The sequence below is a fragment of the Lolium perenne genome, chromosome 4, assembly GCF_019359855.2.
Source record: "Lolium perenne isolate Kyuss_39 chromosome 4, Kyuss_2.0, whole genome shotgun sequence".
In the NCBI taxonomy this organism is placed as follows: domain Eukaryota; kingdom Viridiplantae; phylum Streptophyta; class Magnoliopsida; order Poales; family Poaceae; genus Lolium; species Lolium perenne.
Window position 1 is genome coordinate 279,959,905 of NC_067247.2, and position 51,928 is coordinate 280,011,832.

The 51,928-nt window shown below is 41.5% G+C and overlaps 3 protein-coding genes and 1 long non-coding RNA gene across 4 annotated transcripts; 3 read left to right on the top strand and 1 right to left on the bottom strand.

Moving 5' to 3' along the window:
* The first annotated feature begins 1,754 nt into the window (after positions 1–1,754).
* LOC127348943 (uncharacterized) lies at positions 1,755–3,667 on the top strand. Its single transcript, XM_051374790.2, has 6 exons — positions 1,755–2,453; positions 2,553–2,726; positions 3,041–3,142; positions 3,217–3,252; positions 3,353–3,445; positions 3,525–3,667. The coding sequence occupies exons 1-6, from the start codon at positions 2,058–2,060 to the stop codon at positions 3,621–3,623; spliced, it is 900 nt and encodes a 299-aa protein (XP_051230750.1). The 5' UTR covers positions 1,755–2,057; the 3' UTR covers positions 3,624–3,667.
* Positions 3,668–3,730: 63 nt separating this feature from the next.
* LOC139839104 (uncharacterized) lies at positions 3,731–4,312 on the top strand. Its single transcript, XR_011756801.1, has 4 exons — positions 3,731–3,834; positions 3,949–3,981; positions 4,058–4,105; positions 4,214–4,312. It is a non-coding gene; the product is annotated as an uncharacterized lncRNA (long non-coding RNA).
* A 1,371-nt stretch (positions 4,313–5,683) lies between these two features.
* On the bottom strand, positions 5,684–17,530 carry LOC127295533 (uncharacterized). Its single transcript, XM_051325497.2, has 14 exons — positions 17,336–17,530; positions 14,866–15,008; positions 14,692–14,758; positions 14,142–14,252; positions 13,319–13,508; positions 13,091–13,176; positions 12,703–12,895; positions 11,168–11,279; positions 10,858–10,985; positions 10,557–10,763; positions 10,377–10,486; positions 9,981–10,104; positions 8,529–8,678; positions 5,684–6,180 (listed from the first exon to the last, which is right to left on the bottom strand). The coding sequence occupies exons 2-14, from the start codon at positions 14,960–14,962 to the stop codon at positions 5,959–5,961; spliced, it is 1,797 nt and encodes a 598-aa protein (XP_051181457.1). The 5' UTR covers positions 14,963–15,008; positions 17,336–17,530; the 3' UTR covers positions 5,684–5,958.
* Positions 17,531–21,360: 3,830 nt separating this feature from the next.
* On the top strand, positions 21,361–26,222 carry LOC127295534 (inactive glucose-6-phosphate 1-dehydrogenase 4, chloroplastic). The gene is made up of 12 exons (XM_051325498.2): positions 21,361–21,665; positions 22,010–22,145; positions 22,513–22,778; positions 23,035–23,129; positions 23,243–23,357; positions 23,476–23,681; positions 23,780–23,888; positions 23,961–24,001; positions 24,811–24,931; positions 25,052–25,251; positions 25,590–25,790; positions 25,864–26,222. The coding sequence occupies exons 1-12, from the start codon at positions 21,579–21,581 to the stop codon at positions 26,102–26,104; spliced, it is 1,818 nt and encodes a 605-aa protein (XP_051181458.1). The 5' UTR covers positions 21,361–21,578; the 3' UTR covers positions 26,105–26,222.
* Positions 26,223–51,928: the final 25,706 nt, after the last annotated feature.

Consider the following 51,928-nt stretch of genomic DNA (forward strand, 5'->3'; position numbering starts at 1 on the left):
AAAGCTGGTGATGGAAAGTGTCTTCTTAACCCTGACTAAGATGTGGAGCAGTGGCATATACCTCCGATCAGAGGTGGCTCCAATTCTTGGTGAAATTAGGGAGATTAGTAAGGTTTTCACTAGTTTTTCTCTTTCCTTTGCTCACAGAACTGCGAATGTTGTAGCTTACATGTGTGCTAGAAAAGCTTCAGAGATTAGGCAGAGTAGATCTTGGCTCGCTATGTGCCCAGATTTTCTTTGTGACTGTGTGAACAAGGACTGTAATTAACCTGTCTGGTATGGAATGAATTGAGCCCTTACCGCAAAAAAATAGCCTTTCCATGTTTCATAAGATCATTCCCTGCAATTTTCGTGTGTGTGTTGTATGCTTGGAGTAGAAGCTTTGTCATTTCCAAGCCATAGTTGGTCGGTACTACCGCTTCCCCTCTCTAAGCTATAGTTGGTCGTGAAAAGGAAGCCACGGTGCATTTTAAAACTTTTTATAAAGAGTAAAAGGAGTTAGGGCCATCAGCGGGCCTTGTATTTAGATGAAATACTACTGCTAGTACCGGGTGTACCAAGTGCGGGGTGCATCGTTTTGGCAGACGGGCTCCGTAGAGCCCCTTTTTTGAACTTCGGAAAATTCAGATTTAAAGATTCAAAAAACTGCCAACATGTAGTGATGATTTATTTTACCCGTGTAAATTTTCAATAAAAAATACCTTATATTCTATTCTTGACAAAAATTTGATCTGGGAGTATGAATAGTGCCACTTGGGAATCTTCTAAAATTCGTTAAATTTATCTTTTTTGTTGAGCCTAAAATACAATGTATTCATATTTTAAAAATCAGCTCGTGGTGTACATAGTTGACTACATCAGACTTGTTTTTGAAGAATTTTTTGAAACTTTGAAATTAAGTTTCCATTTTTTAAAAACATTGGCTGTAGGGAGCCTGGGCTCTAACAGGCCCCGTATTTTTTCACCTCTTAAAACGCGAGTAGAGGGCCTTGTATTCAGTTTTCATCGGCCAAAAAATCATCCGAGCTAGCAGACCCCGTAAGACTAAACTGTAAAAGGGAATATTCCGAAAATATGCCAAATTAAAAAAATTCCCTTTCCTCCACTCCTTCTTCCTCCTCTAGCCCAGCCCCAGCCCCGGCCGCTCCCCACCGTCGCGCCTGCCCGCCGGCCCCGCCGCGCCGCCGGCCCACGGCCGCTTGCCCCCGCCCGCCAAGGCCGCTCGCCCCGCCCGCCCGCCGGCCACGGCCGCGCGTGAGCCCGGTCGCCGCCCGCCACGGCCCCGCCAGCCTTGGCCGCGCCCGCTCCCGCTCCGGATGCCCGCCATGGCTGCCGTGGAGCTGCACCTCGTCCGCCTCCCCAACCCCACCCGCGCGCCCACCTGCAGGTCGTCCTCAAGCCGACCAACCCGCCGCTGGCACCCACGGCGCGAATTCACCGGCGAACCGAGCCGCCGCCACGCCGGAGGCACCGACGAGCGCCAACAGCCGTCGCGCGGAAGCAGTTGCAATTTCTGAAAATTCATCGCGCCACGAGTGAGGGTTTGGCCCTGTATTCGGCCTCCCGCCCCGTACAAGTAAGGGGCCAAAAGTCACCCCGTAGCCGAAACTGTAAAAAATCGACACGGGGGCCTGTTTTACGGGGTCTACTAGACGGCCGGGTAGAGGCCTACCCCGTATATCGGCGGTTATTTTACGGGGTTGGGCCTTTTAAGGGGTCTGTTAGACATGCTCTAAGTCTAATACACAACTTTTCGCGGGTGTACCGCCTTAATACCTCCCCTAATACGGCTTCGCCGCCACGAGTATTTAGTTCGTCAGGTTCAGACAGATTGGTGCCTGACAGACATCCCGTCTTCCCCGTGATAATTGATCGAAACTGACGAAGTAGTCCGCCGGCCGGCTCTGCATCTCCTCCGAATCCGATCAGAACTGTCCTTCGCGAAACAAATCCCCTATTATATCCTTCAAGATTTCGGATCAAATTGTACCTGCAGGGATAGGGTTTGGAGATCCTGTTTAGATTAGAGAGGGGGCCTGCGGTATCCTGGATCGCAGATGGACAGTGGCCGCTCTGATATCGCGCGCGCTGCTAGCTGCTCCCCACGATCCGGTGAAGCCTCTCCTGCTGCTGCTGTGACGGGGACAACAAGCGCACCTACTTCTGGTGAGCATTCTTGTGCCAAGAAAGAGCTAGTATGGCTTCGTTTCTTCAAGTGGAACCGAGGAGAAAATCCCTGTGAATCTAAACAAGAGCCAGAGGAAATCGACGGACTTGACTGGGACGATGATAAGCTCGCCAAGGAGATCGATGGCTGTCTCCGGCGGTTGAAGGACACCCCCTTTGTCTACTACGGAGGCGCTATTGATGACGAGTCTTTTCCTTTCCTCGACGAGCAGCAGCTGAGAGTGTTGAACCGGCGCCTCGCGCTGTGTCGCATCAGAGCTTATGAGGTACCTATGAACATCATACATGTCGCAATTTCTGCGTGTTCTATAAATGGCATATACGCTATGTTTTGTGTTTACTTTGCTTTTGGGATGTTGATGTAGGAGAAATACCAGGATATGGACGATGAAGCACTGTTGGAGTTATTCCCTCCTGACGATCTCGATGCCAATGAGTACTATTTGGATCATGAGCGCGGTTTTGAATGGTACTTCGATGATGTATACTGCCAATATGCTCACTTTCAGGACTACCAGCGGCTAATGCTTCGGAATAATGTACGTAACGCTTGGCTCCATGCAACTATATTTCAGTGGTTCAATGTTCAACAATTATATTCGTTAGTATTTCAGTGGCTCAGAGTGGTATAGGTAGCCGTGCTTATAGAGAACCCACAGTTTTGTTGTAGATTAGTGCCGTGCTTACATGGCTCTTTGCAATGACTTCTTCTCCACGTGCCCTGCTTCAGCATATCAAACGCCTGAGTTAGTGCAGTAATACTCTACGTACGTGTTATTCATAATTTAGCACTGACTGCAGGAACCATGAAACTAGCAATGAATGGGCTACTGATGATGATTTCATTGTGCAGGGTGAGTATGAAAAATGGGAATTTTACCGCAGAACTTGTAGTACGCTTGAGGGTGACCAGGAATATGTTCGGTTCTGGGAAGAATTGTCAAGTAAAACTGAGGTGTGCATGATAGTGATCGATTTTACACTTCTGGTCATATGTAATCATGTTCTGATTTGCCTTGTCACGTGCAGTTGATTGAATGGTACATAACAAGGACGACCTGCGAGGTAAATATTCCCTAAAGTCTATGGATTAATGGGAAAAGTGTATGTATTTGATGTTTTATTCTCGTGCACCACATCCTATAGCTGTTCTGTTATTTTGCAGTTAAAAGCTGAGAGACTGATCTATTATCATACACTCAAGATTGCAGCAGTACATCCCAATGTTTACAAGACTTTAATTAGATCAGGCTGCAATGTAATGCCCTTCCATCACATGCCAATTAGTTGGCACTGCATATTGTGACAGTGCTTTATAATTTTAATTTTTTGTTCAGGAATTTAGGCGCAGCTTGCAGATTGATTTTATTTGGTCTCTGCCCTATGCTGATTTCCTTTTTGAGATGTGGAAGCTGCTTACTGTGGAAGAGATTTGATTCTTTCTTGAATACGCTGAACTAGGGAAGTTGTGTTTTCCCCTCTTTGTTCCAGCTTTACATGCTTATTGACAGATATTGGTTTTAAAAAAACATTGCTTAGCTGACTTTCGAGGATGCATTGATGCGTGTCTACAACGATGACAAGTACTCTTTCATTTTTGCAATCCAGGCTGAGTTTGAGCCGAATTTATGTCCGTTGAAAGAAATAGTAGGTTGCCTTTCTTCACACATGTTATTCCCTTAACTCTCTAGCTTCTTGGTTCGTCTCTCTGTCCCAACTATTATCATATCTGATTAATTCTTTCATATTTTCGTTGTACAGTATAAACCCTTCTTGGATCGCATTGGTGAAAAGGTAAACTTCATTTTTCTGAGATCAAAGTCTAATTGGAACCTTTCTTCGCACTAAAGCAATTTGCTTTTGCTTGTAGGTGGCTGAAGAAGCCCAGGGGTTGATCATGGACTATGTTACAAGACCTGTGAGTTGGTTCTTTTTCTAGTTCAGATACATGTACCTCTATTCTGGCTTTTAATGCATGTCCGAATTCACGCCTTTTTGCTGACGTGGAAGCGAAATTTACTTCTAGGGAAGGAAACCCAAGACATACTATGATTACGTGAAAAAGAAGTTGGGCATCGCTAAACAAATCGGTTTGATCCCCGCACCCTGTCAGCCCCCAAAAAAGTATGTACAAATTTGTTAGATTACATATTTGTTTGACCAGATCATCTACTTGGGGTTTAACATACCTTGTGCAATTCTACTTTTAGGCTCCGCATGACAAAGCAGTTCATTGTCACACTCTGAAGCAGGGGATCGCAATCAAAGAATGAAAGGAAACTGTGGGCCGCAAAATATCTGTTTACCATATATATGTACCGCAAGATTCATTGTTTACTTTGTTAACTTAGGTAGCATCCTAATATATACACTAGATATTGATGTTAATGTTAGGCATTATCTGTGCTGCACGCGGCGGCATGCCGCGCCGTACCGGTTGATTTTTGCTAGGTTCTGGCGCTCTGATTAGTGGCTCTGATTGTTTTGTACAGTTTAACGGACAGCATTGCCCACTTGCTCTACCTTTTCTTCAGTTTTTAGCATGCAATAGTTCTGCAGGCAAAGGAAAAGACAGTTATATTCAGTGTTTTGCCCCCCTATTTACACTAAGCTCCGCCAGTGTGTACGCTGATGGCAGTCGCCTCATATAGATTACAGGCAGAAAACGATCAATAGTTACCATGTTCTCCAGGATTTTGAAATCATAGCAGACACCGTCTGAAAATTTAATAGTTGTTGCAACTACTACAATTTGCTTAGTTCAATACATTATATGGTAGGAAAATTAAAGTAAGTGAAGACTTTTCATGAAAACACATGGTAGGAAAACCACAATAAACCTTAACGATGTTTTGTTATCAGCCGAGGTAAAAGCTTTGCTTCTTACATACTCCCCCTGTTTCGTTTTAGTCTGCCCCGCATACCAAAGAGAGGTAGTGGAGCATTGTTTTTTCTATTGTTTCTTAGTACTAAATTTACCCCTGCTTTTGCATGTGATGAGTGGCTGCATATCCATACCAAGTGCATGCATGCGGTCTTGTAGGGGCTATTGCTTTTTTGCCTTCTTGTCGCTGCAGTTGATTGAATGGTACTGATATTAATGTGCAGGGTGAGTATGAACACTAGGAATATTGCCGCAGAATTTGTAGTACGGTTGAGGGTGACCATGAATATGTCAAGTTCAGGAAAAATTGTCAAGTAAAACTAAGGAATGCATGATGAGATCGATTTTACACTTCTGGTCAGATGTAATCATGTTCTTATTTGCCTTCTTGTCGCCTGTAAACTAATTTGTGTGGCCAGCCTTAACATACGTAGCGATCAACAGCGTTTTCCTTCCATCAAGGTGGCTTTTAGTTGGATACTCAGCAACTTGTGTGGCAAGACCGCAAGAGTGCGCATCTTGGTCCTTCAACCAAGCAGACTCCCACAAGAGTTGTGGCGTTACACATTTGGCACATAGTATGGTTAATTGCTACAGCAAAACATGCCCTAATATCATGAAACATAATTATACTCATTGTTCGATGTTATATACAGATTAAGTTAGGGCGACACTCAAAGGGATGTACTTTGAAAAAAGTGTATGAAACTTAGTTCGACTTTCTTATGAATGAGCAAGCTATCTGAGTCTGCACGCGTTCATGGCAAGTGCCAAAAACAAACTAATCCACCAAGCTAATGTACCAAAATTCTGGAGGAAGAGTTACCACAAAAAAAACTATAAGAGGAAGATAATCCTGAGGAATTGAGATACGTCCTCTATTCTTTTCAGCCCCAGAATCTTTTGAGGATACCCTTCTTTTCTCTCTTCATCCTGTTCTCAAGGTTCGGGAACTCGATTATATTGTATGCCATATCAAGAACAATGGGGTTGCACGGAACTGATTGGAACGGTGGAGGAAATTGCGCAATGTGAGTTGGCACTTTGGGGTGTTGCTCGCCAAGTGCTGATTCATAGCTCCCTAGCATATCAATAAGGTATTTATTATCCTGCAAAACGAAACTTATGATCAGTATATATTTGAAAGATAACAAAACCAGCTAGCCACCTTAAAGCACGTCATTTCGTTATAATGCCCAACAAAGCATGTCATTGACTAAAATTTCAGACACTGAAGATAAACCCAGGGGGCACCAAACTGTTTATAGATCAAGAGATGCATGAAAGATCAAATAGCAGAATCATCGCGCAAAGTAGTGAAATATCGTACTGGGTTTGGCAGATAAAGTAGGCTCACTAACAATTCAAAAGTTAAATATAAAAACGGAAGTGGAAACCAAACAATAGATGAGAAATAAGAAAATCTGCAGCTTATATGCTTCATTTATACTGCAGAACTTAGGTTCAAAGCTTTCTCCAGCACCTAATCATCAATGGACTCATGTGACACGTACAAAAGAGCAGAATAGCTGACTGGAGAGGATAGCCAACTACCATAACACAAGACTCCAACATGGTGCGACTATGGGATGGGATAAACTAATGTCTTATGCAGGGAAAGATGTGATGATTAAGGCAGTGCTCCAGGCAATTCCGACCTTTAGCATGAGTTGTTTTCAGCTATCAAAGGGTACCTGCCAGAAAATTATTTCCCTCATCGCCCGCTTTTGGTGGAGTGGATCCATTGATAAGAAAGCTATGCACTGGCTGTCATGGGACAAACTGGCGAGACCAAAGTGTTGTGGTGGGATGGGTTTCCGAGATTTTGAATTATTTAACTTGGCTTTACTTGGAAAGCAAGGTTGGAGACTGCTCACTCAACCTCATTCTTTATGTGCTCGAGTTCTAAGAAGCAGATACTATTCGAGTAGTGACTTTATGTCAATTACCCCAGCTCGGACGGCATCAAAAACCTGGAGAGCGATTCTTGCGGGTCGGCAAGCTTTGGAGTTGGGGCTGTTAAAACGTGTTGGTGACGGTTCTACTGTGTCTGTATGGCAGGATCGATGGATCCCTGGTATGAATGCCAACCGACCAATGGGCAGGTTAATTGATACTAATGTTGTGACAGTGGATGAGCTTATTGACCCTGTTCAGCATCAATGGAAGTTGGAGAAGATCCATGAGATTTTTCTTGCTCCAGATGCCCATGCTATTCTGCAGATCCCTCTTTGCAGGAGTGCAGGAGATGATTGGCTTGCTTGGCATTATGAGAAATCCGGTGTTTATTCGGTAAGGTCTGCATACCGTGCTCTTCTTTCATCTAAAGAGAGTAGGGAGGCAGCTATCAATGGTGGAGTTGGACATTCGAATCTGCAGAATGTTGATAAATGGAAAAGGCTTTGGAAGCTGAATGTTTTACCGAGAGTACGAGTTTTTTGGTGGCGGGTTTTGAAAGGCATTTTGCCCGATTATGCAACCCTCACTAGGCGACATGTCAGAGTTCATAGTACTTGCTCGGTTTGTAATTCAGCATCAGAGACTCTTTACCATGCAATGATGGAGTGCGGGCATGCGAAACAGTTTTGGAATGCAGCCCGGGAAATTTTGCATTTGAAGTTACCAAATCTGCACCCTGACACATGGGCGATGGATATTTTGTGTGATACTATGTTTAGTCAGGGGGAGCGGGAGAGTGTGATCTCGATTATGTCTGCGATCTGGGACTCCAGGAATCGTTGGACTCATGATGACAAAGGATATGATCCTAGCAAAACAATGGAGACTATAGCTGAAACTATGGGACTTATAGAGGTGAGGATTCCTAAGATGGGTCACACCCGACCACCCTGTACCTGGCAGGGCCCAGGACGTAATATGCTTAAGATGAACTGTGATGGTGCAATCAGAGAAGAACAAGGTATTGCAGGAGGTGGAGGTGTGGCGAGGGATGAAAGGGGTTTCAGAGCTGCATGGTGTCGTCTTTATCATGGCATTTCGGACCCTCTCTGTGTTGAGGCTTTGGCCTTTAGAGATGCTGTTGCTTTTGCACAAACACAGGGTTATGTGCGTGTCTGGTGTGAGTCGGATTGTGCACAGCTGGTGAGTTTATGGAAGGAGAGGAAGAACCAGCGTTCTTTACTTGCTCCTCTGTTCAGTGAGATTGATGAGATTAGCTCTTCCTTTCAGTTTTTCGATTTTAGTTTTGTTGGTAGATTGGCAAATAAAGTAGCTCATGAGTGTGCACGCTATGCGTGTGAGAATGCTGTTGATACAGATTGGTTAGATGCCTACCCAGAGTTTCTTAGAGAAAGCCTAGTGGCTGATTGTAATAATGTTATGAGTTAGTGAAGTGGTTTTCCCCCTCAAAAAAAAAAAAAAATACCAATAGTAACACACTGACAGACTGCAATCTCATTAAATGTTTATTTGGACAAAACCCTTTTTTAAGACATACCTTCTTTTTATTGTCACCAAGTGACATAGTTGAGACTCCTTTAGAAAGTTTTCCAGGAGCAGTTTCATCCTCCATGATACCCGTTGCATGTTCTATGCAACTATTAGATCTACAATTGTCTGAGAGAGCTTTGAGATTTTGGATTAAGGCCTGTAAGTAAGATAAAATCAGTTAGACTCAAGTACCTGCCTGACATCGAAATAAATATAATAGATTAACTAAGTAAGATAAACTTTAGAGCTCCTTAGTAAAGCCCCATACTATGTTTTTTTATAGATCTACTAGTATATTAATAAACAGTATGTATCCTCTGTCAATGTCATGAATTCATGATTAGCAGCCTCTGGATCAAAAGCTCAATGCTATAGCAGACTTTCGCATGTACCAACATAATACACAGCCCTCAAGACCAACATGCTATAGCAAACTTACGAGGGGTGCCCATATAATGCATGCAACAAATGCTAATGACGGGGCCACACTGAAACAGTGATGAAAAACTGACTGTAGTCTATGAACTATAAACTATAAATGTTCTCAGCCGAATCAGATGCCATTGAAGTGGTGGTGCGTGCAGGCAAAGCAACTATTTGGAATGATGTTACGTGGCTTACGCATATTGCGTGGAGTAAGCTTATTCAATTGGGAAGGTAGAGTTCATGCATTACCAGAGGGAAGCAAATGAGGCAGCAGATGAAATATCTAGGCTTTGTTTTTCTAATCAAAATTCTTGTAAGTGGGTCGATGAACCGAAATTGCATGGGTGAACCTGGGAGCAAGCGCACCCTATATGGAAAAAAAATATAATAATTCAGAAAAAGGTCAAAAAAATTCAAATGTTTTTGGGAATCAAAGATGATCATGTATTGTACTCGTATACGAAAGATTCACCATGGAATAACTTCTCTTGTTTCCTGGGTGAAAAAAACAGACTTGAAGGTCCTATATTAAAGTACTATTCACGCTATATTCGTCATAGATTTGTTTTTTTTTTGCCTGAAGTCAATGTGAAACATTTTTTGGCCAAACAAATTTATACGAGTACAATACTTGATTATCTTTGATTCCCAAAAGGATTCAAAATTTTTTGACTTTTTTTGAAATTACTACATATTTAGAGTATATAGGGTGCGCCTGCACCCGAGAGCCAAAAGTCCGGGTCAGTCGATGAACCCCTTAGCTTTTTGTTAAGATTAAGATTCCTGGTGTACGATGTAACTATTATTTAATATCTAGGCTTTGTTTTTCTAATCAAAATTCTTGTAAGTGGGTCGATGAACCCCTTAGCTTTTTGTTAAGATTAAGATTCCTGGTGTACGATGTAACTATTATTTAATATCAATAAAGCTAGCCATGATTTCCTTCAATAGAATATAAATGTTCCATTGATATTTTCTCTACTGAGTAATCAATTCCAATCAGCAGGAGGAAAGTATTGGCACAGTGGCAAACCTTGTCAAGACTGTTAGCCAGTTGATGCAGTGCAGAATCAACAAGAGAACGAGCATAACAGAATAATGAATATGCTTCTGTCCTTTTACCAGCAGAACTATATGACTTTGCCAAATAAAAACATCTGCATGGTACCCCAAAAAAGAATTTCAGGTAATAGCCATTATGCATTACATGTAAACATTACAGGATAGGAAATGAAAACTTGATAACACACTAGAACATTTATACAGATAAATCATTGGAAAGTAAATTAAAAAGCACTGAATGGATGCCTTGTATCAAACTCTCAATAAATCGGTATCATATTGTTTAAGCATTATTCGATGTACTAAGGAATAGAGAGGTTCATTGTTAAGGAATTCTAGGTTTGGAAGGAAAAAATGTGGAACTGACCTCTCAGCTCGGAAAGCCAAGCCTTTTAGCTCATACTCATTAACAAAACTGTTTTCTTCTTCGTTTTTATCCCTCCCTGAGCTAACTAAATCAGTTAGGTCTGTGGTATTCTGCAACGTAAAAAGTTTTCACATCAGCAGAAGTACACACTCCAGTAGGGCATGATATAAAGAAAGTTACCTGAATTAGCAAATCATACAGTCGAACAAGTTCTTCTGGCTTCGTAATTTTCTCATTCTTGTCATCTGGATGCTTTGCAAATTTACTTTTAGCAATACTAACAAGTAACTGGTTACGTTCTATGGTCCTCAATCCCAAAACTGCACTGACAGCCTTGTCAAGACCATTCAAGTCGTCTCTTATATTCTCCGCATTGCCAGCAGAAGCCTGCATTTGGCAACAGTTAGAAGGATGCATACAGTGCTTTTAGTACACATATGAAAGAAAAGCTGCTTAAGAGCGGATTATTAAGGTTTCATACCAAATCATTACGGATGCAGCCCCGAGCGTCATGGTATGCAGAAAATAGTTTATCAAATGTAGCAAGTTTTTTGTCTGCAGAGATCGATTCTGTTGCTGCACCACTTAAATCTCTCTCCAGCTGCTGAGCTGTACATATCACTAGATTAAAAAGAGACCCACAAGTAGAAATCAAAGCAAATGCAGAAATAATACTGTCAAAATTATGTTTGGTCAATTAAATAAAGCCTATATCTGAGATGAAAGGATTCCATCGTGCAAATGAAGTCCATAATAATTAGAAAAAACAGACATGAAATTTATACGAATACCTTTCAAAATGGCAACACGGGTCTTTGCACTGGTAATTGGAAATCTGCGTCCAAGCCAGTTGAACTCGGTCATAGAAGCCGCTTGCTGTGATCTTGTCTCAGATAATACAGCCTGCAAATATAAAAACCACATATATCTGAAAACAGAAAATCAAAATTTTCTGCAACCTAGCACTGATAATTATAAGTAGACTATGCTGCCAATTAATGAAATTCTATCAAAATAACTCCAAAGTGTAAGCAATAAATAAAGAATAAATCCCAGAACATATCCAGCACTACTGTGACTATTCCTTTTTTGAAATTTGCCACGAGTACAGTTACCAGCTTCAAATATTGATTTTTATATACTAAGGACATGAATTTTCAAGGGAGCTCCTGTTTTCACCTAGAAATGCAGAAAAAAAGAGTTCCAACCCAAAAACAAGTGCGAACTCTAAAACACAGAGCCACACTATATAATCTCTGGTCATGTACTCATTGGTTATCTGCTTCCATTATCATACTAGTTAGAGGACCAGCATTCAGGAACACCCTAATAGCATAGTTTAGGTGGACAGCAAGAATTTCACACGCAGAGCTGGTAGGATGGCCCTCAGCCCCAGAGCTCCGGCCCTTGCCCAGAGAGAAGCTTCTTCCCTGATGTTGGCCAGCAGCGTGCGCGTCGATGGCTGTGCCCTGTCGAACACGCAGTCTTTTCTGTGCTTCCAGAGCATCCATGGTATGAGCAGGGAGGCTGATGCGAACCCTTTCCGTAGCGGCTTTGGGAGTGCTGGCTTGACCTCCGTATCCAGTCACAGAGCGAAGCATCCTCTACCTTGTATCACCGTCTCCTAGGAGACTTGTAATTACAACTCTTTCTTTTCAATGAAATGAAGCGCAAAGGTCCTTTGCGTTTTCTCGAAAAAAAAAAAGAATTTCACACCATTTTTTTTTTTTTTTTGAAACATCAGGCAAAAGCTTTGCCCGTTTCATTGATTAAGAAGATAGTTGCCAAGTTAATTACGGAAAACCTGGCAAAAACCGATACAACCAACGAGGGCAGACACCCAAAAACACAAGAGTTTAGGGGCAGCCGCACTGTTTAAAACGGCTCAGCCCAAAACCAGAGCTAAAACAACAAAACAACTACTACGGCAGGGAAGCAACACCCGCAAGAACCCGGCAAGTCCAACCTGCACCATTTTCAAACTGTGACAAAACTGATACTGATTGGAGTAAGCAGGAAAACTCAAATTTCAAACAAGCATTAATCAAGATCGACAGAGCATTCATGTTCCAAACTGTGCAAAGATAAGAAGTCCATGGTTACCCATGACCCATTTCCCATAAAAACCAAAAGAAAATATGCATCTGTTAACAAGTGCATGCAAAAAATAATCGAATCTCTGCAGCGGCATGTGCCATATTTGATAGTTTTGCAGTGCCATACACAAAAGCTTGCCTATCTGATGTCCCTGACATGAGAACCCATGACTATTTCTTCAAAACCATCAAGATGTATTCTTTAGTAATTAGTAGTTAGAAAAAAGTACCTCAATCTTGGCTTTGAAGAGATCATAAGCAGGCCCCTCCTTTTCCATATCTAGAAGATCGCGTGCTTGTAAAGCAGATCCACCAAGTTTGCGTGAACAGAATCCAATCATAGGCTCCACTTCCTCAATGCGCTGACGGCATAGAAGTTGGTTTTCTATACTGCCATACTTCCCAAGCTCCTCATATACAGTCCTATGAAAAATAATACATTTCTCAATCACCAAGTGCCTCTCAAAAATTACTCATGCAAAAATACTTATCAGTGGCACCAAGTATCAAGATATATCCGAAGAGCAAGGCACAACAATAACAGAAACATCTCACGGGGAATAAGGGCCGCACTCCAAAGGGACGAAGCTTTAATGAAACAGGCATCATTTCACAAACCTGGTATTCTTGAAATTCATGATTGCTGCCTCAATGTTCTTCTCTTGTTCGAAAAGCAAAGTTCCTTTCATGTATGAAGCATATGCCTGTAAAGATTATTATATAGATGGTTGCAAAAAAAATTAGGAAACTATACCAGGGCAATATAATAAGTTTCTGATTTTGTGCTGAACAAAAGAATGTCAACTGAGCACTAAATAAATAAAAAAAACTATAGTAAGTACACACCTCAGCCTCCAAAGATGTCCTGGAATCTCCTTTTATAGAACATAATTGTGAAAAAAGTGTAGCCCATTTGACTGCTTTCCTAAATCGACCCAACATGTAGATGCGCTGCTTTGCATTTGAACCGGCAGTTTTCTTTTCCATTGCATGACTCCATGCTCTCTCAGCCATATAAAATACCACGTGCAGAAACCTAGAAAATCACACATGTCAAAAATGCTTCAGGTGTAACCAAGCCTATAAGTCTAAAGCTATATTGAAATTGCACTGGTAAATTGCACACCGAATTGCCAAATTGCATAAATTTCGCAGGGCTTATCGCTATACAGAATACATGTACTACGAAAGTGAGCATAAACAATAAACAAACATTTTGCTAGCCTTAGTGATTAAAATTACTAATTTACTAATAAACTATTAATCAATATCACAGGCATGTAGTAACCAAAGGATGGCTAGAACCTTTGTACCCAATGCTAATTATATATACAACTGTAAACAAAGCAATGGAAGTTTTCTAACTACTCTGCAAGACACTGAATGACTATATTGGCTTTAGATGTCGACAATAACAATAGAAGCAACATGCCAACTCCAAATGTCCATCTAAATTGTCAAAATTACAAAAATACGTGACGTGGTGCGAATATCTGCTCTGTATTGTATATGTATGGTATAGTAGTCAGGGCATACTGCATCATAAAATGTTTCATCTGTCATCTAAATGATTCTTCTTTTTTTTACTTTTTAGGGAAAGAGATATCAAAGTTGAAGTATGAACATAGGCAACAGGTGTATAGCTAATTATCATGACAAAGCACCACACCTCACATCTTTCACTGTTGACTCTATTATATTCCTCTTCGTATATTTTCCACGGCCATGCAGAAACTTCAAAGACTTGTATAGCCTTCTCAGACGCGCTGTACAGTATCTCCTGCAAGTAAATGCTAATTCCTTCAGACAAAGAAGTACATACAACAATGACAGGAGCTGCATATTAATAACTTATAAGTGAATGCAAGATACTTCAGCCAAACAAGACATGCAACATTCGCCACGAAAACAGTCCAGCACCAGAAAAAACGAAGAAAGCAATATAATTAGCGAACCAAATATGGAAGGATTAATTATATGTTTGAATTTAATTAGAGTATAGACCAGTTTTGCCGCAGGGTTTTCATTGGACAATTTGGATCTCAGGGAACAATTTGATGAAAGAAGTCAGTCACAAGTCGTCACACATCTGAGATGAAACACAAGCCTCCCAATCTATTTAAACACGTGTCACACGAGGCGAGAATCATGGCAGCATGGCACAATTGAGAAGATAACCAAGGCAGCAGATCTGAGCGTGCCTCAAGTGGAGCACGTACCTGTACCGCGTGTAGTCGCCATGGCGTAGGCCATGCTGCATCTGTGCGTCCCTTGTGAGTTCTAGCACTGTGAGGAGGAAAGGGCTAGATCAGGTGGATGCGAGGAGGAAGATCGGGCCAAGGCCGGGGTCAGGTAATTGAGGGGGGGGGGGGGGGGGGGTGGAAGAAGCTCACCGTTGATGGAGAACCTGACGAGATTCTTTTCCTCAGCTGCGTCGGCAGAGTCCACATCCATATCCGACGGCGGTGGTTGGTTGGCGAGCTTCGACATGGCCACGGGTATGCCTCCGTGCAGCGAGGGAGCCTGTCAGAGGACACTAACAGAACAACAACCATGCATCATTCGGGGACACTAGCGGTCCACTCAATGAAAGCAGAAAACAGGCTCATATTTAGTTGTGCAAGACTGCAAAATTGCAAGTAAGAGAGCATCACGACATGAGTACTGAAATGGGGAAAAATAAGGAATTCTAGAGGTAATTCTGTTGCGAATCAAATACAGAGGCACACATAATCCATGCACTGACAGTATTTGTCTTGGCACACTCTAGACTGAATTCAGGATTAGGATGGAGGCATTTTAACTGAAACAATATTGCATATCCTACACTGAATTCACAACAAGCACAGTTCCAAGTAGCCATACATCTGTACGTATATAAAAACCAATTTTATACCACCAAATTATTTTTCAGAAAGTAATTTTGACTCAATCTTGTTTGACCTTTATATTGGAAACAAGGAAGATGCAAACGGAATTTGTAGGATGACTACTATTTTACCGAACTACTCAAACTCTGAAGTGGACTGTTTCTAGGCACGGATGGCTGCTAGTGGTTTCTAATGTTCAACCATTTGGTACCAAGGAAAGATCACAAAAAGCTGATGGAAGGTAAATCTTAGAACTAGGGTTTTAGTGATGGAAGGACAGATCATAAAAAGCTGATGAAAAGCAAAGTAAGACTAAGAAAAAGTTTAGTGATGTATATGTACTAGCAATTAGCAGTTGCATACTTATAAACCAGATTGGGGGCTTATGTTTGTAACTTAAGTATTACAGAGATAAGTCAGAAGCCAACAACATAATTAAGATGGCACCACAAGCTAACATACAGAGAGTGTTTGATCTGCCTCTCAGGCCACTTAGTTAGCACAACACAACATGCTTGGTGGCTAAATGCAGCTTAGAAGATTAAAAGTCTACAACTAAACTGAAAACAATATTGACTCCCAGTCTCATAGTACATATTAATAAATGGTTCCAGAAAATACCATGAGATTATGAGATGTCTCTACAAAAATAAGGCAAGCAATATTGAAGTGAAGAGCAATGTTTCAAAAGAAGAATAGGATCTGGAGAACAGCATTTGTCCTTTAGAAGTTAGTGATCTGACAGCAATAGTTAATGGAGGTTGTAGGCAATAAAATGAGCTAATGGAGAATTAATTATAGACTTCCAATGCGGGAAATAAAGTGATAGCTAATTAGTTTCGTTTTCTTTCTCTGGCTGTCCGATGGAGATGACAGAAATAGTCCAGCATAGACACTGGATTATAATGTGGTTGATCCTTAATTTGCTCCACTGGTAAACAAAACGGTTGTAAAATAGATCTGGGACAATCACAGTGCACCTAGAGTTAAGTAAACATTCTTACAGTTAACTGAAGATTCTAGTACAGTTAAAAATGTTCTAGTAGTAAGTTAAACTTGAATTGCTGGTAAAATAATTGAACATATGATATTTTGAGAGTTCCTACTAGCGGTGCTATAGTAGCAAAATACTTTTGGGAAGCAGCTCTCGCATTACTGGTTCATACAGAATACATATACAGGAGTATGCTTTAGTGCACCTAAAGGCTAAACTTGACAACAACAAAAAATGCAATACTTATGATAGAAAAACGTTCAAAGCACTCTACATCAGGCAGATGCATGTGCAGATGCATTATGATCGAAAAAAAAAAGACACAGAATTAATCAGAACTAAATGTTCAGAACCACCAAAAGATGGCCTCACTGTAGTTTATCAGCTCTAGTATTTGATAAAGAACACGCAGTAGCCATGAACAAAAGAAAGTAAATAAAAATGCAACTATAATGAAGCATACACCAGACCAGGATAGTCAAACATCTGCAGTACATGTGTAAAGAAGTTTATTTAGTTCAGGAGGTCTTTTCAGTAGAATATTGCCAGGAAAAGGTAAAGAAGTTTATTTAGTGCATTGTGATTGTCCATACAAGAGTAGGTGTGTGCCTTGCTGGAGTGCCCTCCAAATTTATCGCATGTGCATTTGGCCTTTTTCTCATCCGTATATATTTGTGTGAAGGCAAAATTGCATTCCTAGAGATTGAGTAGATTAATGACCCTGATAAGACTCTGGCGTGGCATTAGCTAGGTTATCCAGCACTAACTAATCTGAATCTGAAGCATTAATAAAAAAATATACCAATTCAACTCCTAGCAAGCATCAGCAGTTGGTCCAGGCAGAGTTAATCATTCGCAATGTATGACAGACGCAGCTACCACAACCACAACCAAGATCAAGAAACCTAGGTCAAGAAGTGGATGTCACAGGGGCATCAACTTTTTTCCGCATCTAGCAGTGGATGGGGAGAGGAGGGGAAGAAGTTGGATAGCACTTACAGGTGAGAAGTCTCTGCGGCGGAAGGATCTCGTCGGCGTCTTCGGTGGCGGTGCCGGAAAGAAAGGAGCGTCTGGTTCGAGATGGTGCAGCGGCCGGCGGAGGTGGAGGAGCTCCGTGCTTCCTGGCTGCGGGCTGCGGCAGCGTCGTCGGCGGCGGTGCCGCAAGGAAGGAGCCGCTGGCCGCTGCTCGCTCGCGTGGAGGGTCAAACGGGCCGAAACCGCCCTACCGAACGGCCGAGACCAGTGGATTGGAAATGGGCCGGACAAGGCCTTAAGCTGCGCGCCACGCCAAATGTGAGTGCAGTACTGCACTGCAGCAGGTCAATGCCCAAGGGTTTCTCAAAAAAAAAAAAAAAAAAAAAAAAAAGGTCAATGCCCAAGGGCCACGGCCACGGGGGTGATGGACAGATGGAGATAGCTCCGAGCTCCTCCTTTTTTTACCCGGTTCCGCAAGTTAGACATAGCGAAATCGATTGTGTGGATTTGCTTCCTCTTCTCCTTTTTGTTATTCTAGTACGACGTCACCACCCTAATCTCACCCTGCCGCACCGCCGCAGTACACGCCGTCTGCTCAGCCTCGCCGCGCCCGAGAACAAGATCGCAGTCGGGGTAGGTTCTAGGCTACATCTGCCGTGTCTTTGGGGGCAAACATCTGTAGGTTGTGCTGGCCGGCCTCACCGCTCAGGACCTGTTCGGTCAATTGCGTTGGTAGGTTTCTTACTCACTTTTTGGGCGCTATTGTGGGCGACCATTTATCCGCAGTTGCTACCCACGCAGATGGATATGTGGAACATACTCGACAAGTTCCGCGATGAGGTCATTGACTCCTCTTCCGACGATGAGTCCGATCAGACGACGCAGAACATGGCTTCTGTTGCAGCCTCCATCCTCCATGAGCACAATGCCAGCCAGATGTCGGTGCAGCGGGGCTCTATGAAGGGCCGCTCAAAAACTCGGCCGCGCAACATAGTGGAAGGGCACCACTGACTCTAAAGGAATACTTCGACCGCATCGCACCGGTGTTCACGAAAAAAAAATTCTGGCGCCAAGGGACCTGTTCATGGTCATTCTACGGCGTTAGAGACTACGACCCGTACTTCTAATGCAGACCCGATGCAACATGTGCGCTAGACTTCACCTCCTACCAAAAATGTTCCGCAGTTATTCGCATGTTATCCTATGAAATGGCTGCTGATATATTCGATGAGTACCGGCCTTGAGTCCATGTATCGATTTTGCCGAGCCGTGATTATCGTGTTCGGAGAATATTACTTGAGGGAGCCAACAGTTGATGATACAAGGCGACTGTTGTCAATCAACGAATCTAGAGGGTTCCCAGGCATGATTGACATCATAGCTAGACTGCATGCACTGGGAGTGGAAGAACTGTCCATTTGGATGGCATGATCAGTACAGCGGCCATGCGGATAGATGCACCATCATTCTTGAAGCAGTGATATCTCAAGATTTATGGATTTGTCATTCATTCTTTGGCATGGCCGGTTCCAATAATGATACAATGTGTTGGACCGATCACTGGTTTTCTAAAGGCTTATCCAAGGTAAAGCTCCTCAGGTGAGCTACGAGATCAATGAAAATGAATATGACAAGCCATATTATCTTGCTGATGACATCCTAACTAGACCACACTGGTGAAGACTGCTTGTAATCTAAACACGGAAAAAATGAAAATGTTTGTCAAGATGCAAGAGGCTTGCAAGAAAGATGTGGAGCGGGAATTTGGTATGCTCCAAGCTCAGTGGGCAATTGTCTGTCACCCGGCAAGAACATGGTCGCTGAAGATCATGCATGAGCTGATGATCTGCTGCTTGATCATGTACAACATGATCGTTGAGAACGAGCGTCCATGATCGTTGAGAACGAGAATCGTGATGACCGTGATGAGCACCAACGGGATTTCCAGAATGAGCTAGTTGCGCCAATCCCTGAGGCATCATCCTGACAGCATTATTGACATATGAATGTTGAAGTAACTGACGAAAATATGTCCAAACGCCTACATACGGATTTGATTGAGCATCAATGGGCATTGGTTGGCCATGAAGATATTGCGTAGTGCTCAATATCATGTAGACTTTCAAAAAATTGGATGTAATAATTGAGACTACTTTAAACCTATTTATTTTGTTGTTTAACATCCAAATTCATGTTCGCGAGTCAAATATGTCGACCCGCTGGAGGCACGACGCACGTCACAAACGGCCATTTTTTGGGTCTATGGGGCGAGACAAACGCGCGGTCACAATCTCTTTTAAACGTGAACTATTTAAATTTATGTTTAGAGGTGGTTTTAGGGGACGCGGCTGGGAACCGACACGCCCCAAATGCGGCAGGCGAAGGGACGTTTTGAAGAACGCTGACTGGAGATGCTCTAAGCCATGGTATTTTAGAGCATCTCCAGCCGCGTCCCCCAAACCGCGCTGGATTGAGCGTTCGGGGGACGTGTTTTGTTCGTGCCGCATTTGGGGGACGTCGCTCCCCAGCTGCGTCCCCCAAACGCCTCTTCCAAACATTTAAAATATTTCTTTTTAACACAGAACCATTTATCAAATATAGCATATGAATAAAAATGTTTGCGAGGATTGTTTTCAAATTAAATTACAACAAACAATAAAACAAGTAAACAAATATAATAAATAGGGCTAGATGCTAGATCAAGGTGCTACAGTTTTTCCTTTGATCCTCCACAAATGCTCAACGAGATCAGCTTGAAGTTGTTCATGAACATTGTTGTCACGGATCTCTGCGTGCATGGCGAGAAAATCAGCAAAATCTGCAGGCAACTCATGATCAACCTCCGCAAGAGGGCCCTGACACTCATAGGGACCAACATGTGTCCTGGCATGATTCTTGCGGTCATCCTCGATGATCATGTTGTGCATGATCACACAAGCCTGCACCACCTCCCACATTTGGTCGTGAGACCAGCTTAGAGCAGGGTACCGGACAATGGCAAATTGTGCTTGAAGCACACCAAATGCCCGCTCGACATCCTTCCTGCAAGCCTCCTGTCGCGTAGCAAAGTGGGAATTCTTCAGACCTGATGGATTCGATATTGTTTTGACAAAAGTGGCCCGGGTTGGATATATACCATCGACTAGATAATAGCCTTTGTGTATATTGGTGGCCATTGATCTCATAGTTGCATGGTGGAGCATGCCCTTCCACTAGTCTGCTGAACACCGGAGACTGCTGCAACACGTTGATGTCATTGTGTGATCCCGCCATGCTAAAGAAAGAATGCCAAATCCACAGGTCATAATCTGCCACAGCTTCAAGCACCACACTGCAATATCCATGACGCCCTTTGTATATACCTTGCCAAGCAAACGGACAGTTCTTCCATGCCCAGTGCATGCAATCGATGCTTCCAAGCATTCCAGAGAATCCTCTGGCAGTATTTTGTGCCATGATCCTTGCAGTCTCTTCCTCAGTTGGCTCTCTCAAATAGTATTTGCCAAACTTGCCCATCACAGCTCGGCAAAACTTGTACATGCACTCAATGGCAGTAGACTCACTCATGCGAAGGTAGTCGTCCTGTGTATCGGTAGGTGCTCCGTATGCAAGCATCCCATCGTCGCTGTCCATGGCTAAAGTAAAATCAATGGTTAAAATTGCGCCAAGGCAGACGACGAGAAAAGAGGCGCGAAGCAACAGTTTATGCAAATAGTCGCCGACATGTGGGAGCCCACCTCGCTTTTCGTTGTGTCCGGCGTGCCCGGAGCGTCCCCTGTGGGACGGGGACGGGCTCGGGGCGCCGGACACCGTATCGGGGCGCGCCGGACAAAAATGAGCTTTGGGGGACGCGGTTGGAACGTTTTTTTTATCCGATACGCCCAAATTGCTGTGGAGGATGTTTTGGGGACACGGCTGAAGATGCTCTTATGCTGCTGTGCTTTTAGCTTCTTTTTTGAGTCTTTGATTCTTTTTCCCTTGAGTGTCCTGATTCCTTTAATCTGTACGCCACGCCAAATGGCAGTGCAGCAGGTCAATGCCGAAGGGGCCACGACCACGGGGGTGATAGCTCCAGAGCAGCGTAGCTATCCACTTCTCGTCTTCCCCCGTTCCCTGTGATAATTGATTCAGACTGACGACACGTACGGCTAAGCTACAGTAGTAGTCTATAAGTCGGAGCCTGGCACGATCTTGGCACCGGCCACCGCTGCGTGTGAGACTAAAAAAGCCGGGGAGGGGCTGGCGGACCAAGCAAGAAGAGCCAGGTATGGTTACGGCGGTGCTCGCCGTGACGGCTTCAGCAGCTCCAGCGCCGCCCTTCCGGCCCTCTTTGGCGGCTGCGCGCTTCAGCCCGGTGAGTGCTCGAGGAGCGCATGTAGTAGCAGTACTAGTATACAGATGCTCTTGAGTCTTGACTTCCTTCAACCGGTGGGGCGCGCTCGACCTGTTGACGAAATGCCTTAGCTGAGTTGGTATGGTTGCTATACTAGTGGTGTATGCGGCCAGGCTTGTATCAAGAGGGGTGGGAAGGGGGGAGCTCCTATGCGCTATGCAGCTGTTTGATGAAATGCCTGTGGGATACCAGTTGACGTTATTGTGTCTGTATTGTTTCGGGACTGGTTTTTGTTACTGTCAGGTGTAGTAGACCTTGACGCATTCATGTGCTGATCAGCTACTGCTTGATGCTTCTGTACCTAGGGCGCACGACTGGCTGACAGATGTAGAATGCAAGCTTGCGGGTTGAGATGCTGGATTGCTGCCAAGGTGAAGTTCCAGAAGGCCCCGAAACAGCATGGATGGCAAGTTCAGAGAAAGCTGGAAGTTCTAGGGGATGGTAAAATTCCTGACCACTTGTAGGTTGCACCGCTGAATGTAAAGATAACTAGTAGGAATGTAGAACTAGCTGATGGCTGGTATTTGGAAATCATTTATGCTTTGCCACTTCACAAGTTCACATATGTCTATCGAAATTATGTGATTCTTCAATTCTTGGCATATGGTTCCCAGTCCTACTTGCTCATGATACTATTATTTGCATCATACATTTGAAAGGATATATCTAATTTGCATTAATAGTGAAAAATGGTAGGCACTAGTTTTCTCCACATTATCTTGCTACTGCCATAAAAAAAACTTCTTCATGGATAATTTTCTTGCATCAAGTTGCTTTCACATACACATTATTGTTTCCATGCATGTAGAATCTGGAGGTGAAACAGCAAATACAAGTTCTGATGCTTCGGATAGCTCAATCAATGAGGAAAATTCAATGCATCTCGGTGTCAACCACTCTGAAGCTGAACCTCCTGTAGTAAAGGAACATCTTGTTCTGTTTGATCACTTTGATGACCAATCTGAAAGTGTACCACCTCTTTGCATTGCTGTAATTGGAGCTACTGGTGAACTGGCAAAAACTAAAGTCTTCCCAGCACTATTTGCTCTCTATTACAGTGGTTTTCTTCCTCGGGTATGAATGTAACATGTCATAATTTATGCTGTCGTTCATTTTTTGACAATCATTAACAAACAAACCTTGAACCCCAATCCTGTATATGTGATCAACCCATAGCATTATCAATTTCTATTTACGAAGTTACACATTTGCCAGGCACAGTGCCAGAAGATGTGATGCTGTACTTGTGAATAACTGATGTAGAATAATCATATTTTAAAGTGCTTCTGGAAATTTGAGCTGATGCTCTATCAACTTGTCTGTATCGCAGAATGTTGCTATATTTGGATATTCTAGGAAGACATTAGCAGATGAGGATTTAAGATCCATAATTGAAGCCAATCTTACCTGTCGGGTTGATCACCAGTATGTTTCTTTGGTAGCAGCTTGTCAGACCTTGACTCCATACTTCACGTCGAAATATTAATTTAGGTGGTTTCCATCTGAGGTATATTGATCATATTGTTGTCTCCGTGCAGTGAAAACTGTGAAGAGAAGTTAAAAGAATTCCTTAAAAGGACATACTATATCGATGCAGGACATGATAACAAAGATGGGATGGAGAAATTAAATTCGAAAATGGCACATATAGAGGTAGAGTTTGAGATTGCGTGAAATTATTTCCTAACTCTTCTGGATCAAATTCAAGTGTAATACTTGAACATGGAGTTTCTATGTTAATTTGCACTTTCACTTCTCCTTTTTTTCAAAGGGCACTCATGCAGCAAACAGGATATTCTACCTTGCTGTTCCCCAAGAAGCACTTCTTGATGTTGCATTGCCACTAGCTAACAGTGCCCAAACTAAGCATGGCTGGAATAGAATAATTATTGAGAAACCATTTGGCTTCACTAGTTTGTCCTCACAACGGGACACAGAGTCTCTGCTGTCAAGATTTGAGGAGAAGCAAATTTACCGGTGACCATCTTGTATCCATGCAAGTTACAAGTCTTGTCACTGTTTTTTGCTGCACCTTTCATTCCATTAAATCTTATTGATGAATGTTACATCCTCAGAATTGATCATCTTTTGGGGAAGGATCTAATCGAAAATCTCACTGTCTTGAGGTTTTCTAATCTGGTTTTTGAACCTCTGTGGAGTAGAACGTACATACGCAATGTGCAGGTACATGTGAAACAAAATCCCACCAATGATTTTTTTTTTCTACACACTGCTAATGTGCATGAATTGTTACAGGTCATTTTTTCTGAAGAAACAGCTACAGAAATACAAGGGAGGTTAGTTTTTTTTTCTTTTTTGCGAAAAAGGGAGGTTAGTTAACATCAAGGCATTTTTCTTAATGAAATAGAAACATCACTAAGTTATGGTTCTCATCAATGAAAACTGCTCTAGCCTTTAGGTTGCGTCATATTTAATTAATTCATCATTTGGCTATGCTGGTTTTACGTAAATTAGTACAAGTCCATCTTACCGAGATATCGCAGCTGGTATTAGAGAAATTGCTTTGACTTTAGGTTGGGAACCTAATAAGGGAAAACATGTAGGAGTCAAATGGCGTTAGCAGAGAGTTCTCTATTTACATGATGGATATTCAAACAAAGGACGTGCTGTCATAAACCCGGTTGAATACGAACTAACCATTCCTAGCTGTACATATGATAAATGTACCACTAGTAATGGTACAGTTTTAATAAAGAAGGTATTACTAGTGTTATGATAATGTTATTCTCAACTGAATATCCATCGTATAAATAGAGAACTCCCTGCTAATGTCACTTGATTCCTACTGTCCTACAGGTTTTCCCTCTACTAGGTTTCCAACCTAAGGTCAAAGCAATTGCTCCATACCAGCTACGGTAACCTAACAGAATGTAGTCCTGCTTGCAGCAGTTTTTTATCTTGTTTGTATGTTGCATGATTTTTTTTTTGCGAATTGTATGTTACATGATTAGCTCATTGATGGATTTGTGGTCTTCAATTTGGCCTCCAATTTATCCCAGGGTTTTCTAATGAAAATTTCCATTCATTAGTGCCCCCGTTTTACATTTATAATATCGTTTAGTTCTATCCCCATATGTCATTTAAGGTACTTTGGAAATTATGGGATAATCCGTGACATAGTGCATAGTCACATTCTTCAAACAATAGCACTATTTGCTATGGAACCTCCTGTCAGTCTTGATGGAGAAGATATCCGTGATGAAAAGGTAATGGATAGAGCAGTATAAATTTGCAGCAGAGAAAAATGTGCACTTATCATCCTTGAAGTTAGAAAATGCTAATACTTATTACATGATTATGGTTTATGAAAATGTTTTATCATTCAGGTGAAGGTGCTAAGATCAATTCGAAAAGTGGATTTTGAGGATGTCGTCCTTGGTCAACTCAAAGATACCTCCGGTAAAGTCGACAGACATACAAAATCAATGACACCAACCTACTTTGCTGCCGCTATGTACATTGACAATGCACGTTGGGATGGGGTACCGTTTTTGATCAAGACTGGAATGGGACTTATGAAGAATAGGTACTCTCGTTCAGTTCCATTTTAGGATTAGATTTGTTGCCAGTTTATCTCTGACTCTTAAAATATGTTAGTGCCTGATTTCAGTCAACTCATCATAGCCTCTTGTTATAATGAAATCATCACAAGGTTCCATAAATCTTTAAATTTTCCAAGGGTAGAAGTGCATAATGTTTCATTGCTAAGTATGCGCTGCTGCGCCAAATTGTTTTCAACGGCTTAACCTCCTCTGAGCATGTTATTGGTAGTTGTTCAAGCTTATCGTTTAAGGAAAAAACAAATTATCACTTGACTGATTCATCAACCACAACTGAAGATTCTTAATTGTTTACTTCTTCCAGAGCTGAGATCCGTATTCAATTTCGTCATGTCCCTGGCAATATCTACCGTGAACGTATTGGTCATGACATAGATCTTGACACAAACGAGCTGGTTTTGCGTGACCTACCCGAAGAAGCCATTCTCTTGAAAGTCAACAATAAGGTCCCGGGACTTGGGCTCCAGTTGGATGCTTCAGAGCTCAACCTGCTTTACAGGGATAGGTATGGAGGTCACTTGATCATCTTGTGATGCATTCAAAAGATATGGTACTAAATCATGATGCATGCTCTGTAGGTACGACGTTGAAGTTCCAGGTTCATATGAGCATCTTCTTCTGGACGTGCTAGATGGCGACAATCATCTATTTATGCGCAGTGATGAGTTAGCTGCTGCATGGAACGTGTTGGCTCCAGTAATCCATGAGATCGATCAGAACAGGGTTGCTCCTGAGCTTTACGAGGCTGGGGATAAAGGACCTGTTAACGCTTACTATCTCGCTGCTAAACATGGAGTCCGATGGGATGATGACTGGTGAGCTGATAGTGTGTGTCGTCCAGTAATCTCTCCCGGAGATCTAGTGTAAAACCTTCTCTAACAAAACCTGCTGGATAAACTTCAACAACAAATGCAAATTATTTTCTGCTTGATTCAAACTCTGTGAAGGTGTGGATGAAAGCTTTGTTACTACTACCTCCGTTCTGATTTAATCAACGTGGGATACACATGCGTGCTGGGGCGATCTCCAAACCCTAGTTTCCAACCCCCCCCCCCCCCCCCCCCTCCCCCTCCTCTCCCCACCGCCTTCGTAAAGCCTGTGCAATGTCGCCAGTGGCAGCCATGCCCCTACCCGTGCGCTAGGAGGAAGGGCGTGGGGTTCTCCCCGGCCGATGGAGGTGCTTTCAGGTCGACGTTGACCTTCTAGCGGCGGCGTGTCTTCTCGGGTGGCTACGATGCATCCGCTTGGTGGCGGGGTGCCGCCCTCCTGGCCCACATCTAGGCTCTTTGGGCGCCATATGGGTCTAGGTGGGTCAAGCCCTGGCGTGACTGTGCCATCTCCAATGGTCGAAGGAGTGAGCTGGGGGTGGCCTGGACGACAACGCACTTATTGTAGCACAGCGACGAGAGCTTCACGAGCGCTTGGGCTTTGCTAGGCCTGGTTTGTTCCTATGCTACGTCAATAGATTACCGCCAATGGCGGGGGAGGTTATGCCCTCCCGTGTGGCCGTTGTTCTGCCGCTCCTCCTTCCCGGTTGTCTCTTCTCGATCTCGTCGATTTAAGTTGCCACGGTGAGACGGAAGTGACGATTGCAAGACCATGGTGGCGCGAGTTGGTGGAGCGCAATAGAGCTTCCGAGGTCGTGATTTTTTGGGGTTGGGAGAAATTCATGTCGGATGGTTGGCACCGATGCTGTCACCATTTGAAGGGTGTTGGATGTACCCCTTCCCCACCCCTCTGTGTACCAGGGAAAGCCTAGGACCGGTTCAGGCAATCGTCGCCGCGTCCCTTCTTGAAGATATTGCTTGGTATGCGACGTTTTAAGTACTAAGAGCATGGTGAGAATTCACCATAGAACCCAACGGTTGTGAGGCATCATCATTTTCGTCGTTCCAACATTCTTGACATTACATTCCTTTTTGTTACGTTTGGGCTAGCTTGTACTCGAGCAGCTCGTGTAGTTGCTATATATTAATATATAGCAGGATGAAAATCTGTTTCGTCGATCCTAACACTCAGCATCAATTAAATGGAGATGGAGGGAGTATTAGAGCATCTCCACCCGCGTTCCCCAAACGGCACTGAATCGAGCGTTTGAGGAACGTATTTTCTTCGTGCCGCGTTTGGGGAACATCGCTTTTCAGCCGCGTCCCCCAAACGCCACCCTCAAACTTATTTTAACATTAAAGTACTCTTTTTTGTTTTTGTTGCATATTCATTTCAATAGAGGAGGAACATTCCATAAACTAATACATAATTAAGAATATGGTTTTACACAAACTAAAACATAGTTTGCAACATGGTTTCCACAAACTAATACATAGATAAAACATTTAAAAAATTAGGAAACCTAACTAGTGTTGGCATCCCAGATTTCGTATATTCGCCGCCAAGAAAGAACACTCTCATGCACTCTCAGTCACCAAAACTGGAAAATCCAGCTGGTAATGATAACTCTGTTGGTCCTTTCGAGGAAGAACATCCAACAACCTTCGTTACCATTTTTGCACTCAGCGTGTTCAATCGTCCTCCTCATCATCGTCGCCGTGGTAGTGCTGGTGGCAGGACGTGTTGTCGAACACCTTGACGCTCATATCTGCGTCGCCTAGGTAGGAGAATGTGAGCACGCAGCCGGCTTGGAGGTCGTGGTAGCGTGCGAACTTCTCCCAGTCGGTGTGGAGGTACATCTTACCGCACCCGTCGAAGAGCACGTCCATCGGCCACCGGCAGCAGTCGCACCCCCGCAGATGCAGCGCGGCCGACTTGTTGCCGGCGACGAACTCAGCGATCTTGTCCGGTAGCTTCTAGATGCCGAGTGGGCCGCCATTGAGGACGACGACGAACTCGAACAGCAGTTGGTGCTCTTCCTGCAGGTACGATGATGAAGACGACGACCTCGCAGGCGATGACGACCGTGCATCTCTATTGTGACCACGACCACGACCACGGTCGCGACCTCGGCCGCCTCTGCCTCTACCAGCCATGGCGTCGACTCTTGAGATGGTGGCAGCTAGGGTTGGGGAGAGAGGCGCTAGGGTTTGTGTGTGAGGAACGATACGAGAGCGCCCCCTTTTTATAGGCGGGAGGGAGGCGGGAGGGGGGGTGGTGGCGCTCACTAACGCAAGCACGGAGAGCTAGACGTGACAAGATGCTTTGCTGCGCCTCTACGAAAACTGCACCGTCGCTGCGCGTCAATAACTTCCGTCGCGAGGTAGGCGACGGTTAGTTTAAACTTGAATGTGCCGCTGACGCATCGGACCCGCGTCTCCTCGTCTCACTTTTTGTTGTGTCCAGCGTACCCAGACCGTCCCATGTAAATCGGGGACAGGCTCGGGGAACCGGACACCGTATTAGACACGCTGGACGGAAGGAGGCTTTGCGACGCGGGGCTGAGTGAAATTTCGTCCGGCGCACCCTGAGGGCCGCCGCTTTGGAAAGATGCTCTTAGAGCATCTCCAGCCGCGTCCCCCAAAGCGTCCCCCAAAGGGATTTGGGGCGCGCCGGACCAAAAAACCTTTCCAGCCGCGTCCCCCAAAGCCCATTTTTGTCCGGCGTGGCCCGATACGGTGTCCGGCGCCCCGAGCCCGTCCCCGTCCCACAGGGGACGCACCGGGGACGCCGGACACACCGAAAAGCGAGGCGAACCGATGCGGGCCCGGCGCGTCAGCGGCTCAGTGAAAAATCGTCTCCCACTCCCGCTAAATCCCGCCCCTCCCGCCATATCGCGCCTATCCCGCCGCGCATTTCTGGCCTCCCAACACATATCCCGCCGCCGATTCATTTCTCCTTTCCCCGCCGATTTGTTTCTCCCTCCCGCCGTTGTAATATCCCAGGTAATGGGGTTACAAAAATAGAGAAAACATATGTGTGCATTGCATTCATGCATAGAAAATCCGGAGAATTTTCGCGCTTTAAAGTAAAACAGTCACAGTAACTGAAGTTTCACTTGACCTTGGTGGAATTGAAGTAGCTTGATGACCCACAAGTATAGGGGGTGTATCGTAGTATCTTCGATAAGTAAGAATGTCGATCCCAACGAGGAGCAGAAGGTGTTGACAAACAGTTTCGATGAAGGATTCACTGTAAATGCTCACAGACAAGTATTCAGGGGGTTTTGATGTAACAGTTGAATAAAGTACGAGTAAGTAAAGTGCGAGAGTATCAATTGCAGCGAGTGGCCCAATCCTTTTTAGCACAAAGGACAAGCCGGTTTGTTTACTTATAATGACCAAACGTTCTCGAGGACACACGGGATTTTAGTCTAGTGCTTTCGCTACATACGGCTAAATAATCTTCATTGTTGTGATAAGTGTTGTGTGGGTGAACCTATGCTAATGTACCGCCCTTCCTAGGACTAATACATACTTGTGATTATACCCCTTGCAAGCATCCGCAACTACAAGAAAGTAATTAAGAAATAAATCTAACCACAGCCTTAAACTCTGAGATCCTGCGATCCCTCCTGCATCGATATACCAACGGGGGTTTAGGTTTCTGTCACTCCGGCAACCCCGCAATTGGCAAACGAATACAAGATGCATTCCCCTAGGCCCATAAATGGTGAAGTGTCATGTAGTCGACGTTCACATGACACCACTAGAAGAATAACACCACAACTTAAATATCACACCATTGAATATTACTCATCCATAGTTCACTACTAACATTTAGACTTCACCCATGTCCTCAAGAACTAAACGAACTACTCACGAGACATCATACGGAACATGATCAGAGGTGATATGATGATGAATAACAATCTGAACATAAACTTGGTTCAATGGTTTCACTCAATAGCATCAACAACAAGTAGAAATCGATACCGGGAGAGTTTCCCCTATCAAACAATCAAGATCAAACCCAAATTGCTATGGCGGTGACGGTGTCCAGCGGTGATGACGACGGTGATGATGGTGGAGATGATGATGATGGTGATGGCGATGATGTCCAGCTCGATGACGGTGACGATGGCGTCGATTTCCCCCTCCGGAGGGAATTTCCCGGCGGATTCACCGCCGCCGGAGAGCTCTTTCTCTCTGGTGTTCTCCGCCCCGCAGAGGCGGCTGTAACTCTTCGCGAGGTACCCTCCGTGGCTTAGGTCTTCGGGACGAAGGGTTTGGCGAAGAAAAGGAGGCGAAAGGGGCCGTGGGCCCTCCACACCACATGGCGGCGCGGCCGGGGCGTGGGCGGCGCCGCGCTAGGGTGTGGGCCCACCACAGCTCCTCCTGGCTCCTCCTTCCGGCTTCCTCCGTCATCTTGAAAAATAGGATTTTTGGTATAATTTCCTTCCGAGTTGATCTTACGAAATATTGCGTTCTGACGGTGCTTTTTCCAGCAGAATCCTGGCTCCGGTGTTCGATCCTCCAATAATGATGAAACATGCAAAATAGATGAAATAACATAAGTAATGTGTCCCAATATGAAATATATCAATGAATAACAGCAAATTATGATATAAAATAGTGATGCAAATTGGACGTATCAACTCCCCCCAAGCTTAGACTTCGCTTGTCCCCAAGCGAAACTGAGCTCGATAGACATGACCACATGTTTATGGAGTGAAGAGTCGATAAATAAAATACGGACAAGAAGCATCATATTCATTCACACAGGACATTATAGTAGACAACCTCTTATAACTCATATTGAAACAAGTATAGGGTAATCACAAGTAAAGGTGCATGAGAAATCATGATTGGTGATGGCAAACTTCGTTCTTGGTCAGAGAACAACTAACAGATTATATTTATCTTATTGAGCAGCGCTCTCATGTTAGAGTTTATAAGGCACAACTTGCATACTCAATCATAATGGTCTTCTCATGATCATTGATAACTTGCAAAGCTATATTCATTCAGATAAAACTTGTACTAAACAAGGAAGAATAAAAGACATGATGTAGCAAATCACAATATAATGGTTTGATCACAACTACTCAAATGCTTGCTTGAGATGGAGGGAAATAGGTTTACTGACTCAACATAAAGTAAAAGATAGGCCCTTCGCAGAGGGAAGCAGGGATTAAATCATGTGCTAGAGCTTTTTCAGTTTTGCAATCATATAAAGAGAATAAAAGTAACATTTTGAGAAGTGTTTGTTGTTGTCAACGACTGGTAGCGGGTACTCTAACCCCCTTGCCAGACAACCTCCTAAGAGCGGCTCCCATATTATTTTCATTTTGTGTGGCACTCCTTCCAACCTTTCTTTCACAAACCATGGCTAACCGAATCCTCGGGTGCCTGCCAACAATCTCATACCATGAAGGAGTGCCTTTTTATTTTAGTTTTATTATGATGATGATACTCCCCCCAACCTTTGCTTACACAAGCCATGGCTAACCGAATACTTCGGGTGCCGTCCATCAATCACATACCATGGAGGAGTGTCTATTAATTTAATTAATTTGGGACTGGGAATCCCATTGCCAGCTCTTTTTGCAGAATTATTGGATAAGCGGATGTAGCCACTAGTCCATTGGTGGAAGTTGCCCAACAAGATTGAAAGATAAAACACCACATACTTCCTCATGAGCTATAAAACATTGACACAAATAAGAGATACTAAGTTTTGAATTGTTTAAAGGTAGCACATGAAGTATTTACTTGGAATGGCGAGAAAATACCATGTAGTAGGTAGGTATAGTGGACACAAATGACATAGGTTTGGGTTAAGGTTTGGATGCACGAGAAGTATTCCCTCTCGGTCTGAGGTCTTTGGCTAGCAAGGTTAATTAGCAAGCATAAGAGTCGAGGGAAACAAACAAATATACATGTGATAGAAACAATCATGCATCTTCCTTGTAAGCACAAACAATTTTAACTTCGAATAATAAGCTATGAGCTAACAAGAAAGACAATGAAACATCTACATGTATTTCTCTTTTCTATTTAAACCTTAAAGTGTTGTTGCTATTGACCAATGCTAAGTTTGCCAAAACCAAATAGATTTATTCAATGCTCCCAAAGTGATACCAATACTAACAACAAGGTGAATCATATAGTAAAGATTGCAAACTAAAATAAGATGTGCAATATGTAAATGATAAGACTTCTCATTAATATTCCATAACGATAACTCACACCAAGGGATACATAGACAACCAACTAAAGGAGAGATACTTCCAAACGCAACCCATCTTATATGATAACTTCCCTACTCATGATATGACACTACTTGACAATAAAAGTAAAAGGTAGTGATAATGTGATACCGCGGCACTCCCCCAAGCTTGGAACAAACCAAGGGGATGCCAATACCGATGATGAATTACTCCTGCGGCGATGGTGGTGATGAACTCCCGTCATCAAACTTCCAAGGAAGAGGCGCTCCATCAAGAAACGACGTCTTGGTCTCGGGGATCCTGAAACTAGCGACGGCTTATGTATTTAAACCTGTTTTCATACTCACGGTTCTGATTAGAAAATCATAGAGTTGTGCTTGGAGCTTGTTGGTGGTGTCGTGAAGCGAGAGGATGTCGCTCCAAAGCTTTGCGGTTTCCTTCTCATGTTCGGCAATGAGTTCAGACACAATCCTGTGGAAGATATCCACCTCACGCTCAGCCATCTTCTTGTACTTGAAAACCTCTTGTTCTAACTTCTCCATCCTGTCTTCCGAGGCTTCCTTCTCCTTTAGGACCCTGGACATCCTTGACCTGCAGTTCTCCTTCAACGAGCAGCAACTCCTTGGGGTGCATCTTCAGCTCCTCCATGTACAAGTTGCCAACATCCTTGCTGGAGCCGTCCTTCGGAGTTTCCGACGAAGACATGATGACTCTAGATCCGAAACAAATCTGGCGAAACAGCTCGAAACAAAACACGTCGAAAACACGATATACGGACCTCCAGGGTCCGGGAGATTATATAGCAAATATTTTCGCGAAATAAGGAAAATACCAGATCGAACCAGAGTCGGAAAGGAGCGACGGGCGGCCAAACCATAGGCCGGCGCGGGCCCAGTCGAGCCGCGCCGCCTATGGTGGCACCCTCGTGCGTCCTTTCCACTCCGTTTCGAACTCGTAATTTCGCATATTTTCCAAAAACAGCAAAAATATTGTTCGGAAAGTAAATTGCGTACTTTTCATTACGATCGTTACCTATTCAAAGTCGAGTTCTCAAGTGACTGTCAATTTGCCCTTTGATGAAATCCTCCGGTGTTTCCACTTGAATAATATCAACATCAACATTATAGGAATCACACGAGATATAATGCTTGAGTCTTTGTCCATTCACCACTTGCGTAGCATTGCCTTGAAGAGAGCTAATTTTGATTGCTCTGAACGATACACCTCCTCGACAACATATGGTCCTTCCCATTTCGAGAGTAATTTCCCTGCAAAGAATGCGAGACGAGACCGATACAATAGGACTTTATCCCCAATATTAAATTCTCTTTTGATAATCCTCCTATCATGCCATTTTTTAACTTTCTCTTTAAAGAGTTTAGCATTTTCATAAGCTTCACTTCTCCATTCATCTAGGGAACTCAATTGCAACAACCTCTTATCACCGGCAAGTTTAGGATCTTTATTTAATTCTCTAACAGCCCAATAAGCTTTGTGCTCTAGTTCTAAAGGTAAATGACAAGCTTTCCCATAAACCATTTTATAAGGTGACATTCCCATGGGATTTTTATAAGCAGTTCTATAAGCCCAAAGTGCATCCTTCAATTTACTAGCCCAATTCTTTCTAGTTTTATTAACAGTCTTTTGCAAGATAGATTTAATCTCTCTATTTGATAATTCTATTTGACCACTAGTTTGAGGATGATAAGCAGAAGCAATTCTATGATTAATACCATACCTAGCAAGAGTTTTTCTAAAACCTCCATGAATAAAATGAGAACCTCCATCAGTCATAATGTATCTAGGTACTCCAAATCTAGGAAAAATAATATCTAAGAGCATTCTTAAAGAGGTCTCACCATCAGCACTTTTTGTAGGTATAGCCTCCACCCATTTAGTAACATAATCAACAGCAACAAGTATATGAGTGTTACCTTCTGAAGACGGAAAAGGTCCCATGAAGTCAAATCCCCAACAATCAAACGGTTCAATAACAAGAGTATAATTCATAGGCATTTCATTGCGTCTGGAGATATTACCAACCCTTTGGCATTCATCACAAGATAAAATAAACTTTCTCGCATCCTTGAAGAGAGTCGGCCAATAAAAACCTGATTGTAGAACCTTTTGCGCGGTTCTTTCTCCGGCGTGATGTCCTCCATAAGCACTACCATGACATTTACTCAATATCTCCTGTTGTTCATATTCGGGAACACATCTTCGCATAATACCATCCACTCCTTCTTTATATAAGTGTGGGTCATCCCGTAAATAATGCCTCAAATCATAAAAGAATTTCCTCCTTTGCTGAACTGAAAAGGTTGGAGGCAAGTACTTGGAAACAATAAAGTTAGCATAATCAAGCATACCAAGGACTGTCTCGCGAGCTCACCTTTATTACAGCCAATTGTTCATTTGGAAAACTATCATTAACAGAACAGGATCATAAGCAATATTTTCCAATCTAGACAAATTATCAAAACAGGATTATCAGCACCTTTCCTATCTACAATATGTAAATCAAATTCTTGCAAAAGAAGTACCCATCTAATAAGCCTTGGCTTAGCATCTTTCTTTGTCATTAGGTATCTAATTGCGGCATGATCAGTATGAATAGTAACTTTTGAATCAACAATATAAGATCTAAATTTATCACAAGCAAAAACTACAGCTAATAATTCCTTTTCAGTTGTAGCATAATTTCTTTGAGCAGCATCAAGAGTTTTACTAGCATAATGAATAACATTCAGTTTTTTATCTACTCATTGTCCAAGAACAACACTACAAGAAAATCACTAGCATCACACATAATTTCAAAGGGTAAATTCCAATCGGGGTTCAACTATAGGAGTAGTTGTTAAGGCTTTCTTAAGAGTTTCAAACGCTTCCTTACAATCATCATCAAAAACAAATGGTACATCTTTTTGAAGAAGATTAGTAAGAGGCTTTGAAATCTTAGAGAAATCTTTAATAAATCTCCTATAAAACCCAGCATGACCAAGAACACTACGAATACCTTTAACATCCCTCGGATAAGGCATCTTCTCGATTGCTTCAACTTTAGCTCTATCAACTTCAATACCTCTCTCAGAAATTTTATGTCCCAATACAATTCCTTCATTAACCATAAAGTGGCATTTCTCCCAATTAAGAACAAGGTTAGTTTCTTCACATCTCTCGCAAAACTTTATCAAGGTTTCGCAAGCAGCTATCAAAAGAATTCCCATAGACGGAAAAATCATCCATGAATACCTCTACAATACTTTCACAAAAACCATGAAAAATAGCAGACATGCATCTTTGAAAAGTAGCAGGAGCATTACATAAACCAAAAGGCATGCGTCTATAAGCATAAGTTCCATAGGGACAGGTAAAAGTGGTTTTCTCTTGATCTTTAGCTTTAACTGCAATTTGTGAAAACCCAGAATAACCATCAAGAAAGCAAAAATGAGTATTTTTAGATAATCTTTCTAGCATTTGATCAATAAAGGGTAAAGGGTAATGATCTTTTTTAGTAACTTTATTAACTTTTCGAAAATCAATGCACATTCTATACCCTACAACTACTCTTTGAGGAATGAGCTCATCATTATCATTAGGCACAACAGTCATACCTCCTTTCTTGGGAACACGATTGCACGGGACTAACCCATCTACTATCAGCAATAGGATATATAATACCAGCTTCAAGGAGTCGTAGTACCTCATTCCTTACCACTTCTTTCATCTTTGGAATTAGACGACGCCGAGGTTCAACAACGAGCTTTGCATCATCTTCCATATTAATAGCATGTTGGCAAATAGAAGGAGAAATCCCCTTCAAATCATCAAGAGTGTAGCCAATAGCGCCTCGATGCTTCTTCAATATTTCCAATAACCTTTCTTCCTCAATCTCTGAAAGCTTAGAACTAATAATAACAGGATATATTTTCTTATCATCAATATGAGCATATTTAAGATTATCAGGTAAAGGCTTTAAATCAAAAACAGGATCTTCCTTTGGTGGCGGTGTTGTACCCAAATCTTCCACCGGTAAATCATGCTTGAGAATAGGTTGGCGAAGAAAAATTTCCTCAAGCTCATCTCTTTCTTTCCTAAAAATTTCGCTCTCGCTATCCTCCAAATGTTGCTGCAAAGGATTATTAGGAACAAGAATAATAGATGCACATTGCTCCATTTTAATATCATTACTAGGCAAATCAGCTTTATAAGGAGTTTTAGTAAATTTAGAGAAGTTAAACTCATAAGATTCACCAGCAAATTTAGTCAAAATTTTCTCTTTCTTGCAATCTATAATAGCTCCACAAGTATTTAGAAAAGGTCTACCAAAAATAATAGGACAATAATCACTAGCAAAGCAGAACCAAGTACCAAAAAGTCACAGGATATTTAATCTTACCGCATAAAACTTCCACATCTCGAACAATACCAATTGGAGAAATAGTTTCTCTATTAGCCAGCTGAATAACCACATCAATATCTTCAAGTTCACAAGAATCAATTTCGTGCATAATCTCCGTGTAAAGCTCATACGGAATAGCACTAACACTTGCACCAATATCACATAATCCATAATAGCAATGATCACCAATTCTAACAGATAGCATAGGAACACTAGCTTGTTTGGGTTTATTAGGATGTGAAACAATATGTGAAGCATCTTCACAAAAAATAATATGACCATCCTCTACATTTTCAGTCACAAGATCTTTAATTATTGCAACAGCAGGTTCAACTTTTATTTGTTCTTCAGGTTCTACAGGTTTCTTTTCACTTTTATGAACCGCACTATTTATAACAGAGTACTCCTTCATTTTAGCAGGGAAAGGAGTTTTTTCAATATAAGCTTCAGGAATAACATGATCAGCAGTTTCAACTACAACACATTTATTAATAGATGAATCAATTTTATCTTTATATGGTTCATGATACTTATCAAAGTTCTTCTTTGGCAATTCATAATGAGAGGCAAAAGCTTTATAAAGATTTACAAAGAACTTGAGAATCAAGACCATATGTAGCACTCATATTACGAAATTTATCGGTATCCATAAAAGCTTCAATGCATTTATAATCATAAATTATACCGATTCTCGATCTTTGTCGTTCTCCCATCCTTCGGTATTTTCTTGGATTCGATCAAGAAGGTCCCTTTTAAACTCTTCTTTGTTGCGTGTAAATGATCCGGAACAAGAAGTATCCACAAGGTCTTGTCTTGAAAAGAAAGTCTTGCATAGAAATTATCAATAATAACATTACCAGGAAGCTCATGAATGGGGCATTTGAGCATTAAAGACTTCAGTCTCCCCCAAGCTTGGGCAATACTCTCTCCATCATGAGGCCAAAAATTATATATGCGATTCCGATCCTTATGAATTTCACTTGGAGGATAGAACTTAGAATAAAACCGGGGCACAATATCATTCCATTCAAGAGAATCCCCATTATCCAGTAATTTATACCAATGCGCCGCTTTACCAGACAGCGATAAAGAGAATAGTTTCTTCCTCACTTCATCCATAGCAATACCTGCACATTTGAATAACCCGCATAATTCATGCAAAAACAGTGAATGATCACCGGGATGGACAGTTCCATCCCCTTCATAGCGGTTATCCATAACACGTTCAATAATTTTCATAGGTATTTTATATGGTATTACTTCCTCACCTGGCGCTTCATCCACTACCGTTGCAGTAGTAGTAGATTTCCCAAATAGAAATTGAAGAGAAGATCTCTCCATAATGACTTATAGCAGCAGGCAGAAATAAAATCAGCACAACAAGAAGGTTTTCCTTACCAATTCCACTTACCAATAGCGCTTCACTCCCCGGCAACGGCGCCTTAAAATTGTCTTGATGACCCACAAGTATAGGGGTGTATCGTAGTATCTTCGATAAGTAAGAATGTCGATCCCAACGAGGAGCGAAGGTGTTGACAAACAGTTTCGATGAAGGATTCACCGTAAATGCTCACGAGACAAGTATTCAGGGGTTTTGATGTAACGCTTGAATAAAGTACGAGTAAGTAAAGTGCGAGAGTATCAATTGCAGCGAGTGGCCCAATCCTTTTTAGCACAAAGGACAAGCCGGTTTGTTTACTTATAATGACCAAACGTTCTCGAGGACACACGGGATTTTAGTCTAGTGCTTTCGCTACATACGGCTAAATAATCTTCATTGTTGTGATAAGTGTTGTGTGGGTGAACCTATGCTAATGTACCGCCCTTCCTAGGACTAATACATACTTGTGATTATACCCCTTGCAAGCATCCGCAACTACAAGAAAGTAATTAAGAAATAAATCTAACCACAGCCTTAAACTCTGAGATCCTGCGATCCCTCCCGCATCGATATACCAACGGGGTTTAGGTTTCTGTCACTCCGGCAACCCCGCAATTGGCAAACGAATACAAGATGCATTCCCCAGGCCCATAAATGGTGAAGTGTCATGTAGTCGACGTTCACATGACACCACTAGAAGAATAACACCACAACTTAAATATCACACCATTGAATATTACTCATCCATAGTTCACTACTAACATTTAGACTTCACCCATGTCCTCAAGAACTAAACGAACTACTCACGAGACATCATACGGAACATGATCAGAGGTGATATGATGATGAATAACAATCTGAACATAAACTTGGTTCAATGGTTTCACTCAATAGCATCAACAACAAGTAGAAATCGATACCGGGAGAGTTTCCCCTATCAAACAATCAAGATCAAACCCAAATTGCTATGGCGGTGACGGTGTCCAGCGGTGATGACGACGGTGATGATGGTGGAGATGATGATGATGGTGATGGCGATGATGTCCAGCTCGATGACGGTGACGATGGCGTCGATTTCCCCTCCGGAGGAATTTCCCGGCGGATTCCTCGCCCGCCGGGAGAGCTCTTTTCTCTCTGGTGTTCTCCGCCCCGCAGAGGCGGCTGTAACTCTTCGCGAGGTACCCTCTGTGGCTTAGGTCTTCGGGACGAAGGGTTTGGCGAAGAAAAGGAGGCGAAAGGGGCCGTGGGCCCTCCACACCACATGGCGGCGCGGCCGGGGCACAGGCCGCGCCGCCCTAGGGTGTGGGCCCACCCTGGCTCCTCCTGGCTCCTCCTTCTGGCTTCCTCCGTCATCTTGAAAAATAGGATTTTTGGTATAATTTCCTTCCAGAGTTGATCTTCCGAAATATTGCGTTCTGACGGTGCTTTTTCCAGCAGAATCCTGGCTCCGGTGTTCGATCCTCCAATAATGATGAAACATGCAAAATAGATGAAATAACATAAGTAATGTGTCCCAATATGAAATATATCAATGAATAACAGCAAATTATGATATAAAATAGTGATGCAAATTGGACGTATCATAGCTCATCAAGTCAAGCGCTATAAACCTCAATGTGACTTTGCTGAAACCTTGTTTTGGGTAGAGATGATTTGATCTAAAGGATTAGAGCAAATGGAATTTCAACAAACACAATAACATATTAATCAATGATCAACTACTTGATCTTATTAAAGATCACAACATGATATTCCTCGCTATAACATATGAACATACATCTACTTGTAAATCAAGTAACAATGAATGAAGAAACTATTCTTCACTTATCTTTTCCATGTCTTAAACTAATCCTTAATCCTACCATGAACCTCATGGTATTCATTCCACTTCAACATTGGAATTATAACAAGGAGATCCACTCAAGAAGTATATATTCTTCTACATTTCAAGTTATTACACATCAAACCTAGAGAGGTGAGAGTTCTATAGTATTTATTAGAGAAGCAATGGAAAACCTTAAGCTAAAACCTTGTATATACATCCATGCATTTAAATCATCATCTTTAAGAGAAACCATTTATGTTAAACATAGATATTGATGATCACACCAATCTCTATGGAGCCTAAACTCAGGTTAGTATTAAAGTCCTTCCCAAATAAGAGAGACCATTCATATCAATCTTAGCTTTACCTACTTAAGAATAAGTGACAACCATTGAACTAAAGTATTAGGAGATTAACCATTTCATCTTGGAGTGGTGAGACAACCTAACATCACATGGAATAATACCATATCCATGACCTGATAGATTAAGGAGGAGATTAATTCAACCAAGATAGCCAAGTGGAGTTTTAAACTAAATACCTATTGAGATCTTGTGAGTACACCATAAATCCTAGAATAATCCATTTCTATATAAGAGAGCTCAAGATATGGTGTTACACTCAAGTTAGTTGAGGGAACACTTGGATTTTAGGGAGAGACCTATTATATATTCAAGTGGTTAAATCATCATTCCTTGAGAGAATTCTAAGTGAATATATACCTCAGGCAATTCCTGGGATACCAATCCAATGAGACAGCCATGACCATGTCCACCTAAGGAATTATAAGAGAAGTACTATACCTTAGCTAATCATGACAAGACTTGATCTTGGGAGTGAGAAACCTAACTATTGAGAGATAACTTAGGAATAACCTTGATCATTATAAATTGTGTAGGGATCATTAACCCTAAGAACTCAAGGTGGAAGATATTCAGAACCTAAGAACACTTAGAAGTAAACCCTATATTTTGTATGGGGAGAAACCATCCATCCATATAACCAAAGTTAACTATAAAAAGAATTATAACAACTTTAGTTGCTTTAACAATAGATTAAGGAGATAATAGAAATTAATTGGTAGAAGCTAAAACCAATTCTCAAATCCTTAGTAATTAGAGAAGCACATGAAATATTAAGCAAGCAACCATCTTATCTTGGTTAGGGGAGACTAAACCCTAGCAAATACAATATGGTGTCATCTCAAATTCTACAAACCAGAAATTATATCTCAAATCTAAGTTGTGAAATACTTGAGTGATTACACTTATAAAACCAGACCATAACTAAGATTCAAACCAAGTGCTATTAGGTAACTATAATTAGAACTCTAGAATTGCACTTTAGTTAAATCCTATGCTTAATTATGGAGCATAAGATGAACCTAGTTTGAACCCTACAACTTAAACCTATATGGTGGTGATTAACCACCTATCATTATAATAAAGACCAAACCATGAGGAGAGTAGAATTACCCTAGGTATTTCAAGGTGTTATTGAATAATTCTAGTGCTACCTTTGAAATATGGTTATAATAAAACCTACAAGACCTTAACAAATAAGCATTCACATAGAATCATATGCAAGTAATCAAGTTATCAAATATTAGGTCAAGTCCTTAGAAATAGCTTAGCACATGAAATCATGTTATTAAAGCACTTTTAACAGAAATCCATAAATAAACATTACTTTGGAAATGTTTCTTGCAAGATAAAACCAAATAAAAATCTATGTATCATTAAATGAGAAAACAATCATTTGGAAACTAATTTGAATCTTCCCAGGATGATTTCAAATTCATGTCATACGGATATTTAATTCAAAGTCAAATAGTAACTAATAGACCAATGTTTCAATGCCCATATTAAAGTGTATAATACACAACAATAACTTTTATAGAATCTTGATTGAATTAAACAAGAATTCAAACAATAAAAATGTACAAAACATGATTGAATTCCAACAGAATTTGAATCAATGAAATAGAAAACAGAAAATAAATAAATAGAAAAGAAAAGAAGGGAAAAACTACCTGGACTTACCTGACGGGCCACCGCAGCCCAGCACGAGCCCACCACCGCGGCCCAATCCACTGCCAGAGCACAGCCCAATACCTTTTCGTAAAAAAATACGACGAGGAGGTCGTCCTCATCCTCATCTCTCGCATGGAGGACAGCAGCGAGCCGTGGCCTGCTTCTCCTCGTCGCTGGCAGCTTCTCCTCGCCCGACGGTGTGACGAGGCATGCCACTGAGCCCTATGAATAACCCTGGTTGACGAATGAGCTCCGTTTCCTTCTTCCTCTGCTCGAATTCATCACAGACAGAAACCCTAGCTCGCCGGTCTTGTTCGTCGCCGTCGGTTGAAGCATCGCCGAGCCACACTGAGAAGCCCTGGAGCTCCGCCAGGCCCCCAGCAACCTCCTCGTCGACGCACGCTTGCCGGGAAGCCTCGAGGACCTCGAATTGCGACCTCACTTCCCCGCCGGTCACCATCAACCGTCGCCGTTCGCCGTCGCCATAGACCTCCCCTCGCCTCGCCGACCTCACCACTGCGTTCCTGGTGAGCTCACGAGCCTCCCAGTACCCTCGCTTCGCTTGATTACGCCCTGCATCGTCGCCACGCCGCTCGCCCGTGTCCGCCGCCGCAGTACCTCGCCGTTGAGCTTGCTCCGGCGACCAAATAGGGGCGGCGCTAGTACCGTAATGCTCACGGTGGGGTGCTCGTTCGATTGATGCTAGTGGATCGTCCGCCCGAGCCCGGGAACGGCGGCGCCGTCGCCGAATCCCGCCGGCCAGGAGCTTCCCCGGTCATCTCACCTATTTTGACCTGGTCAGCCCCACGTGGCAGCTGACCTGGCAGCAGCCCCACCAGTCATAGACTGTGGGTATATGCTGGCCGGGTACGTTTAATACTTCTGTTGTTTTAATTTCAAATTCATAAATTGCTGCAACTTTAAATTATTGTAGAAAATTCATAAAAGCTCAGAAAAATACAAATAAGATATCAAAATTTTTATAAAAGAAAAATCTATACAATAAAAATATAAAATGAAATTTATATTTTTAATAAAAATTCAATTATTTAATACTTATCATTTAAACCTTAATTACTAATTCTAAATTCAATTAAACTTCAATAATTAAGAAAAGTTTCTAAAATAAATAAAACCAGTAAGCAAATAAAGAAAACATGAAAACTAATTTTCTTTATTTGCAATCCTATTAAATCATTATTAGGGAAATTTAAACCCTAATTAATAATTACCCTAATTAGTAAATTATTTAAAAATAATAAAAGTCCAAGTGAATATTAATTTTATTTCAAAGTTATTAATAACTTCAACTTTAACATGGAGTTATTAATCATAGAATTAAATTGTTAATAGCAAACCCTAAATTCCACATGGAATGATATTATAACCCTATCATTTCATGTGACTCCTAAAACTCTAAATTAATTAGGAACCCTAGTTCCATTATTACATGTGAACCCTAATTTGCTTCTAACCTAAACCCAAGGTTAGAACAGGTGATCATGATACTTTATTTCAAATCATAGAGCCATCATTAGCAACTAAAAGACATACCTATGTCCACATAAAATGTAGAACCCTATCACTAGCAATTTAGTATTCCATTTATGCATACCACTAAACCTAGTTGATCAAGTAGGATCAACCAAGTTTAAACCCTAGCTTCTACTGTCAAAACCATCATCTTTATTCATCCATGCTTAGCATCACACCATTGTGATGAACCCCAATCGCATCTAGGCCCAATATTTATCATTACATAACCATAGTCCACTGAACCCTACAAATACTTCATAATTATGAACCATCCTATTTAGGAGCCAATCATTCCTTACTTAGTGGAACCAATAGCCAAACCCTAGACAACCTCAACCCTAACTGATATACTTCTTATTACTTAAGAAGTATGTTCTTCAAAAGTTATTCTTTTGAAGTAAATAAAGAATCATCATCAACCCTGCTTATAAGAACCTATAAATCCTAGCTAGCCATCACCAACAAGGTATACCACCTTGATAGCCACTATTGGTAATTAAGATGTTTAGGCTTAATTGAACAATACAAGCCTAGTAGCTGATGAATCCAACTAGGTTGTGATCCATCTAATGCTTACCCCAAAGAACTACAGAAACCATAGTCAACCATAGAAACCCAACCTAATTATTATACTTGTTCTTTATCAAAGAACATGTTCTTCAAAAGTTATTCTTTTAAAGTATATGATAATCAATCATTAACCATGCCATACAGTACTAAAACTGACAACTGTTCTTTACATGTTAACATTATGCCAATTATCCTTCTTTATGTGCTCAATTGATTATTGTGCTTTATTATCTACCTGTTCATGATACCAAGTAATCACACCTGAATAAGAACCTTGTATGTGAATCACTTTAAAAGTACAACACACCCTAAACCAATCATTACAACTCACTGATCCTAAATCATCGGGATTAGGTCACGCTTAGAGCGATTGCATCTCATACTTATGCATTATTGCATCCTTGCCAATCTTTTAAACATCGTCCTTACCGGACGATGATGCTATTTCAGAATTTGGAGTTATTACGCATCGAAGACCTTGTCTGCATAATCTTGCAGCCAAGAAAGGCAAGTTCATCACTTGCTCATGTCATTTGAGTATTTCTATCAAATTACTTGCAAAGTACTATGGTTATCACTATTGCATAAAAACCAAAACCACTACTTTCATAACTATGAATATGACTATGTGGTGGGCAATGGAACCATGGATTGTGTTGATATGGTGGAGGTTCCATTGCAAGGGTTTATATCCATCTAGGATTAAACAACAAATGTCGCCAGTGATTCTTGTGCCGTAATAACCGTGTTAACCATAAGATCTGAAATGGGACAGACTAGTCAATCGTATTTCCACCTCTTGTACATCAACGGATGCGCTTACCGTAGCAGTTGTATCTTGCGGAGCAACTTGTGGGTGGGGATCCCACTCTAAGTCCCCACGGTTATGCTATGCATACCGTAGCGGTTGCGGCTTGCGGAACAACTTGAGGGTGGGGATCCCACTCTAATTCCCCACGGTAATGTGGTCTATGATGGGTTGCATCTACCGGCGAAGGAGTTTGGTTCGATCCCAGACTGTTGTCGTGGTCGGGGTCCATCCTTAAATGGTGTAAGTGGACCGACGAGGACCCAGGGTCGGGGTTTGCAACAAAGGGTGGGTGTGAGAGGTAGCGGAGGAATATGATTGACTATGACCTTATACCGGGCCTCACACCATAGGAAGTGTGGACGAGCTCGCGGCTCAGTTGGCACCAAGGTTAAGATCTCTTATGGGTAAAGAAACACACCTCTGCAGAGTGTAAAGAACCGTGACCTGTCACTCCCTGTTCCGGGATATGGAACTGCGAACGCGGCCGGAAAGGAGCTCCATGAAGTTCTAGTAAACCGGTGAAGGCTGACGGACATAGTTCTTCTGAATAAAAGCAACCTTTTGAAGAAATGGTTATGAAAACCTGCATTGGTATTGGACTTTCTGGTCTAATGTTGTAGCTAGTGCATTAAACACCTCTTTCCTATAATGAACTTGTTGAGTACGCTCGTACTCATCCCACTCTTAAATCCCCTTCTTAGATATGAAGGCATCGAAGGAGGATCTACAGTACAACTCGAAGGCCGAGGAGTCAACAACTACTTCACGAGACAGGACCCTGTCAGAGGAGTCAGACACCACATCCAACAAGGAGAAAACCTAGTTGAGCCATAGAAAGAGACTAGCTTCCTAAACCTAGCTCCTACTTAGCTAGAATCTATCCATAGCCTCTATAGCTAGTCAAATACTCTACAAATAGAGTTCGTGATAGGATTAGACTACGAGTCGTTCTTCTGGAGTTTATTTGCAGATTTACCTCATTGTAAAGTAGGAGGCTGTGATGATCTTATGTAACAGAGTAAATGTTGTAATTCTATAGACATGCCTTGGACCCGCATATGTTTCTATTGTACCACTCTGAGCGATATAATACTAGTGGAACGGTGTTTCATTGGTGTTATATCAGACTTGCATACTACACCATGCAGTGGTATGCCGGGTCACCACAGTTGGTATCAGAGCAAATGCTTTGACCCTAGGATTAAAAACCTTTAAAGGAGACCTATAGGATTGGTCGTGTCTATAGGAAGTTGTCCTAGGTAAACCAAATACTTCTTATGACTTGAGATGGATATTCAATTGAGAATAATCCTGACACACTTGAGTCAACATTTCCTACCTATTCTTCCTAAGTTAAGCTAGTTAGCTAATCCAAAACATGTAGTATACCATTAAATCCTTAAAACAATAGATGAGTAGATCACAGTTGGTATACAATACATGGTAGTCCAAAGAGAGGATACAACCATAAGGAAGATATCCTATTGGAAGATGTGTACCAACACATGTTATAGTTAAATAAGAATTACTCAGACCTGTACTAGAAGTAATATCAAGTGATGAAGATAATTAAAGATATCCTAATAGAAGATGTAGACCCAGACAAGTAATAGGGTAAGTAAAATTTATCTAAACTTGTGAAACAATTGATAGTAAGTAATACAAACAAGTGATATGAGTAGTATAGACCATGATGAGTCAATCATGGGAAATAAGGAAGAGTGATAGGAATAATATATGTCTACTTACAAGGTAGAGTTACTAATCATATATGATTCACCTGAGAATCATTATGTGATGTACTAGAGCCTCATAAATATTTAGGAGAAGTACAATAAGAAGCCAGTTGTTCAACAATAGTGCAAGAATTGTGTTCCAAAACAATAATAAGTGTGCCAAGCACATCATGATCATAGTCTTATGATAGAAACACTTGGAAGTATAGGAGCTATATTTCCATAGTTATGTGTTTAGAGTAGCAAAGTTAGAACTTAGATATATCATGTGAAGTAGTCCTCAACAAAATGGAAGCTAAGTTAATTCTTCCAAAGAACTTTAGGTCAACCACAACTATTCTAGACCACTTTGTTTCAAGTTTATCTCATTGCAAATGTGCAATTAAGGTAAATGTTGAGACAAATAGTAGAATCCCATATAATCGTGCTAAGTATCACGATTTAAACCTATCTTATATGGTGTTATATACTACACATCTCAACCTGATGATTAGAGATGTCTTACTCAACTAGTATATTCAGGCTTATGATGATGTGTATTATAAGCACAAAGCTGAATCTTCTTGGATTTTATTGGATTTTCACTGTTTGACTAGATCCATACATGAAGTTTGACTTTGGTATGCAAATGCATGTTGCAATATCAAGTCCTTACTTGATGTTATAGATCTAGAGGGTAATGGTATTCGTGTAAGGAAGTGACGAACTCTGAAGATCTTAAAGACAAGATGAAGGTTCATCGGAAAAAGGAAGCAAAATTGTGGGAAGTAACCACAATACTCTGAAGATAGTACCAATCAGAAACTCATGCTTTTCCTCAACAGAGGAGTGCTTTAGTACCTAAGAAGCATGAAGGTGAGAAATATGATGATTATGGAGAAGTAGAAGTAGAACCATAATCATTATGGAAGAGGGAATGCATGGGAAATCACTTAGGATACTATATTCATAGTGTCAGCTAGTGGTTTTTCTGCAAAATAAACCCTGAATGAAGGAAGATGATTTATGAAACCATAGCAGATATAAGAAGACCATAGTTGGTATCAGAAGATCACAATTGATATGGGATCAATACTGCGAGATAAAGTAGAAGATGTCTCGTCCAAATCGATCAGAACCTATAATAGAATCCATTTTTAGCCAACAAATAGCCATAATTGGTATCAAGTAGTCCATAACTGGATTATTCGTACCAAGAAGTTGTGAACAAATAAAATTTTGTTAGCCAAATAACAATGAACTATAATCATTTAGTCGAAGGAATCCACATTGGATGTCTACAACTGAGTGGATATACCACAAACATTCTTCGTGAGACCTTAGAAGAAGTACAAACCATAAGCTACATCTAGATCAATATTCTAACCATCAATCCAATGGTTGGAAGAAAAGGAGTTGAAGACCGTAAGAAAACTCTAAAGGGGTAGAGTAAAGATTGAGTTGGATGTACAATTACTCAATATTTTGGGCAAGATAGATGAAGAAGGTCTGAACTGAGAGGAAGTTTGATCTTATTTTCATAAGATTATTGGACACTACTTCCGGAAGGATGTCAGACCAGAAGCCGAGGATCATACCTCGAGGAAGTAAGAAGTGGACTATAACTTGAGAAAGTGAGTAATATTTAATCAGAAGTACGAAAGCTCAAGTAAAATAAGAATAATAAAGTTGGATGAAGGAAATACTGTAGACCAAATACAGTTCATAAAGGCCAAAGACCGAAGAAGATTGAACATACCAATATCAAAGACTAATAGAATGATTCCTTTCATGGAACCTAAAGAACACAAAATAGTTATAGGTATCAGCTATAAACCATGCTTGCATGGACTAAATGAGTCTAATCCATTCTTAGAGGAATAAACCACCATGATCATTTCCATATTAAGTACCTTACTTAGTACCATTATTGCAGTTTTGGTAGTAAGGGAAAACAAAGACCTATTTTATCAATTAGGAGAATGTTACTAAATTAGTCCTCAGTTAAGACTAACAGCACCAGAAGAAGTCCCAATCATTGAATATTCAGTGAGAAAGAAAGCAAGCTTATAATATTGGAGGAAATCATAGAAGTAAAGGAAGTAATAGTTGTTTAATGACAAACACTAATGGATTCCAGGAAGAATCTGGACAAGGGATATATTCAATTATATCCAGGGAGATCACTACGGGGTTCGAGAAAAGTTTAAGTCTGCATAAGTCAGAACCACACTTCGGAAACGTGAGAGAGATCAAACTTCGAGGACGAAGTTTAGTTTAAGGGGTAGAGACTGTAATATCCCAGGTAATGGGGTTACAAAAATAGAGAAAACAGATGTGTGCATTGCATTCATGCATAGAAAATCCGGAGAATTTTCGCGCTTTAAAGTAAAACAGTCACAGTAACTGAAGTTTCACTTGACCTTGGTGGAATTGAAGTAGCTCATCAAGTCAAGCGCTATAAACCTCAATGTGACTTTGCTGAAACCTTGTTTTGGGTAGAGATGATTTGATCTAAAGGATTAGAGCAAATGGAATTTCAACAAACACAATAACATATTAATCAATGATCAACTACTTGATCTTATTAAAGATCACAACATGATATTCCTCGCTATAACATATGAACATACATCTACTTGTAAATCAAGTAACAATGAATGAAGAAACTATTCTTCACTTATCTTTTCCATGTCTTAAACTAATCCTTAATCCTACCATGAACCTCATGGTATTCATTCCACTTCAACATTGGAATTATAACAAGGAGATCCACTCAAGAAGTATATATTCTTCTACATTTCAAGTTATTACACATCAAACCTAGAGAGGTGAGAGTTCTATAGTATTTATTAGAGAAGCAATGGAAAACCTTAAGCTAAAACCTTGTATATACATCCATGCATTTAAATCATCATCTTTAAGAGAAACCATTTATGTTAAACATAGATATTGATGATCACACCAATCTCTATGGAGCCTAAACTCAGGTTAGTATTAAAGTCCTTCCCAAATAAGAGAGACCATTCATATCAATCTTAGCTTTACCTACTTAAGAATAAGTGACAACCATTGAACTAAAGTATTAGGAGATTAACCATTTCATCTTGGAGTGGTGAGACAACCTAACATCACATGGAATAATACCATATCCATGACCTGATAGATTAAGGAGGAGATTAATTCAACCAAGATAGCCAAGTGGAGTTTTAAACTAAATACCTATTGAGATCTTGTGAGTACACCATAAACCCTAGAATAATCCATTTCTATATAAGAGAGCTCAAGATATGGTGTTACACTCAAGTTAGTTGAGGGAACACTTGGATTTTAGGGAGAGACCTATTATATATTCAAGTGGTTAAATCATCATTCCTTGAGAGAATTCTAAGTGAATATATACCTCAGGCAATTCCTGGGATACCAATCCAATGAGACAACCATGACCATGTCCACCTAAGGAATTATAAGAGAAGTACTATACCTTAGCTAATCATGACAAGACTTGATCTTGAGAGTGAGAAACCTAACTATTGAGAGATAACTTAGGAATAACCTTGATCATTATAAATTGTGTAGGGATCATTAACCCTAAGAACTCAAGGTGGAAGATATTCAGAACCTAAGAACACTTAGAAGTAAACCCTATATTTTGTATGGGGAGAAACCATCCATCCATATAACCAAAGTTAACTATAAAAAGAATTATAACAACTTTAGTTGCTTTAACAATAGATTAAGGAGACAATAGAAGTTAATTGGTAGAAGCTAAAACCAATTCTCAAATCCTTAGTAATTAGAGAAGCACATGAAATATTAAGCAAGCAACCATCTTATCTTGGTTAGGGGAGACTAAACCCTAGCAAAGACAATATGGTGTCATCTCAAATTCTACAAACCAGAAATTATATCTCAAATCTAAGTTGTGAAATACTTGAGTGATTACACTTATAAAACCAGACCATAACTAAGATTCAAACCAAGTGCTATTAGGTAACTATAATTAGAACTCTAGAATTGCACTTTAGTTAAATCCTATGCTTAATTATGGAGCATAAGATGAACCTAGTTTGAACCCTACAACTTAAACCTATATGGTGGTGATTAACCACCTATCATTATAATAAAGACCAAACCATGAGGAGAGTAGAATTACCCTAGGTATTTCAAGGTGTTATTGAATAATTCTAGTGCTACCTTTGAAATATGGTTATAATAAAACCTACAAGACCTTAACAAATAAGCATTCACATAGAATCATATGCAAGTAATCAAGTTATCAAATATAAGGTCAAGTCCTTAGAAATAGCTTAGCACATGAAATCATGTTATTAAAGCACTTTTAACAGAAATCCATAAATAAACATTACTTTGGAAATGTTTCTTGCAAGATAAAACCAAATAAAAATCTATGTATCATTAAATGAGAAAACAATCATTTGGAAACTAATTTGAATCTTCCCAAGATGATTTCAAATTCATCTCATACGGATATTTAATTCAAAGTCAAATAGTAACTAATAGACCAATGTTTCAATGCCCATATTAAAGTGTGTAATACACAACAATAACTTTTATAGAATCTTGATTGAATTACACAAGAATTCAAACAATAAAAATGTACAAAACATGATTGAATTCCAACAGAATTTGAATCAATGAAATAGAAAACAGAAAATAAATAAACAGAAAAGAAAAGAAGGGAAAAACTACCTGGACTTACCTGATGGGCCACCGCAGCCCAGCACGAGCCCACCACCGCGGCCCAATCCACTGCCAGAGCACAGCCCCCCAATACCTTTTCGTAAAAAAATACGACGAGGAGGTCGTCCTCATCCTCATCTCTCGCATGGAGGACAACAGCGAGCCGTGGCCTGCTTCTCCTCGTCGCTGGCAGCTTCTCCTCGCCCGACGGTGTGACGAGGCACGCCACTGAGCCCTATAAATAACCCTGGTCGACGAATGAGCTCCGTTTCCTTCTTCCTCCGCTCGAATTCATCACAGACAGAAACTCTAGCTCGCCGGTCTTGTTCGTCGCCGTCGGTTGAAGCATCGCCGAGCCACACTGAGAAGCCCTGGAGCTCCGCCAGGCCCCCAGCAACCTCCTCGTCGACGCACGCTTGCCGGGAAGCCTCGAGGACCTCGAATTGCGACCTCACTTCCCCGCCGGTCACCATCAACCGTCGCCGTTCACCGTCGCCATAGACCTCCCCTCGCCTCGCCGACCTCACCACCACGTTCCTGGTGAGCTCACGAGCCTCCCAGTACCCTCGCTTCGCTTGATTACGCCCTGCATCATCGCCACGCCGC

Coding starts and splice junctions, on each gene's coding strand:
- LOC127348943 (XM_051374790.2), top strand. CDS start 2,058: ATGGACAGTGGCCGCTCTGATATCGCGCGCGCTGCTAGCTGCTCCCCA. Junction 2,454..2,552: donor GTCGCATCAGAGCTTATGAG/GTACCTATGAAC, acceptor ATGTTGATGTAG/GAGAAATACCAGGATATGGA. Junction 3,143..3,216: donor AATTGTCAAGTAAAACTGAG/GTGTGCATGATA, acceptor TGTCACGTGCAG/TTGATTGAATGGTACATAAC.
- LOC127295533 (XM_051325497.2), bottom strand. CDS start 14,962: ATGTCGAAGCTCGCCAACCAACCACCGCCGTCGGATATGGATGTGGAC. Junction 14,759..14,865: donor CGTCAGGTTCTCCATCAACG/GTGAGCTTCTTC, acceptor TCCTCCTCACAG/TGCTAGAACTCACAAGGGAC. Junction 10,105..10,376: donor TTGGCTTTCCGAGCTGAGAG/GTCAGTTCCACA, acceptor GGTACCATGCAG/ATGTTTTTATTTGGCAAAGT.
- LOC127295534 (XM_051325498.2), top strand. CDS start 21,579: ATGGTTACGGCGGTGCTCGCCGTGACGGCTTCAGCAGCTCCAGCGCCG. Junction 23,358..23,475: donor CGAAAATGGCACATATAGAG/GTAGAGTTTGAG, acceptor TTTTTTTCAAAG/GGCACTCATGCAGCAAACAG. Junction 23,682..23,779: donor GAGGAGAAGCAAATTTACCG/GTGACCATCTTG, acceptor TTACATCCTCAG/AATTGATCATCTTTTGGGGA.